The sequence below is a fragment of the Pristis pectinata genome, chromosome 8, assembly GCF_009764475.1.
Source record: "Pristis pectinata isolate sPriPec2 chromosome 8, sPriPec2.1.pri, whole genome shotgun sequence".
Taxonomy (NCBI): domain Eukaryota; kingdom Metazoa; phylum Chordata; class Chondrichthyes; order Rhinopristiformes; family Pristidae; genus Pristis; species Pristis pectinata.
The window spans coordinates 21,773,779-21,845,588 of NC_067412.1; the positions used below are offsets into that span (position 1 = coordinate 21,773,779).

Below are 71,810 nucleotides of genomic sequence, written 5' to 3' on the forward strand. Positions count from 1 at the left end.
ATATTTGATAAGAATATATGAGTAGATGTTCATCCTTCAGTGGATTATTAACGATTTTTGGTGTTTACAGTCTAAGTAAACATAAGCTTTATCATAACAATATATTCAAAAATTCATCATTTATACAATTTCCAGGTTATTATATATGAAATGGATTTTATTAATTCTGCTTTTCTACAGAAACAAGTGATTAAAACATAAATTATATATTAACAAGTTTTCTTTCTGAATCATCCACAGCACAGATATTGCCTATGTAAAAATTGCGGCATGGTTTATCTGAGTGTTTGGGTTCTGATGAAAGGTCACTGACCATTCTCTCTTTCTTCACAAATGGCCTTTACCTGCAGAGTATTTCCAGCATTTTCAGTTTTTCATTTCTTCTGTGATGGCACCATTGTCAAATAGTCTACAGACATTAACTCTGAAAGTTTACCCAGGAATAATGAAGAAATTGTTGAAATAATAAAGGCAGGTTTAATTTATACGTACGTTATTCACTCAAGTAAATTTTGTGTTCAAGCAATGTTGACGAATGTACGTATTACTTTTAACTTCATGAACTGTGTAAAGTTTGAGGCAAGTTAAAACTATTCCAAAAATGTGGTTTTATTCAATTATAACTGTGGAGGATTTTTCCTGTCACATATAAACTCCATTCGATCTACTAACTCTTTCTGTGACCATCCTTTCGCCACAGAATGAAGGAAAGGGAAAGGTTGCATTGGTCACAACGCTCAGCTCAGGTTCCTTCTTACATCTACTCTTTTACTTAAAATTCTTTTAGCACTTCAGTAACATTATCTGCAATAACTTTGTGGTCCGCGAACCCTCATTCACTTTTCAGTATCTCACTCAGCGTATTTGCCATTTCCATCTTTTACATCTGTCGCTCATTTAAGGCTCCACCTGTGATACAATCGGACCGACCTGCACAACCCTCATCCTACCTCAGCAATGGAACACGACGGACCTCTTGCACTACTATGGATTTGTCTTTGTGCATTTTTTTGCACCCACGTCCTGTTTTTGCACAGTTTTCTTTTCACTGTCGTGTATAATTTACGTCTGGGTGTTGTCTGAACCTACGTGCATATGAGGCTGCTGCAAGCAAGTTTTTCATTGTACCGGTACCTCACCGGACTTGTGCACATGACAATAAACTCGATTTCACTAGACATTAATTTTCACTGTCCTTAATTCTTATCGTCCTCCCAGTTTCTCCAAGTACCACCGGCTTTCCGTGATTCAGAAAGACCACTTTAAAATTAAAACCTCGCCTTCGGATGCTTTCATAGACTGACCCCGACTATGATCTTTCCGTTTGTACATAGGTCTATATAGCCTACATACGCCCCGCCCTTCTGACTGTGAACTTCCTCTTTAAATTCCCAATCCGCTCTTATTGACCACATGATTTTTCCTCTCTGCAATGGTTTATCTGCCTTTAAAATCCGCTTTACAAACTTCCTCATAGCCCTTCCCAATTATTCGCTTTCCACGTCATAACCGCACCATTCTCCCTCCCTCTCCTGCTGAATTGTTCCTCTTTCTGTAAAATATATTGATTTATTTACTCATATAAACATTTTTTTTAGTTATGATGACAGCTTCGTGTAGCTCCTATCATTTCCACACAGGTCACACCATTTGTGGATCATTAGATGATTATCGTGATCCTGCTGAAATTTCCATTGAATAATTTGTTGCTATATTGGGGAAAGTGCATGTATACCTTTCACTTTCTACCACGGCTGCTCTAAAATCCAGAGCATTGTTCGGCACTCCCACATCTGTCATGCAATTATCCCTTTATATGATTACATAGTTTGCTGATACTTCAATAGAAAGTAACGATGGTCTCCTCAATCATACAAATAAAGCGAAGAGCAACATATCTTCCTAAATTAAAATCCGTTTGGTGCTATGCACATTCTTGAAACTGGACGGGAGCAATCGGCGGACGTACTTTACATCCGGAGATAAAGACCAAAGTGTGTGGTTTTCCAAAAGAGCCGCACCACTTTCCCCTCGATTTGCAGGATTACTGTGGGTTTGCAGGCTGCAACAGCACAGGTTGCAGTGCCGTCGTAGCCCGAGAGGCAGCGCTGCTTCCCGCCTCAGAGTTTCCGGTTTCCGTTCCCGGCAGAGAATGGCGTCGCTGTTGAAGGCGGTTCGAGGGTTTTCCTCAGGTCTGTGACGCCGGGGTCCAGGGTGGCAGCCACGGGGTGCGGGCCTGGAATTCACTGGATCAGCACCAAAGATTAGAGGGGAGTTCAGGTATTGCGAGCTCAGTCCCAGTGCCCCGTTTTTAGCCTGCCCGGCACCAGTTGCCTGGCCAGTGCCAGTCCCTTTAATGCCCTCTGCCTGCCCAGCATCAGTAGACTGCCTGGTATCAATACCAGTGGCAATGAAATGCCAGTACTCTCCCTGATACCACGACAGTGCTGTTACCTTGCCCAGCACCACCACAGCCTGTACCATTGCCCAGTTCCACTGTAGCATCATCGTCCTACCCAATATCACTGCAACACTACACTGCACTGCCCAGTGCACCAGTGTCAGTATCCTGCCCAGCACCAGTTTCCTGTTCTCTGCATGCACTCCGTGCACCAGTGCTGCGTTGCACAGTGCCATCGTTGCTAATCACAAATACCGTACCCAGTATAATGTAAGTACACTTATCACTGCCAAGTTAATCCACATTTTACTACCAGTACGTGGATCACCAGTAAAAGCAATAATAGTGATTGTCAATCACTATACATCAATAAAAAGTGGATCACCCAGTAAATTTTCAGACTTGTGCCCTCTTCTGTGTGCTATCTTATTTGAGCAATTCACCTCATTTAGATTAGTATTCCACAAAACTACCAAATTTTGTTCCTGAGCTATCTAATATAGACTAAACCATTTAGTTTATAGCAGGATGGCTAAACTTACTGGCCTTCAGAGCAACTCAATAATATTCAGAAGTTTGAGAGCTGCAAGGTATGCACAATATGAATTTTTATTGCAGACATTCCAACTTATAAAATTTATGCCAAGATGCTAAACACATTCTTGCTGCATCCTGGCTATTTACTGATGGAATTAGAGGCCTTGTGATTTTCCAATATAGTTGTAAGTGTTTAGGAATCTAGATGGTAAGTTGTCAAATGGCCGAGTTGCTTGGCCAGATGTTGGGCAAAGCTCTAATTTGATTAACTACTTCACAGAATACTACGATTCAAAGCAATATGTTGTATTGATAGTTGACATGAGTCATATAATGGTGTTCTTATAATGAGGATACTTTGTTCCTGGTACTTGCTTCCAGAATTCAATCATAGCCTCAGACTTGCACATCACTTTCAGAGCTTGCTTCTCTTGGAGTTCCAATAATTCCACCTCTACAGTAAATGTTTCCATAACCATCATTTTGCGAATAAGACAGCTTTCACTGACTACATCAATCATGTACAGAAGAATCTGTACCAGATTGACGTAGTCAGTGAAGGGGAAGCAGAATCTGCACATCAGCAAGTCTTTAAACCTGGCCTGGAAGTCATCAAACAGTTCTTGCAATTTACCTTTGTATTTGTCGAGTTTGTAATCTTTTACTTGGATTTCTGGTGGGGTGTTTACCCTACTTTGAGTTGCAGAAAGTGATTGAAGTCTTATGTGATTACATCTCTGCAGAAAATTTAACTGTTAAGGAAGCTGATGACTGTCTGAGTAGGGATACAATATGACCTTATCCTTGCCTTGGACTGTTAAATGGAGTTTACTATCAGTAAAAAAATAACAGGTTCTACATTCATTGCTCATCTTCATGTTGCGGATATGGTTTCCTGTTTTCTTTAAGGAAGGCAATGATAGGCTCCAAAATTTTCACAAACCTATTCAAGTTGAAAATGGTTGAAATTGATAAGTTCTTGGATAGTTTTTTGTGTTACAATTCGTATTACAATTATCTGCTTGTAGGATTCATGATGGATGATGCAATGAACAGGAAAAATTCTGGAAATTTGGGATGAGATTTCAAGAGTGTAGCAAAGCCTACATCTTTTCATGGTGTTGCAAGTGCTCCATACATCGTAACACAGAAATGTTAATGCAACAGTCCCTTGGTACTTTCCAATGATCTGTCGGGTTCAGTCTTTATATAAGCACCATGATTGTTTCTTTTACCACCACTATATCCAACATTTTTCTTTTATCCAGAAACAGTGAAACATAATATTTGTAATTTGTCTCCTTTGTGGATTCATCAATAGTGAGGCTGATTACTGGAGAATTCTTTAGATTGCTTTGCATTCAGTTTGCAGCATTAGCACCAACCTAGGAGACAATAAATACTGCCTCTTTGTAATGTGGCACAAAATTGGTGTTTGCTTTATTAGTTGTAGAAGTTTTGTGTTGTTTGCATCTAAAGTTAAAATAATATTTTAAATAAGATATTTCCTTAGCAAGTTCTCCATTCAAATACAGACATTTGGTATGAATGGTATTTCATAAAATAATTTTAAAATCATGCAGGATAACCACTCTAAAGTCATTACAAGGTAACCATGGTTGAAAACTAGTGACTGGTTTTAAGGTGACAATTGAAGTTGCTCAATTCATTCTGAATGAGTGATGCTTTGCAGATAAGGCACATCTTAAGCAGTTAATGCTGGTTTAAAACTTCTAGCTGAATCTTCATAACTTGGTTTCTTACAAAATGATAATGTAATTCACATCCAAAAAATGAATGTAGGACTATTAAATCTTCTCACAGAAATATTCTGCAGGGACATTGTAAGCATACTGCTTGTATTCACCACAATGGCTAAAAACAGTCTGACTGTAGCTTTCTGACATTGTAGTCCCATGATATCACATGCAGTGCATGTTTCATAGCCTGTCTGCCAAGTGTGGACAAGACATAACAGCTTTCATGATATATATCTGCCTGCTCGGAGGGAACTCTGTGCTGGGCATCATAACCCTCCTGTTATATATCTGCAGGCTATACGAGCTTCTTGTATTTTTGATATTTTTAAAGCGAAATGAATGAAAATAATGGTCCATTAGCCTACTGTAGCTGCTAAATCTGAAGGGAGCTGCCACTTGCATGCAAGTACATGCCACACTATGCTTGACCACCGAATTTCACATGGAATCCAGCAGTGGAGACCAGAAATGTTAGGAATCCCCCTGCATCATGCTACTTCAAGCTAACTAGTGTTGTCGTAGGATGGGAATCCTTATTTGTCCTTTTAAATATTTTAAAGTATTTATTAGTGCTTTTAAATATTTATTAGTGCTAGAATGTGTTTTCATAACTTTTATTTATAAACAAGTAACATTTTTCTTTCCTTAACTAAAACAGTTTATAAGTTTTTGAATATCAGAGTAATTTAAAATCCTTACAAAACCCCTCAGACTGGCAAGGGAGCATGACTCTGCTCCCAGCCTTGCCTCTTGTCAAAAGCTGTCAGGATGTTCAAAGGGCAAGCTTCTGTGGTATGTTGGATGGGGTCTAATTGTGCCTTTTCATCTGACTCTGAGAGGCCCAGGACAATATGACCATGCATCCATAAAGTTCATATTGACATGGAGAGAACGTGGCGGGGTGGGCGGGTACTGAGTTGGAGCGGTGGGCTGAATCATTAACAATTCAGCCCACAAATTCAGCATGGTTGATAATTATTTCAGGCAAGGAGTTTTATGGTTGAGAAAAAAAAATTCAAAAACAGTTAGGCCTGAGAGTGATTTTTTTCTTAGTTTTCTCAGTTAGAACAGGAAAAAAGTCAAGTCCAACATAAGATCCCTGCATTTGTTTTTAATAAGGCAATTATTTCCATTCCTTGATGCAGTCTCCCTTGCATTCCCTCTCTTCTGAGCTTCGGTATTTTATGAACTTGCTGAACATTATCTGCTTTCTGTATTCATGCTGCTATGTTGCTTCTTTCCTGTTAAAATGCACTTCCTCCAAACAGTCTATACTGTTTTAATAATCCCCTCCATTATTACATACTATTGTAAGGTTCTTCCTGCATTTATTTTCATGTTTGTCATCAGGAGCTCCTATTTATTTCATAATTGGATACAATTCCCTGTTTCAATGTAAGGGTTTATTTTCAGTTTTTATTTAAATGCTGGTGTTGGAGTTGCTACTGGAGTGAAATAGCTTAAGACTTAAGTAGTTGCATGACATTTAGAAAATCATAAGGCAAATAACCAGAATCAACATGGCTTTGTGAAAAGGAAATGGTGCTTGTAGATTTATTACAATTCTTTGAGGCTATAACTATCAGTGCGCAGAAAGGGGAACAAGGATCAGGATTTCCAAAGGGCATTTGGTGAGACAGCACAAGAAGGTAAGAGCTCATTGCATTGGGGATAATATATTAGAATGGATAGAAGCTTAGATAACTAACAACGCTTAGAAAGGTAGGATAACTGGGTCACCTCATTCTGGTGAGTCTTGATTTGTGGGGCCTCAATTTACTCTTGAGACAATGATCATTGGGAAAGCAGGTTGTGAGGAGGATGACACAACAAGGATGCAAAGGGATTTAGATAGATTAATTGAGTGATCAAAAATATGGCTGATGGAGTATAATGTGAGGACGTGATGTTATCCATTTTGCAATGCAAAATAGAAAAGCGGAATACTGTTTAAATGGAGGAACCACTGAATGCTGCTGCATTGAGAGATCTTTGTATCGGCAACAACCTCACACTCGGTGTCAGCAAGATCGAGGAACTGATTGTTTACGTAAGAAAGGGAAAGTTGGGAGAACACACATCAGTCCTTGTTGAGTGGTCAGCGGTGGAAAGAGTGAGCAGCTTCAAGTTCGTGGGTGTCAACATCTCAGATGCAATCTTGAAGAAAGCACACCAGTGGCTATACTTCGTTAGGAGTTTGAGGAGATTTGGTATCTCAGCAAAGACTCCCACAAATTTCTGTAGATGTATGGTGGAGACCTTTCTGACTGGTTGCATCACAGCCGGGTATGGAGCCTCCAGTGCAAGATGCTGCAGAGGGTTATAGACTCAGCCAACTCCATCACAGACACAACCCTCCCCACCATCGAGGACATCTTCAAAAGGAGATGACGCTAGAAGGTGGCATCCATCATTAAGGACCCTCACCATCCGGGATATGCCCTCTTCTCGTTCCTACCATCAGGGAGGAGGTACAGGAGCCTGAAGACCCACACTCAATGATTTAGGAACAACTTCTTCCCCTCTGCCATCAGATTTCTGAAAGGTCCATGAACACTACCTCGTTATTCCTTTTTTTTTGCACTTTATTTATTTCTGTAATTTATGGATTTTTATGACTTTGCACTGTATTGCTGCTGCAGAACAACAAATTTCATGTCATATGTCAGTGATAATAAATCTGATTCTGATCACACATGAAAGGCTGAAAGTCAGCATGCAGGTGCAGCAAGTTATAAGGAAAGTAATGAACCATTGCTCTTTATTGCAAGGGGAATGGAGTACATGTGCAGAGAAGTCTTGCCACAGCTGCGCTGGGCTTTGGTGATTCACCATTGGTCTCCATATTTAACTATACTAAAATATATATTGGAGGCAATTTAGAGAAGTTCAATAGGTTGATTCCTGGGATGGATGGGTTGTTGGATGAGGAAAGGTTGAATAGGTTAGGTCTATATTTAGTGGAGTTTAGATACTGACAGTTTGATACAGAAAACATTAGATTCTGAGAGGATATTTCTCCTCATGGGGAAAACTAGAATCGGGACATAGTTTCAGATTAAAGGGATCAGCTATTTAAGAGGGAGATGAAGACTTAGATCTCTGAGAGTCGAGAATCTTTAGAATTCTGTACCACAGAAAGCTGCTGAAATGGAATCACTGAATATATTCAAGGGTGAGATGAACTTTTGAACTATTGAGGAATCATGCATAAAGGTGAAGGGGCAGGAAGGTGGCATTGAGTGCAAGATCAGATCAGCCCTGATCTTGTTGAGGGGCCATGTGACCTAGTCCTGCTCATATTTCTTATGTTCTCATGAGTTCAATTTTGTAGGAATTGTAAGATTATTAATGTACTACCAAATCAATTTTCAATAGAAGAGATACGGTTAGGATTAGATGTTCACATTCCCCATCCATTTAATAGCTGTAATGTTTTTGTGTGTTTTAGGGCATACATCACTTTATGGGATTAAAAATTTACAATACAAGTCCAGAAGGATTTTGTGCCAATTACCTTGCAAGTCATCAAGCCAGAGGAGATCATTCACAAATAAGAACATGAATGTGGAACTGGACAACAACACAGGTAATTTCAGAAAAATCTGCCCCTGTAAACATTTGCAGATATAATGAGGGCAAATGTGGGCCCCCTGCAGACAGACAGGAGAATTTATAATTGTAAACAAGAAAATGGCAGAGGAATTAAGCAATTGCTTTGCGTCTGTTTTCATGGAAGAAGATGTGGAAAACCTGCTGGATAAATTAGAGAACTGAGGGTTGAGTGAGAATGATAAACCAAAGGATTTAATGATTCATCAAAAAATGGTACTAGAGAAGAGGATAAGCTTGAAAGCTTAAAAATCCCAAAGATATGATGATCTACAATCCAGAGTTTTGAAGGAATGACCTTAGAGATAGTGAATGCTCTGGGGGTCATCTTCCAAGATTCTATAGATTCTGGAATTATTGCTGTGAATTGGAGGGTGGCAAATGTGACCCCACTTTAAGAAAGGAAAAAGAGAAAAAGCAGCAAACTACCAACCTGTTAATCTAACTTCTAGCTTTGTTTTTTTGTTACAACTGGATGGCCAGATTTGGACTGAGACAGACTCAGTGAATTGGTTTCATTTGCAGAAAGTGCTGTCCATAACCATACCTTCCTTTGCCCATAAATGGTATGTATCAGTGGGTTGAGGAATAATTCATTAGGGAATTGATTAAGGAATTGGCTTTTGTGTGTGGGGTTACAATAGTCTTCAACCTAGAGAACTTGAATGAAGACTGTGTGTGACAGTATAGCATCTGTGGTCAAACTCTAATATTCCTTGGCACACTTGGGACTTTGGTGGCGCCAGTCTAGCAGATTTTCCACATTATTAGTGTGCTAACACATTTTAATCCATTTTGTTTTAAGATTTTACAGAGTAGAATTATAAATTTTCCAATGAACCCAGTAAATTTCAAGGGGGTGTGGGAAACAGAACCAGGTAAGTTTCAAGGGAGTGCAGGAACCAGGGCTCTGGTGAGTGAAATGGAGCATAGAAATTGAGGCCCTGGTGAGTGAAAGGGAGCATTGGGCCAGAGCCCCCAGTGAGTGAAAAGGAGTGTAAGAACTGGAGCCTCGGTAAGTGGAAAGAAGTGCAGACACTGGGGCCTTGGTGAGTGAGAGTCCAGGAACTGGGGCCCCAGTGAATGGAAGGCAATGCGGGAAATGCGACTCTGATGAGTGGAAGGAAGCACAGGAATAGAGGCCCCGGTAAGTGGAAGGGAGAGTGGGAACTGGGGCCCCAGTGAGTGGAAGAAAGTGCAGGAACCGGGCCCTGGAGAGGGAAAGGGAGCACAGGATTCAGTAGCTGGTGAGCCAGATGCCAAACCATCGGGAATTCCAAATATTCTATAGTGGATTGTCCGAGATTTGCTGTATTATGCATCTCCTTTGATCGATATTGGGGTAGCAGGCTCTCACAAGCACAAATAGCCACGTGGGAGAGGATCTGAAGGCAAAGTTGAGACTTCAATTGAGCAGACATTTGTGAGAACTATACTCCTTTGTGCCTACTGATTTTCCTAGAGTTTATCTTCACATGAAAAATTTGCCAGTGTTGAATGCAAAATCTGGCACAAAAATGGGATTATTAGTCCAGGGCCTTCCATTATTTAGCTGACGCTCACCTGATATAACGATATCATTATTGTTAATTGAATTTGTGCTATTCTTTGCAAATTTCAACACAAAGCATTAGTCCCACCATTCTCGCTTTCCCCATCATTACCTGTAACTTTTGCTCTACGCCTCCGATATCCTGTTATTGAAACAGCCCTAAACTTTCGATTGGTCTTCTGCAACCATTGACAGGATAGAAAATTTGAAGAAAGCCTGGAAATTGTGACTTCAGTTGACAACCGAGAGAGAAAGAATGACAAAGCATATGGAGTCAAACTCTTAACACATTGGCCAGGAGGGAATTTTCCCTCACTTATACACATTTTATGCATATCTCCCTATCTGCCCATTTTAAAGAAAGGTTTAGAAGATTTATTGAAGCACAATTGATAACATAATCTTAGAAGAACCAGTATTGTATATTCTGTGTCTGTTCCTTCCGCCCCCAACTCTTCATTACTAACTGCAAAAAGATGCATTAAAACTTTGTGCTTGAATATTGCATTCACAACAAAAATGTTGTGAGTAGTGGAGTACTGGAATTGGGAAAATACCAGAGAATTCAGAGTGGAGGTTTAGAACATAGAAGAACATGGAACATTACAGCACAGTACAGGCCCATTGGCCCACAATGTTGTGCCGACATTTTGTCCTGCTCTAAGATCTATATAACCCTTCCCTCCCACATAGCTCCTCATTTCTCTATCATTCATGTGTCTATCTAAGAGTCTCTTAAATGTCCCTAATGTATCTGCCCCCACAACCTCTGCTGGCAGTGCGTTCCATGCACCCATCATTCTCTGTGTAAAAAAAAACTTACCCCTGACATCCCCATATATCTTCCTCCAATCACTTTAAAATTATGTTCCCTCGTGTTAGCCATTGTCACCCTGGGAAAAAGTCTCTGACTATTCACTCGATCTATGCCTCTTATCATCTTGTACACCTCTGTCAAGTCACCTCTCATTCTCCTTCTCTCCAAAGAGAAAAACCCTAACTCACTCAACCTATCCTCATGCTCTCCAATCCAGGCAGCATCCTGGTAAATCTCTTCTGCACCCTCTCTAAAGCTTCCACATCCTTCCTATAATGAGGCAACCAGAACTGAACACAACACTCCAAGTGTGTCTAACCAGAGTTCTGTAGAGCTGCAACATTACCCCGTGGCTCTTGAACTCAATACCCCGACTAATGAAGGCCAACACACCATATGCCTTCTTACAACCCTGTCGACCTGTGTGGCAACCTTGCGGGATCTGTGGATGTAGACCCCAAGATCCCTCTGTTCCTCCACACTGCTAAGAGTCCTGCCATTAACCTTGTATTCTGCCTTCAAATTCGGTCTCCTGAAATGTATCACTTCACACTTATCCGGGTTGAACTCCATCTGCTACTTCTCAGCCCAGCTCTGCATCCTATCAATGTCCTGTTGTAATAGACAGCAACCTTCTACACTATTCCCAACACCACCAACCTTTGTATCATCAGCAAACTTACTAACCCACCCTTCCACACCCTCTTCCAAGTCATTTACAAAAATGCATAAAACCAACTACTTTTTCAAGTACTGACTTGACAGGCCAAATGGCGACCTTTCATAATGCAAACTCTGTGATTCAATGAAAGCATCTCAAAGACATTAAGTATTCTCAGAACTAAGGGGCAAGCCAGCTTTTTTTACTTCTAGTGCAAACAACCTGTTCACTGATGTCTTCCTTGTATAGGCACTGATTATGCGAGCTGCACTGTAGCTTCATAATCTATGGAAAAAACAGCAAGTGAGAATGCAACAAAGTGTATAATGACTTATTTTGTGTTCTTAATGGTTGTTACTTGATGCACATAAAATATGTGTGTTTCCATACTATCTATAATGGTTTCGTAAAATATGTGAGTGAATGTTTTAAAACAAAATGAAGTATGGTCAAACCAACTAGTTGCCCTTTATTTCTCACATCCTAAATATTGTTGACTGAGATTATGTACTAACAGTCAGGGGTGGGGATTGAATCTTGTGTCTCAGGAGCCAGAGATTACCAACTGAGCTGAGTATTCAGTAGGGGTCAGGTTTCAACCACTTTAAGACAGTGCAGTTCCATTGTAGGCAGAGAACTTATTAGAGCAGTAGTGGGACAGTTATCAGTGTAACTTTACAAATATTAATTAGATGTGCAAAGCCTCCATACCCTCTGGCTAAAATTCACAATTTTTCCTGTTTGCCATCAACTTTTGACATTTACAGGCTCACTTTTCATTGCATAAAAGGATGACAAAAAAAACTTTAAAACCTATAACTTCCTTTCAGGAGTTGCTGTGATTAAGATGAAGAAGCCTCCTGTTAATAGTCTAAGCCTGGAATTTCTCACAGAGTTCGCAATTAGCATGGAAAAACTTGAGATGGACCGAGAATGTCGTGGAGTAATCCTCACTTCTGTATGTATGATCAATGATTCTGGTTAATTATATCATAGAATGATACAGCATTTATCTCATCAGAACTATGCTGGCTCATTGGTAGAATGACTAAATTATTTGCACTCCCAATGCACTTTTTCCGTAGATGTTCATTTGTTCCCAATGAAAAATATATCTAATTCTCTGTTAAATGTTCGAATTGAATCTGTTTTCAGCACCATTTTGGGTTGTGCATTCCACATCATGCCAACACATGGTAAAAGAACTGTTTTCTCATATCACCACTAGTTCTTCTGGAAGTTACATTAGATCTATGCCCTCTTGCTACTAACCCTTTTCATTGGAAACAGCTTCTCAATTAAAGAATAGTGGGCTAGATTTTGCAGGAAAATCGGATGTTTCCCTACTTATGTGCCAGCAAGTTAGGACTTTACTGAAAGCTGTTCCTATAGTTCAGCTGACTATACTTTGCCATTGTTTTGTCTGGGAACCACAAAATCATGGAAAGTTCCCAGTGCTTAATCCTAGGGAATTAACTTGCACAACCTGTACCACATGCAAACAGGTACATGCAGTTCTTCTCCATTGATTTCAATGGAGGAGAATGAATATCATGGATTAGGTGTCGTTACTTCTAGATTTCTTTGAGTTTATTGAAAGGTTTTCAATTTAATATATTTTCAATTTTAATGCAGTTTGAATAATTGTAATAACTTGTAATAATTCTTAAATGTATTGAATTGTTTGACATTCTTAATAGTTCTGGAATGTTTACAAAAATCAAAAACATTAATTTTGTTTTGACAGTTGGCTAAGCCAAGAGGCATGGCTTTGTTGGCTGTCCAAGTTTTCCTAAGTGTTTCATGGATGGGGCTTGAAACAGGGCAACTTTGCTGCATGGAAGGCTCTGCCGTAGTGCAGGGCTTTGCCATTGAGGATCACTGATGGGGCCTTGGAAATACAAAATGATGCCACTCAAACTGTACAAAGTAAACCTCAATCTCTTCTTGGATCGACATATGCTCCTGAATACAAATTTGGGATCACTACCTGTTACAAAGCAAAGGGCCACATAGGTTCTAGTTATTCATTCACAAAGTGGATCCAGATATTTCCAATTTCTAACTTGCTCCTCAAATGTGTAATGAAATGGTTGTGTAACCATGTACTTCAGAGCAATTCCCAAATTTGTTTCCGGAAGTATGTACCTTATCTCAATTGAGTTAGCCTTAACAGGTCTGCGAACAATCATCCACTCCAGACTCCTACCTAGTAATTAGGTTGAAAGTGCTTATTTGAATAAAAGCAAGTGAATCTAAAGCACCATCAATACTTACTGTGTAGGATCACAAAGAATGGACTCTTGAACAAGCTAAGTACTACATAAGAATGTAACAGACACAAGCAGGAGTAGGCCACTTGACCCATAGTTGCTGCTTCCCCATTCAGTGATATTACTGCTGATCTTTTACCTTGGCCACTTTCCTGCACTCATCACATATCCCTTGATTTCTTTAATATCTAAAAACTATTGATCTCCGTCTTGAATATACTTAGCCAACTAGCCTCTATAACCCTCTTGTCTTGTGAATTACAAAGATTGCTTGCTGAAACTACATATTAGATTTTTGGTTACTCATGTGCAAGGACACCTGTGTCCCTCTGAGCACCAACAACAAACATCATTTTGAAAAATTAGAATTATAGAATTGCATGTTATCCAAGAAGAGAAAAAAAACAGTGAAAACCAGCAACAAATTTCATCTGATTATGTTACTTGTTCATTTGGCAGTTTATATTAGAAGTTTTTTTTTATCTTGTGAATTGCCTGCAGATTACCATTTTCCTGGGGGATATTAGGAAGAGTAGAGTACAATTATTGTTTAAAAAATATTGTTTTGAATTTAAAACGTTTTGTTATTTAAGAACACAATTCATCCTAAGTTGGATTGTGAAATCTGAAGTTTAAGAAAATTTCATTGTTTCTCAGGGGTTTAAATATAATTCATTTTAAATTATTGACTTATGCATTTCTTCATTTTACCTTGAAATTGACTTTACAATAGCTTTGTTAAATTTACAAGATAGATCAAGTATAGATATTAAAATAAAATATTTTAAGTGTTTCCACAGTGATAATTGCAAATAGAATCAAATTCAGAGTTAACTGAAATAAACCCTGTTGGGTTCTGTGATAATTTTGGCTTGGAATAAAGGGGTTTGATTATTAGAACACAAATTTGAATCAGTGCAGCCCAAACTAAAGTTGGAGTTTCGCATTTTCTGAAGGCTAATTTTCACCTCATCAAAAATATGTATGTGAAATATTGTTAATCAAAGGAAAGTGAAATTATTTATGCAGTGTTTTATCTATACACAGCTGACACAATAAAATGGCTGTTTCTGGTATAATAGAAATATGTTCACACAGTAATGAGATCACTACTAAATACTGTCCGAATGAACATTGGTTTTTGAATTAACGGCATGTCACCAAGAAACAATGTGTTGTAGCGGCTAGCTACATACTACAAAATGAAGACACCGAGTCGCTGGTTCGAAATCAGAAGTCGAATGAACGACAGGGGCGCGGTGCGCCTTTAATATCCCAAAACTTTCAGCGCTACAGTTCCCGCGCTGATGTCACACGCAGGTCACCTGATCTTCCCGCGCGCGGGCTTTCCTAGCCCGACGATGGGGAAGAAGGAGGGCCCCGCGCCATCTTGGATTGGGGCCTCCGATGACGTTCGCGATGTCGGGAGCCGGTTCGATGCCGGTGCGGTGAGTCGCTACAGTGTAAGATAAGAAGTTTCACCTTAAAATAAAATCAGTCTAAAGTACAAGTTGATCTTAATAAGCTTTCTAAGTGTTTGAATTGTTCTACATTTTGGAAGGATGAAATATAATTATGCTTTAATTTTAGTCTATTCCCAACGTCTTTTCTGCTGGCTTGGATATCAATGAGATGTATGGGAAGTCACCAGAGCATACAGGGGAGTTCTGGAGAGCTGTTCAGGAAATGTGGTTGAAGTTGTACGGATCTAACCTGGTGACCATAGCTGCAATCAATGTAAGTGATCCAATAGTCTTTACAATTTGCAAATCATTTGTTTGGATTGTTATTTATCCTGACATTTTTCATGGAAAGAACAATTAAATTAGAATATGAAATCCTACAGATCCATATTCATTTAGGAATCTCACATTCATCATTTACTTGAAAGGTTAAGCAGATTTTGAACCTTGTTTGAATGGATAAGTGTATAATGTATACATTCTGGGTACTTTTGCAAAGGACTACAAAGTGTGGAGAGGTAAAACGAAAACAGAAAATGCAAGGACTACTCAGCAGGTCAGGCTGCATCTGTGGGAAGAGAAACAGTGTCAATATTTCCAGACGGAGACTCTTCGTCAGAACTGAAAAGGAGACAAAAGAAGCTCATGAAGCTTCAGGGAGGATGGGGGAGGCCAATGTCTTTGATAAGGTGAAACTGGGCTGACCATTGGGATAAGCTGCAAACAAGGCTATCTGAGGTAGCACAGGAACCTGAGGAACCTGTCACTTATTTACAGGATAATGGTGGATACAAAAGAAATCAATAGGTCTGCTTTCCTATTCACTCAAAACTGGGCTACAAAAACATTTTCATTTTATTTCCACATTCCTTAATATTAAGGAATTTGTGGTGTCAGATATTGCCTCGCAAGCTGACAAACAAGCCTTTGGGGGTATGTCTTTAAAACTAGCATCATCAGCACATGGAATGACTGAGTATATGACTCTCCCCACATACTGATGAGACCAACCAGGCATGGGATTAAATGTAGAGAGAGGGACTGCCAAATTGCATTGGAAGTTTGGCACATCAGTGAAGTTTTGCCAATTAGGACACAGAGAATGCGCTGCAGCCATTATTGACACATGGGAGGCCAATGTGTTCAACCCATTATGTTTTTTATTGACTCCCAGTTTGGGTTCTGCACTTTCAGACTTTGCAGCACTTCCTCAGAAATGTACTGAAGTGACATCCTGGATTTTTGCACTCAAGTCTCTAAGTGGCACTTACATGAACCCTGACTCAAAATCAAGATTACTATCAACTGAGTCATGGCATTCCGTCTCTCCGTTCCAAGCTGCGTTGTATATTGGACTTTTATTCTTAAAAGTAACAATTGAAAACTTGTTTAGCTATGTTGCTGTTCAAGTAACTCAGTTAATGCAGTTGGTCCATGTTTTGAAATTGGAATTTCCATAATTATTCTAGGGAGCCAGCCCTGCTGGAGGATGCCTCATGGCAATGGCTTGTGACTACCGAATTATGGCAGATAATCCAAAGTATGGGATTGGCCTTAATGAAACAAAGCTTGGAATTTTTGCACCATTCTGGTACGTCATCAAACATTGTTCAATTAAATGTATAATTGTTACGTATTGTTACCAGCAGGCACATTAGTGCAGCAGTTAGCGTGATACTATTACAGCGCCAGCGACCCAGGTTCAATTGCGGCCGCTGTCTATAAGGAATTTGAATGTTCTCCCCATGAATGCGTGGGTTTCCTCTGGGTGCTCCGGTTTCCTCCCACATTCCAAAGACAATGGGTTAGGAGCTGTGGGCATGCTATGTTGGTGCTGGAAGCATGGCAACACTTGCGGGCTGCCCCCAGAACACTCTACTCAAAGATGCATTTCACTGTGTGTTTCGATGTACGTCTGCCTAATAAAGATACCTTATTATTTGATTAGTTATGATTCATGTAAAAATAAACTTTCTCATTCTCAATACTTTAGCTCTGCATCTCTTTCATTCTTGGATTCTACTTGTCTTCTACTATTTATATGTATGATTCTTTCCCTTACTGCCATGACTTTCTGACTCTTCAATTTCCCTTCCCATCTTGTTCGGCCCTTTGCCTTTTCCACCTATCACCTCCCAGCTTCTTGCATCATTCCCACTATCCTGTCCCCTCTCTCTCACCTGGATTCGCCTATCATCTGCCAGTTCGTGTTCCTCCCCCTCTCCCATCACCTTTTTATTCTGGCTTCTGTCCTCTTTCTTTCCAGTCCTGATGAAGGGTCTTGGCCTGAAAGGTTGACTGTTCAGTTTCCTCCATAGATGCTGCCTGACCTGCTGAGTTCCTCCAGCATTTAGTGTCTGTTGCTCCAGATTTCCAGCATCTGCAGCCTCTCTTTCCCGTTAATTTGAAATCTCTTCCGCCATCCTTTTTCATGTTTGAAATTTCCTGTGTAATCTTAGATCTATAACTCTTTCTTGCCTCCTTCTTTATAGATGTTTGTTTCCTTTTGTTCCACACTCTTCATTATGTTTAAGGAATAGTAAAGCATCTGCAGAGCATGTATATTTTAAATCCCAAAGCAGAAAATCAGCAATTGCAGTGATATTTTGAGCTGATTTTTATTTCCCCCAAAAGTTATCTGCTTCTGAATATGGTGCATTCTCGTCAAATTTTTTTTTACTGCTGTGGCTTTCATTCCAGGCTGCTGTTTTCTTCTGGGACAGGGCTTTGTATAGCAAATGTAATTCTTGCTTGCAGTGCTGTATCTGAACATTGATCAGGTATGAGTTGCATCAGGGCTGATCTGAAGGCATAGATTTGCCATGGAAATTCATTTGTATTAGGGGAACCATTCTAATGTGTCATTGCAGCAACATTTAATAGCACCCAAACATAATTCATTGGACAATGTTGATAGGCCCTGGTATACTTTCCTTCATGTACTCTGAAATTGCAGAGCATGTAAATCTTGGGCAGGTCAGATCCAGGGGGACTGTTCAGGTTAAGTGGATCTGTGGTCCAACTGGAGCTTCATTATGGGGTCAGGCAACGGCATTGGTCATTGGCAGGAGGGGAATCTCATTCTGGGATTGGGTTCATTGGGTGGTGAACTGAGGGTCCGCTGGGGAAATGATAAGGGAGTCAAAGGAGAATTTGAAAGTTGGGGGTGGTCAGTGACTCGACCGAGGAGTCAGGTATAGAGGGGCAATCAGGGAGTTGTGGTACTGTGATCAATGAATGGCGGTTGTTGGTGGCGTCTGAAGAAGAGGTGAGGGAAGCTACCTGAATGGGGCTCCCAGCCCCCACTCTAAAATAGATACTAGTTTTTGTTTTTCTGTAATAATAATGAATAGAGTTTATTTCTGGGACAAAAATCATCCATGTGTATAGACATCTGGATAAATTATGATGAAACTGTTATGCTTTAGTTTTCTCAGTGTCTTATACTTGCATTGTTTTTAATTGGGATGGGCACATTGCATGAAAGGCCATAATTTAATGCTTATCCCTAATTCCCCTTGAAAAGGGGGTCCTAAAACACCATTTTGAATCAACGCAGGTACTTCTTAAGTGAGGTAGTGCTAATTCTTAGAGCTATTAACTAGTTCCATCTGCCCACCCCCTCCTTATCTAGTTGCACTTATCACCTTCCTGACATCAGATTACAGTATCTGCAGCCTCTTGTGTCTCTACTTATCACCTTCCAGCCTCTGTATCTAACTCCACCCCTCTCCCCTTCCCTGCCTGGCGCCATCTGCCCATTATCTCCCTGCTCATCTGGTTCCACCTATCGCCTGCCACCCACTGCCTCACACCCCCCCGCCCCCCTTACCTCTTTATACTGGCTTTGTCCCCTCTGTGCTCTCAGGCCTGATGCAGGCTGCTGACCTGAAATGTCAATCCCTTTGCCTCCACAGATGCTGCCTGACCGGCTGAGTTCCTCCAGCAGCTTATTTTTTTGAGCCCTTTATTAAATAGTGAATGGATTTTGATTCAAAATGTAGCTTTTTCTCCATGTCATCATCAAAGGTTCAAGGACACCATGACAAGTACCATTGGAAAGAGAGCTACAGAACATTCTCTTCAACTTGGTCTATTGTACAGTGCTCCAGAGGCTTTGAAAATTGGACTTGTTGATCACCTCGTGCCACAAGATAAAATTATGTCAACTGCTTTGAGCATCATGTCAGAATGGTTGACTATTCCAGGTAAAACTATTCTGAATTTAAAAATGGTAAAATGTAAAATAGTTCTGATGAATCTTTTTCAGGAAGATCTTATTTTATCATTCCTGCATAAAATTAAAGAAAAATATTTGCATAAAAAAGTGTGCTGAAAATGTGCTCAATTGTAGTTAGAAATTAACTTGTAACTGCATACGTTGGAAAAACAAACAAAACGTTGTCATTTTAGCTCTGAATTTCATGTGAGCATTTCACATTGAGAAAGCCTTTAAAACACCTGTGGTTCCATTAGTGCCTTATAATTCAGCCTCTATGTTCTTTGCATGCAAAACATATTTTGTATGTCAAAATTATAACCTCCCTGAGTTACTTTTATTTTTTTTAATGAAATCAGCTTTTCAGAAAAAGTATTTAAGATACAGACAACTACCACATTAAATGCAATTTTTTCTTTTGCCAGTGATTTTAAATGTATAATTTATGATTATCTCACTAGGGGGAATAGTTTCTCTCCATCTCTCATCTCCCTTTGAAGCTGTAATCATGAATATGTCTATTTTACTCTCTCCCACATCTTTGTTCCAAGGATGGCAATCCTTATTTTCCCGTCACTAAAGCCCCTCATCCTTGATAACTTCTGGTAAACCTCCCCTGTTCTAAGCCCTTAACATCTTTCCTGAAATGTGCACCTAGAATTGTCCACAGTACTCCAGCTAAAGTCTAAGCAGCAATTTATAAAATTCTAGTCTGATTTCATGGTTTTACATTCTGCACATCTATAAAACCCGGGTAACCTGTGTGCTTCATTAACCACTTTAATAAAACCACAAAGACACCAAGCTTGCTCTGCCAACACTTTCAAAATCATGCCATTTATTTTGTACTGAACTTCCATATTTGGCCTCCCAAAATGCACACTGTAGACTTTTTTGCATCAATAGCCCTCTGCCGTGCTTTTCATAACTATTTACTATGTTGTCAAGTTACAGATACTAAATTTAAAATGGTCTTTTGTGTGTGTTTATCTCTACATAACTAGTTCTTTGGAAATAGTTGATTAGTGACATTTAGGTTTCCTATTTATGACCAGAATATGGAAAGTGCCATGAATTAGGTGCAGAAGTAGGCACTTAGCCCTCAAGCTTGCTGCACTATTCGAAAGGATTGTTACTGATCTGAACGTAACCTCAACTCCACATTACTGCCTACCCTAAATAACCTTTCTGTCCTTGATGTGTGAAGTACTTGTTTAACTACATAGTTCTAGTTAAGTAATACATCTCTTTTTTCCATGTCACATGCTTTTTTTTCAGAATCAGAATCAGGTTTATTATCACTGACATACGTCATGAAACTTGTTTTGTGGCAGCAGTACACTGCAAGCCATAAAGGCATAAAAATTTCTATAAGTTACAAAAATAAATAAATAGTGCAAAAGAGGAATAATGAGGTAGTGTTCATGGACCGTTCAGAAATCTGATGGCAGAAGGGAAAGAGATGTTCCTGAAATGTTGAGTGTGGGTCTTCAGGCTCCTGTACCTCCTCTCCGATGGTAGTAATGTGAAGAGGGCACGTCCCAGGTTGTGAGAGTCTTTAATGGTGGATGCCGCCTTCTTGAGGCACTGCCTCTTGAAGATTTCCTCGATGGCGGGGAGGGTAGTGCCTGTGATTGAGCTAGCTGAGTCTACAATCCTCTGCAGCCATTTTTGATCCTGCACATTGGAGCCTCCATACCAGCTGTGATGCAACCAGTCAGAATGTTCTCCACTGTACATTTGTAGAAATTTGCAAGATGAATAGAAATGTTGCAGCCTGCTTCCCCACTCTCTGAACTTAGCATTACGTGTTAGCCACAGCTCTGAGCTAATTCTCCACATAATTTTGTTTGTACAAAGGGGGCTGTAACTTCCACTATGGTCTATTCCTAATATGTGACTGAGGTCGGCAATCCAATAGCATGGCAGATTAAGGTTTTTTTAAAATTTCATTTGCATTCTGCATTGCCATCATATCTCGGCATGCTTTTTCTAGCAGGGCCTGTACACTGTTGCAGTCTTAACTTACTTCCATATATCATTTTGTGACCAGGCGTTTAGCAGTTGCAAAGTAGCAGGGTCTTTTCATCTCCCATGGCCTCAAAACGAGGTAAATTCAGTGAATATACACAGCTTGATTGACCAGACTTAATATATGACATAACTTTACTTAGCTTGAATATACTTTTTAATTCCTCTTTCTTAATGTAAGATTCTTTAAATTAACTAATTATTTGAGGTCAGGTTTTTTCTTTCATTTCCTTTACAGATCTGTTACCTTTTTAAACCGTTTACCTTGCAGATCACGCTCGGCAAATTACCAAGGCCATGATGCGGAAGCCAACACTTGATCGACTTTTGACTCAAAGGGAATCAGATATACAAAGTTTTGTCAATTTTATTGGCAAAGATTCTATTCAGAAGTCACTTGAGATGTACATGGAGATGCTAAAACAAAGAAAAAGTTGAGTAACTATGTTGTTAAACAGGGTGTCATGACTTATTGGATAATGATTCTAAAGACTCTCTTAATATCTAATTGTATTTTTCTTTAATTATTTCAAGAGATCTTGGAATTTTCTGTAATTTTATCAATGAAAATTTACATCCTTTTCAAAATGACTGAAAGACAAATGGAATTTGTGTCCAAACCCTTTGTGATTTAGAATGCGAAAGTGCCTAAATCTGCTGCTGTCAGTCTCTTGATTGTGCAGTTTAATCAAGAATAACAAGTATCTTGTAGAATGCCTGAGTGCTTTAATAGTAATTAAAACAATATCTTCTCAGTGTAATTTTTACTTATTTGGTTGAATCTTTACAAAGCAAGTTTGGGCAATATTTTGGGAATTCAGAATATAAACTTTCTTGGAAAACTAGACGTTTTTATTGTTTTCAGGAGAACTTTAAAAAAATGTACCTTTCAAATGAATAAGTAATTTGCACAAAACTAGCCTATATATGGAAACAAATCTTCAAAATAACTTGCAATAGGGGATAGAATTAATTTCTATACAAACTGTCTTTCTCAATAATCTTTATATAGTTTTAGATTTAGTGAAAAGTGACTGATAATCAGGTGGTTGAGCCGAACTACTCATTGTGAAGTACCCGGTCTTTGTGCTGCTCTTGTAGCTGTAGCATCAGTGTGGCTGGTCTAAACAAGTTTTTGGTCAATGGTGAACTCCAGAATGATGTAAGTGGGTCATTTACCAATGATAATGCTGGTCAATTTCATGGAGAGGTGATTATACTCCCTTTTGTTGTAAATGGACATTGCCTAGCACAAACATGATGTGTGTGTTAGTTGTCATATTTCAGTTCCAGCCTGAATGGTTGTCATGTTTTGCTGCACATGGACATGGGGAGGTTTCATTATCTGAAAACCTGCAAATGGAATAGAATCAGAATCAGGTTTATTATCACTGACATGTGTTGTTAAATTTGCTGTTTTGTGGCAGCAGTACGGTGCAAGGCATAAAAATTACTATAAGTTACCAATAAATAAATAGTGCAAAAGAGGAATAACGAGGTAGTGTTCATGGACCGTTCAGAAATCTGATGGCAGAGGGGAAGAAGCTGTTCCTAAAATGTTGAGTGTGGGTCTTCAGGCTCCTGTACCACCTCCTTGATGGTAGTAATGAGAAAAGGGCATGTCCCGGATGGTGAGGGTCCTTAATGATGGATGCTGCCGCCTTGAGGCACTGCCTCTTGAAGATGTCCTCAATGGCGGGGGAGGGTTGTGCCTGTGATGAAGCTGGCTGAGTCTACAACCCTCTGCAGCTTCTTTCGATCCTGCACATTGGAGCATCCATACCTGCTGCTGATGCAACCAGTCAGAATGTCCTCCACCGTACATCTGTAGAAATTTGCAAGAGTCTTTGGTGACATACTGAATATCCTCAAGCTCCTAATGAAGTAGAGCTGCTAGTGTGCCTTCCTTGTGATTGCAGCAAAGCGTTGGGCCCAGGATAGATCCTCTGAAATGTTGACGCCCAGGAACTTGAAGCTGCTCAACCTTTCCACCCTTGACCCCTCAATGAAGACTCCTGACTTCCCCTTCCTGAAGTCCACAATCAGTTTGTTGGACTTGTTGACACTGAATGCGAGGTCGTTGTTGTGACACTACTCAACCAGCCGATCTATCTCACTTCTGTATGGCTCCTCATTACCATCTGAAATTCTGCCAACAACAGTGGTGTCATTGGTGAATTTATAGGTAGTGTTTGAGCTGTGCCTGGCCTCACAATCATGAATGTGGAGAGAGTAGAGCAGTGGGCTAAGCATGCATTCTTGAGGTGCGCCTCTGTTGATTGTCAGCAAGGAGGAGATGTTATTACTGTTCTGCACTGACTGTGGTCTCCCGATAAGGAAGTCAAGGATCCAGTTGCAGATGGAGGTACAGAGACCCAGGTTTTGAAGTTTGTTGATTAGTACTGAGGGGATGATTGTTTTGAATTTAACATTTATAATAACAGATGATATTCATGGCAGGAATGTAAATAGTTGGAGAAAGTTAATTAAACACGTCATTATGGATGGTGAATATCAAACATTGTTAAGCAGAGGAAATAATTGGCTCTGAATTCATAAATGTTTCCAAGGAAATGAAATGTTCACTTATTTTTAATTGTCTTAGATTTTTTTCTAATCCATTTGCTAACCATGTCTTTTATACTAACTTTGTCTGCACAAGTTTCCAGTCATTCCCACAAACTTGCAGGTAAACCTTTTCTCTACTCTCACAGAAATTATATTGTGATATACTCATAGAAACAATATATGATTCTTATGGATTTTTTTCTTTCCTAAAGCTAAAACGATTCCACTTTTAACCTCATGAATCAAGGATGTGGAAAGAGAAATGGAATAAATCAACCCAGCACATAGGAAGGTCTGAGTTGCTTCATAAATCTTTGTTTGGTTGAGAAAAAGTTTAAAACTTGAGATGCATTGTGCAGGGCACAACCAAGGTTTAAAAGGATAAATGAAAATAGGTCAGGAAGGGAGAAATGTGCAGCATGATAGAGGAAAATGCCTATTTTCTTACCAAATGTCATTATAAATGACCAAGCCAAGAGGGTTAGGATTGGTAATATTAATTATAGAATTTCAATGGTATTCAGTAGCATGAATCAGAAAATGTAATGAAATCTACACTGAAATAAGTTAGTAGTCTGAGATTCGCATTAACAATGATGTTAGAAATGGTAGCCTTTGACATTTTGTGATCTTCAAAAGATTTAATGTTGTAGACACATTTGTATTGAGCTGACTGTTATTAGCATGTGAGGCAGAATTAATACCATGATTATCTCCTGCATTGTTGATAAACTGGACAGAAAGATTTACATTCAGTTCAAAGTGCAAGATGTAAGAAATGTCAAACAATAGCACGCACTGATAGAATAACTTAAATGCAATTAAAACATCCCAGTGTGGTTCACAGAAAGACTAGCAGAATCAAATTCTACATCAAGCCACATGGGGAGATATTAAGTATATTAAAAATATCATAAATATAATGTATAATAATATTAAGGACAGGTGACCAAATGCATGACCAAGGAGGAAGGTTTTAAGTGGAGATTTAAAGGAGAGAGAATTGGAGAGATTTATGGAGAAATTCCAGAGTTGAGGGCCTTGGCAGCAGTAGGCACAATCATAAGCAGCGGGGCAGTGGAAATTAGGAGTGCAAATAAGGTCAAAATTGGAAAAATGCAAAGACCTCAGAGGTTATAGAGATTGAAAAGGCCGTGTTCCTAGAAGGATTTGAATGCAGAAACAAGAGTTTTAATTTCAAACCTTGGCTGGGTTGGGAGAAAATGTCGATTAGTTAGTACAAGAGGCAATGGCCGAAAGGGATATAGCAAGTTTTATGATGCAATCAGCAGAGTTTTAGATAAGCTCGAAGTTTTTGTATGATAGTGTGCAAGAACTTTGAAATAATTATTTTTTGAGATTACATGTGTTTATAACATGTTACTATATCCTGTTGCAGAATCACAATATCCTTATCACAACATGCCTTTCCACCTGTTTTCATATCTTCAGAAAATTTGGAAGCCAGACATACTGTTCCTTCCTCCAGGTCCTTAATGTCAATAGTGAACAAATATAGGCCAAGAACTGATCTCTGCAGTACTCCAATAGTTACCTCCTTCTGGTCTGAAAAGGACCCATTCCAACTCAGTTTTCTGTGAGACTTGCTGCTTTCAATCCATTCTAACATAGTTTCTCCGATACCATGGGTTTTTAATTTATGCACCAGCTTCCTATTTGGCACCTTGTCAGATACCTTATGAAATCTAAATACACTACAAAACCTACAGAATCCACCATCGGCTCTCCCTGTTTCATCCTCAAACAATTCAAGAAAGTTTGTCAAGCACGTTTACTTTTCTGAAAACCAAGTTTGACTAGGTTTAATTATATCCAGCTTTCCTGAATGATTAGCTATTTCCTCTTTGATTATTGACTCTAGCATCTTGCCAATAAGAGGCCTGTAAATTCCCTGCCTTCTCTGCCTTTCTTGGACGAGGGAGCCACATTGGCTGTTTCAAATCTTTTGGTACCATCCTTGGGTTTAGTGAGTTATGAAAAATTCCAGCTGAAGGGTCCACTATCTCTACAGCCACTTCCTTTAAACCCTCACCTCCTTTCCCCTTTGGGCTGTCCTTTTGGAAAAGTATGTAACCTGGAATATTGAGCACCTAATCCTGGTCACCGTACAACCACGTTTATAAAATAGCTGTTACACTAGATAATTTAAGGTATGCTTCATTACATCTTGTGAAACACCAGGCATTTGAAATGATGTCCAAACCACCTGCTTAGAAAACCTATCCTTCTACTAACTAAATATCAATATTGCGCCCAGAAACTTTTGCCTTGGAGCGTAGGGTATTATCAGCTGAGTCTGCCAACATTTACATTAATATTAAGGCATGATGTATTGTTTCAAACTAAATATCTGAAAAGAAAGCCCAACAATTTGAACTTAAAATGTAGAAATCGTAAAAATATTGTTAGATTTGACTGACGTGCTAACAGAAACTGAACACTTAGATAACATTAAAACATGATTAGGTTTGGATGTTGTGTGAATAAAAGCCAATTCAATAGATGCGCGATTTGAGTCCGTGCAGCCGCCGTCCGTCCGTCCGTCCCGTCGGCCTCTGCTGCCGTTGTTGGGGCCGGACTCCGGCGTTGAGTTGCCAGCGGCCGCCGAGATGCGGGACTGAACCGCCGGCCGCCTTCGGGATCTCGTCGTGTGGCAGCCGGTCTCCTTCCTCCCGGCCATAGACTATTCGCGGAGCGTCCCTGTCACGGCCGGCGTCAGGTGAGCGCTTCTGGTGGGCGGTGGAAGGTGCGGCCGCCCCCGGGACTGGCCGTCGGCGGTGGAGCGCGGCCTCGGCCGCCCCGCTCCGCCCCGGGCTGGGCTCCGGCCCCGGGCCCCTCCGGCACCACTTGGACTTTAGGGCATGGGGGAGAAGCCAGGTCTCCATGCTGTGTATTTCGGTGTCGCCATTCACGTCCCTTTCTGAAGAGGAGTCGTTGGCAATGGCGGAAGCAGCGGTCACGCTGCACACGGGGAGCGCCCACAAACAGGTCGATCAAGACCAAAAATGTTTCTCAGGTGATAAATGGTGGCCAGGACACCAGCGAACAACGCCTCCAGCCTTCCTCCTGCAGCTTCACGGCATCTTTTCATGTCCTCATGAGAGAGGAGGCGGGCCCTCCGTTTAACGTCTGCTTCGTACTCTTTCTTCTAGTGTTAGCCTTGTGTTTATTTTTATCCAGAGTGGGATTTGAACCCAGAAACTTTTGCCTTAGAGTGGAGAGTATTATCAACAGAATCAGCATACACCAGATTAACATAAAGGCACAATATATTGATTCAAAGCCATTTCTTAACTCCACCAATCATCATTTCTTACTTTGTTTTGGTGTCGCGTCCTGTGAAAGCAGAAGCTGTCCACAAGCACTGTCAACAGTCCTGTTTCATTTAGGCGACTTGTTTCAGATAAGATTCAAGATTGGAAGATATTTTTCACCCTTTCAAATCTTAATGAAATTAATTCTCAATTGAAATGATGTTTTAAATCTGCTGGTGGGTCTAAAGAATATTAGCACAAACTGCTCAATGAGATTAGGTTAAAGGATGTATGTGAAGGATTTATTAATAAGGAGAAATAATTATTACTGGCTCAGCTTGTAGCTAAAGAGACAACTTGCTCATTTGAAAAGATATCACATACTTTAATATCTTCCTGCCATTTGTCAAGTTATGATATTTAACATGCATCTGGAAGCTTATGTGAGGATGAGCATGGCAGTGTTACGTAAAAACTTTTTTTATATAGACACAGTAGAACAAGACACTACATGAAAAGTAATTTTTAAAGAAAGGTTAGATTATGGTTTCTACAAAATATCAGTGTCTTTGGAATTTGGGTACTGTCAGAATACTCTAGGCAAGTAACTGCAGTGCATTTGTAGATGATCGTCTGTCAGTGCTGAACAAGTTTGTTGAGGCAACTTGTCTCCTTGCCATAGCTGTTAATTAATGCATTTTGGAACCTTGTATAATTTCATGAACAATTTTCATTATTCATTTTTCAGCATTTCTGCAATACAATTAGAGTCATAGTCATAGAGCTACAGAGCACAGAAATGGGCCTTTAGCCCACCATGTCTATGCCAACCATTTTTGTCCATCAACACTCATCCTATTTGCCTGCAATATGTCTGTATTTTTCTTTGCCTTGCCTATTGAAATGCCTTTCTAATTATCTCTTAAACACAGTGATTGTATCCAATTCCTCCATCTCCTCTGGCAGTGAGTTCCAGATATTAACCACTCACTGTGTAAAATAAACCTTTTCCCTCAAATTCCCTTTAAAACTCTTCTCTCAGCTTAAACCTGTGTCCTCTTGTTTTTGCTACACCTGCCGTGGGAAAGAGATGCTATCTACCTATCCATGCCTCTTATAATTTTATGTACCGCTATCAAGTCACCCCTCAGTTTCCATTGGTCCAGGGAAAACAAACGCAGCCTAACAAATCTCTCCTCCAATCCAGGCAACATCCTGATGAATCTCCTATGCATTCTCTCCAGTGCAACCACATCCTTACTATAGTGTGGTAATTAGAACTGCACATAATACTCCCAAGTGTGGTTTAATCAGTGTTTTGTAAACTTGCAACATAACGTCCTTTATGTTCTATGTCCTGATCTATGAAGGCAAGCATGCCATGGGCCTTCTTCACCACCTTGTGCTGCACTCAGGGAACTATAGACTTAAATCCCAAGGTCCTCTGTTCAGGAACATTCATTAGCATCCTACCATTTACTGTATATATCCTACCACTAATTGATTTCCCAAAATGCATCACCTCACATTGTTGGGATTAAATTCCATCTACTAACATTCTGCTCCACATTCTGTCTGATCTGTGTCCTTAGACAACCTTCCTTGCTATCCATAACGTCACTAACTTTCAGGTCCTTCACAAACATACTAATCGTACCTCCTACATTCACATCCAAGGTGCTAATATATAGCACAAACCACAAGGGTCGCAGTACTGATCCCTGTTGTATAGAGAGTTCTGGAATTTGTGACCAGGCATGATGGGAAAATGGGGATATATTGATAATTAATAATGTTTGTGTGACTTGAAGGGGAACATGCAGTTGCTGGTGTTGCCATGTGCCTTTTGCACTTGACCCTCAGTGGTAGAGGTTTTGCGCTTTGGACATGCTGTTGGAATAGTCCTGGTAAGTAACAGAGTTCATTATTTTTCATCAAACTCCTGACTTGTACCTTGTAGGCTGCGGGACGACTTAGGATAAGCTGTGCGTAGCAGAATGCACAGCCTCTCATTTGTCCTTATAACCACAACATTTAACTGGCTGGTCCATTTGCGTCTCCTTTCAGTGATGGTGATGGGGGGGGGATATGGTGATGACATTGCCATTGAATATCTAGCGTAGGTGATTATTGTACACTTTCTTGTTGGAGATGGTCATTGTCTGGCACTTGTGTTGGATAAATTTTACCTACCATTATCAACCCATGCCTGTATGTTGTCTAGATCTTGCTTCATGCTCAGTTTAGACTGCTTCATTTTCTGAGGAGCTGAAATAGAATTGAACATTGTACAGTCACCAGTTCTGACCTTCTGATGGACGGAATGTCACTGATGAAACAGCTGAAGTTCATTGGGTGTAGGACACTGTCCTAAGGAACTTGCACACTTAGGTCTTTGGGCTTGTCATTAAGTAATCTTGCAAAGCTATTGATGAAATGACATTTAGTACAACAGCTTGTCCCAAAAACTACTGTGACCACTCCTCTTACTGCGAATGAACAAATTTTACATTGGTGTGTTATTCTCTCCACACTCTGATAATAAATTCCATATATTTTTGAAATGTTCGTTCATATGAAATATTTCATATTTCAGCTTCTATCTTAATCCTCTGTGTATATTCCAAAGCTTGACTTTACTTTCTGTAATATGATTAAAAGTTTTTAATCAGTTTATTACTTATTTGCTGACAGTGAGAACTGTTAATGTGGCTGCTCAGCCTGTCCCTGGACTATGTAGGTTCCCCATAGATGACAATAGCTTGAAAATCACATGAGAATAGAGGGAATTAACATTAAATCTTTGAGGCCATTGGAAAGTGTTGTCCCTTTGTCACTGGCCACAAAATACAGGGCAGTGAATGACAGCTTAATTAATTAGGAGTACAGATTTTATAGCATTCCAGTTGGTGACTAATTACAAATCATATTAAATATTTAAGCAGCCTAGGTAGATTGTTCAGGTATCTCAAACTATCGTGCAATTTAGTTATTAATCCAGTAAGCTGTAAATTCAACAAAAAGTAAAACAATTGGACGGAAATAGTGAATATAGGAAAACATATTTACACACTTCACATCAGAATACTTCAAAGTATTTCATGTAAGTATTTGTTGTTCAGACAAACAAGAATTACAGTGATAATTTCTGATTTGTGTTCTATCTGCTGAAAGATTTGACTGTTGCAAAAGATCTGGTGCTGATCTAAAAATCCTTGGACATTATATCTACATATAGAAGGTGTGACAGCACGAGATGCAATTTTTCTTGCGGAAATGTGATTAGGTTAAGTTTGTTTAATGTTACAGTGTGTTTTCTGTAAAGTGATACTGAACATCTGTTACAGAGGGCAGTTTCTATATTAATTTGTTCAAAGTGACCTTGAGGTAAAAAGAAAAATTACAAAGATTTAGAATAAACATATTTAAACTTTTGTAGACCTAAAGTTAAGTTCTAATTCTACTAAGAGAAAAAAAATCAAAATTTGTTATCTTCTTTCTGTAGAATGACATGCAAACTACTGAAACAAATAAAATGAAAATATGTCATGTTTTAATGTTTTATTGCCAGAATTTTTAAATTTGCAGTGCTAACTTTTGTGTGTCTGCAGGACAGGATGACTGATATTCGCCACTCCCTTTTGAGGCGGGATGCTTTAAGTGCAGCAAAAGAACTCCTGTACCATTTGGACATTTTCTTCAACAGTCAGCTGCAGAATGTACCTGGCCCACTGGTTGACAAATCCACCATTGAACTGGTGGAGGAATTTATTTTTCAGCTTCCAAAAGAACGTAATACTCAGCCAAAAGTAAGTTAAATAAGGAGACTGTACATGGTAATTTCAGAAGATCTATGATTTAGACTAGCATTTTTAAAAAAAAAATCTACATACATTGGAAACATTATACAAAAGCAAACTAGGAATGCATGGAGAGAATGGAACAGTTAAATGTTTCCAGGCAATGCCCTTTTTGAGAATAGGCCTAGGCTTGAAGCATTTATCCATCTGTTCTTTTCATGTATGACAGATCTTTAGAGAATTTCTCCTGCATGATCGACACGAAGTTTGGGACTCTAGCATAAGCACGTATGAATGAGGAAATCCCAGATTTCCATATCATGGGAAATATGGTTGAGTGACTCCATAATTTTAATATGGAGAAACAGCAGAAATTTCATGTAATTTTGTTTTACTGAGTTCGTTGAATTCCATTTTTAAGTGCTTTCTGGTGTTTTCAAGCATTTAACATTTATTTATTTTTTACCATTGTATTTAGTCAGTGAATATCAGAGACATTCCCAAATATTCAAACTATTTTGACAGTCTGTTCAGGCTCAGGGTGAGGTTCGATGGGCTGCCAAAAGCATTTCTGTCAGCTGTGCAGGACCTTGAACAGAGGTTTAAATGGTGGTATCTGCTTTGTAGAAGAACTGACTTAGAGGGCAGATGAGTGTTGAGTATGCTGTTCCCAATGAGTCTTGGGCCATTATGTTTCCAGTGATGTGTGTCTTTTTAAAATTCATTTTCATTGTGCTTTCTTCTGAGAGGCGTTATTTCTATTTTGTACTAACTGTAGTTTTTTCCTTTATTGCAAGAGGTTGAGTTCATTACAGGAGCTACAATTGCTGGAGATCATGTGTAGTTATTTCCAAGAACAGAGTAAAGATGCAGTTCGACAGATCATCTTCTCTGCACTGTTTGGTCCTCAGGGTAATAAAGCTGATGAAAATAGACTGGCTTTGTTAGGAAAACTTGTATCCATGGCAATAGCAATTTGTCGTGTTCCCATTTTGGAATGTACTGCATTATGGTTGCAGGTATGTTTCACTCAATGAGAAAGTGAAATTAAAAAACAAATCTGGATATTGCAAATGTAATTGCTATTCTATAAAAATGCACGAAGTAGAATAGATGATTTTTAGTTTGTTGCCATCTTTTTTTATTTTGCCTTATCGCAATTGCAAATGAAGAACCTTAATGCTTATTATGTTTATAACAATAATGTTTTGTATATGTACTTAAAACTTTTCTGTGTTGTACCAAATCAATGGCAGGATTTATTGTATCCATTGCTGGTGTTGTATCATTAATTTTTAAATGTGGCAAAATCAATCACTTAATGATATTTAACATTAAAGATGCTTGAAAATAAATTACAATCAATTGCATTTTTTGACTTCCTCACTGATTTGTCTCTGTGGCTGGTTTTGCAGAGAACGCATGCAGTATTCTGTGTGAAACTTGCAAAGGTACTTGTTGAGGATTACTGCATTTTGGTACCAGGATCTGTACAGACATTAAAGCGAATTGTTCATGCCAGTCCACGATTTTGCTGTCAGCTGATCACTGCAGTCACTGCATTATATGACCTTTCAACAGGTATGGTATTGACATTTTTGCTAATGAAGTATTTTGTTTATTGTGCTGAAATAAATTGTTTTACTTTTCACAATTTTAATATGTCAGATTTTTCCTCTGCATATTTTCTTGCCCTATTTTGTGATAATTCTACTATACTCGTTAACCTATTTAGCAAAATTTGAAGAGAATATTAAAACTTCAAAAAAAAATGCTTCTGTATTTCTCTATTTTGCTGTGATAACTTTTGTTCCTCATCTACCTCCGTAAACTTTTATGCTTGCAATATCTTTAAGGATAAAAATGATGGTAGGGTTGGGGAGGGAATGGGTGACAGCACTGTGATATCTTTTCTCTGAGCACATATGTTTTGTTCCAGATGATCTGATTCCTCCTCAAGATTTACTGGAGATGGTTGTATCGTGGGTATACGAAGATCCAAGGTTGACACTTATTACATTTTTGAACAGTGCAGCTAACCTCCCCCGTGGATTTTTGGAGCTAACGCCACTTCCAGGCCTGATACGATGGTGTGTACTTGCACCTTTGGCTTATAAAAGGAACTGTAAAGCTTCTTCAGCACAATCCTTAGTGAATGGGCACAGCAATAAAATGTGCAAGGAAGTTGAAAGTGATGGAAACAAGGACTTCAAGATCCTTTATTCAAAGTTGCATTTAAGTGTTCTTCAAGTCCTTATGATACTTCAGGGTCATTTAACAGAAAAAAACTTGTATGGACGATTAGAGCTCATCATGTTTGATCATGTAGAGCGGCTTGTTGGAGACATTACCAAATTGGTTAAAGAACTTAATCTTTCAAATCCTGTGAAGGAGGTTGAACTTGCATTGGATAGATTAGCTCAAGCTCTGCAAGTTGGTATTGCATCAGGAGCACTACTGTGTGCTAGAGGTAAGTTGAGTACATAACTTAATTTTAACAAATAAATCTAATCATCTTGCATTAAAGCTGCTGAATATAATTCAGTTACATTCTTAACCAGTCTGCTTATTTGACACGTGAAACAAAATTTACATTGTGTAATTTTTTTCCGGAATTCTGTTTTTGTTGTGAAGTCATGACTGAAGTGATATCATAACAATGTAGGTTGTGATTTCCCCATACGGTGAGTTTTATTGAGTAGGCATAGGGTAAACCCTTTAATGTGGGAATTTTGGTGACCCACTTTGAGTGATTAGCTCAAGCATGGCTTTAGAAACATTTGTAGGCATATTGTTGTTTACCTCCAATAGAGATGATGGACAGACTAACCTTTTAATATTCTTTTGACTATAATTTTTTATACTCTCTGTTTTGTTGACTCTAATTTATTAATGTTTTGCTGCTAATTGGACTATTGTAGTTAATGCCTTCTCCCTTTGTAAAACTGCCATACTCATAAGTTAAATTGCTGACTTTGTGATAATCTTTTATAATTTAAGTTCAATGGTTCTAGTATGCATATTTACATGTAAAAACTTACTAATTTAGTTAATACATTATGGCTCATTAAATACTGGTAAATTGCTAAGTATTGAAAGGGATCAAGAATTTAAGTCTGATGACACAACATTGTTTAGCATTTAAAGGAGTTGATTTCACTTTTATTTAAAGCCAAATCTTCCCCTTGTACTCAATTTTGAATGGGATAATACTATGAAATGCATACTTTCTGAGTATGCTTCATAAAGATGTTGAAGGAAGGAAATATAAAACTCAGCTGGGCAACTTGATTTGTAAGCCATACAGATTTTATTTAGAAGAATACTGGGCCAAATTGTATGATGTGTAATTTTATCTCACTTTAGAATACAATTGAAGGTCTGATCTTCCAAAGATAAAATATGATCTGGGATGAGCTTACCCTTATGTAATATTATGATGTGTATTTTCAATTTAGATCTCTGAAAATCTAGTCAATTTACTAAAATATTTGGAAAAATGTTACACTTTTTTGAAATATAAATTCAGAAAATACAAAAATAATTAATAAATGTATAAATATTTTGATATTGCCAACTGAATGTTTATATTTTTATTAATTGGTATCATTCATTTTCTAGATAACTTGCGTTCCATCTGCTCTGCACTTCCACATAACAAGTAAGTATACTTTGTTTATACAGTACTTGCTAATTTTTGGAAAAGCATTATTCTAAATTGGTTGGGATTGAAACAAGTTCATGTGAATTTTCTCTAGCACAGAAATGAAAATGTAAAATTGTTCATGTTTTTAAAAAACAATCATTGACTCTTAAGATAACTAAAAATTTATATGAATATATTAGGCAGTTGATAAGCAGTGTACAATCAGAAAAAAGTTTGTCCCCTTCTTTATCCATAGGTATTTTTATTGTCCAAGCATTCTGCATCCACTGAATTCTTATCATCCAGATCATCTGATCCATCAGTCCCTTCATTTCATAAGGGATCAAGTGGGATAAAATTACACATCATACAATTTGGCCCTATTTTTCTAAATAAAATCTGTATGGTTTACAAATCAAGTTGTTTAGCTGAATTTTGTATTTCCCTCCTTCAAAATCATCATGAGGCATACTGAGAAACTATGCATTTCATAGCATCGTCCCATTCAAAATTACAACCTCCAGCCTCACCAGGCCACTAGGAGCTTAATCTTCAGGTCTACGTGTCAGTGGGCAACCTTCCTCTTCAGTAATCTAGGCTCCACTGAGATTTTCAGCCCGTCTAGATTGCTGAGTGGCAAGAGACCTCCGAGTGGGATCCTGGATGGGATCTGCACCTGGGATTCTAGATTCTGTGGGGAGGAGGGGCCAGGGCTGTTGGAGTGGGGGTTCTGTCTAAGAAGGTGTCTAGAATTGTGGGGAAGGAATACAGTGCTGTGCTTTGATCTATAGTTTACGGGAGTTGGGGGGGTGGGGGGTTGAGGGTGATATTTATGCTTTTTGAGAAGGTAAAACAAACTGCAAGATCAGTATTATTAATGTTTCTCAATCAAATCCTTATTTGAAATGGGTGATGGGTATGAGAAATAATTTGGGTGAAAAATGTGTCCAAAGATTTCCTGTGAATTACTTTGGAGGACCAAGTATCACATGTCATCTGCATATGCAGTTATCGGTCATATGGCTTCTCCCATGCGTTCATGCTCTAGTGGTGTGAGTTTAGCAGAGGTTCAACCTGCCAGACTCAGTCTGGAGTTTGTCAGGCTTGTCAGTATATAAAGCAAAGCTGCAAATTTTGAGTCAAGAGGACATCCAAAAAACAATCCATCTTATTATTTTGGTTATGTTTGTATCCAGGAATACCAAACAACTTTCTCTTGCATGATTTTACCATTTTATGATACCTTTTGACTGCAGTGTCATAACTCAAAGCTTTATCCATACATATAGTCCAAGATTTTATAATTTTAAAAATAATAGTGTAAACAAAAACAAAATTCAATTTTTATTTATTAAACATATAATTGCCTATATTAGTAGTTTTACTTGCTCCCCACACCTGGGTTCCAACTAAATACTTTTAGCGCCTCACAGTTGAGGAATGTTTTAATTGATTCAGCATAGTCTGAGCATGTGACATTATCATGTCACTTGTGGTTCAAGAGGAGTTAAAGGGTAGTAAGATTTATCTCCTTGTGCTCTATAGTTTTGAAAAGACAATGAATGAAACATTGAATATCAGAATGTTTATTTCAGAGTAGGGATGAATTTATTTAAATGCTACAATAATACTTCTTAGTGTGAACTTCTTACAGAAAAACAATAGTGAGTAAATAGTAACCATCGAAAATTACTTTGAGTTCACATCTCTTGTTTTTATACTTAAACAGATCACCATTAAACATGGTGTATTATCATCCATCTTTTTATCACTTTTACCAGGAGGATCCCTTGTTGTGAGATTGTATTTTGATCATACTTGAATCTCCAGGTCACTGTAATTTTTTAAAAAATTAAATAAAGGAAAGCTCCAAGTATGGTTGTTTTAACATTTATTTTTTTTCTTAACAGCTTGCTTCAGTTGGTTTTGACTGGACCAGTACAACAGACTTCACATACTGCATTGCCACCAGGATTCTATCCACATATCCACGCATCACCTGCTCGATATCCCATGTACTCAACTCACTCAGTGCAGACGTATATGCCGGGTATGGCTTTTTCATATAGACCAATCCGATGAAGCATTGACCATTACAAAAATTTGACGGGATACCTCTTGGATATGTATAATTTTGCAGTGAAACTAATTGTGAAGAATACCCTTTTTTTTACTGAAAATTTGTACTAGTCAGTGAAGATAAAATGAATTGGTTGAAACCTGCTGCGCATTTATATTTTCTTAATGAAGTTTACCAAACTTTTACTACAGCAGTAACATGGTTAAGGTTTTTTCGCACCCAGGAGAACTACCACAGTTTTTCAAATAGAAGATTTTCTTATGGATTTATTGCATTCATTTGTTAATATCTGTAACTTAATATTGTTTGAGTATATTGTTAAATTGCATTGTCTACAGAATCTTTTTTATAAGGGGGTGCATTTTTAAAAAAAGTCTGGTGTTCTCTTATCTCCTCTAGCAGTTATTCTTGGATAAAACTCTGTTGGTTTATTCCATATATTGTATCACAATAGCCAGCCTTTTTTTAACTACTAAGTTTTTGTTTAAAGTTCCTTCACCTTCTGAAGCCTCTGCATTTTAAAGAATATCTTTCATGTGACAAGAATACATCAGGATTGGTATTTTCATTGGTTGGAGCAATGTAGAAGAAACTGCACTTTAAGAAGTCATCAATACTTTCAAGAGTGAGCAAAGGAAAATTGTCACACAAAAGTAACAGTTAAAACTATATACAAATGTCTTGTAGTAGAAGATGGGGCCAGTGCACAAATCACAGAAACAAAATCACTTCCATCACTCATTCTATATGACCAATTAGTTTATTTGATGTTCATAGCAGAATGGAGAAAAAAATTGGATTATGTAGGGTATGATAATGGTGTATTTCTCTAACTAAAGATGATTTTGGAGATAAGTTCTGGACAGCACCTGAGACTGCTGGCTGGACTCTGTAATGTCTCCATTTGACGGAGGATTTCTTCATTAAAAGCACTTTTTTTTGAGGCATTGGAGCATCACACATGAATAAATGCCAGCTGTGATTTGGAATATTTTGGGCATCATTACTGAGGTCTAGACCCTTCATGATTTTAAATACTTTTATTCTCCAAGGAGAATAACTCCAGATTCTCCAGTTTATCCATGTACCTAAAAATCCCACATCTGTTGTGCCATTTTAGAAAATGTCTTCTACATTTTCTCTCAGCCTTTTGCGCCTTTCCCAACGTATGTTGTCCAGAACAAGATATAATTTTGCAATTGCAGCTAAATCACTGTTTTATAAATAAAAACAAAAAAAACTGCAGATGCTGTGTTGTAGAATAAAGAGGATGTTAAAATATTAAAGTTTTATAAGTGTTAATCATGACTTTCTGCTGTTGCACTCCATTCATAAACAAGTGAATAGATTTGTATTTCTGTAGCACCCTCCCACCACTGCCTTGATGTTTGCTTTTCTAGCACAATTACGCAATCACATTGCTGTACTTGTATACATATTGGTCAATTTGTGTAATATAGTCTCAGCAATAAGGTGAGATGAACTACTTAAAGTGAATTAGCAAAAACATGTTGGAATTACTTGCCATGTTGGGCAAATTCAATGCAGAAAAAATATCACCTATTGAATCTAAAGTTAGAAGTTTACATGGAAAAACATCACCCTGCAGATCACCTGTGCTCAGTCTGCAGGGGTGATCCTGAGCTTCCTGTTGGGTGCTATTTTAAATTCTCAATCCCACTCCCATTCCAACTTGTCTGGAGCTTCCTCCACTGCCATAGTGAAGCCCAATGTAAACTAGAACAATATCTTATCTTACATATAGATACTTTGCAACCTTCTGGAATGAACAAAGAAGTTTCTGATTTCAGGGCAAATTGCTTTCTCATCGTTACTCCTTATATACTTGTGTCCCTGTCTCAACCTTAAAATGCCGCCAGTGGTCAGTACTCATGCTCCTACTCACCTGATTTGTCTTAGCCTATCTCTAAATTGCCTTTTATCTTGAACCTTGTACCTTTCACCCCATCCCCAGCTCTGCTTTGAAAGCTAAACCCTCCACACACACTTCCAGTTCGGACGAAGGGTCATTGACCCAAAATGTCAACTAGTTTCTTTTTCCACAGATGCTGCTCACTGAATTCTTCCAGCATTTCTGTTTTCATTTTAGAATTTTACATATCTGCTCACTGGCTGCTTTATTTAACATCCATTTGTGCCAACTGAGAGGATTCATCTTAAAAAAAAATCCAGTAATATCAGTTAAAAACTAAAATTTTAGTGTGTCCTCAAATCGTGCTGTAGGACTTCAAACACATTGTGTACAGAAAAACGTGAACTGAGCTAAAATCAACTAGATGAGTGGTAATAGTGTTCAAGCATGTTCAGGCAACACAGTGGTGCACCTAGTAGAGCTGTTATTGCTCAGCTCCAGTATCCTGAGTTCAATTCTGACCTTTGGTGCTGTTTGGGTGGAGTTTGCATGTTCCCCTTGTGACTGTGGATTTCCTCTCTGCTTGGGTTTCCTCCCACATTCCAAAGATGTGTGCTTTGGTAGATTAATTAACCATAGTAAATTTCCCTTAGTGTGTAGATAATAGAATTGATTGGAATGTCAGGAAAGAAAATTATTTGTGAGCTTGCATAGACTTGATAGGCCAAATAGCCTCTTGTGTTGCAAGAAAATATAGAAAGCTTCCTTGTACAAAAATGGCTTGTCAAATCATTAATGCAAACTATCTAGTTGCATTTGTTGACAAAAACCCTGCTACTTCTCCAGAGTCTGAAAGGAATTGCATCATGCAAGACCTGCTCTTCTTGATGAAAATTTCTGTTGGTATATAATCAAAAAGTATTATTTCCTGTATATAAGCTGAAGTGAGCACAAAATGTCAATTGTCCATTTCCCTCCACAATTACTGCCTGACCAGCCGAGTTCCTCTAGCATCTTATTTGTTGAATACTAACATAAATCAGTACAGTAATTGGAGCACATGGAACATACACATGCCACATATTCCTTGTTGTAAATGTTGGAAATTTAAGGTTTCAAACCATCTTGATATCCCTCATGCATGTTTAATAGTAGATTTAGGTTCATGTAATCATTATGTAGAAGATTTTCAATTTTGATAGTGTGTATTGATGCCAGTTTAAATATACAATTTAAATGCAATCCAAGTCTCAAAAATGGCAATAAAAATCCAAGCTGTTTTAGATTTACCCATTGGATAGCAACAAGCTTTGTTAGTTCCAGTAGAAGAGGAGGCTAAGGCAATCTATCTCCAGTTCCAGTTTGGATTGTTTTCTAATCTCATGCTTACCCATATATTCAGCATTACACTATTCAGCAGAACACTATATTCAGCATTTTTTAAAAACTATTCCTATGGAATGATCTGTCTGATCGCAAAACAAAACATTTTCACTGTACATGTGACAATTATAAACCAATATTTCATTATTGTGTCATTATAAGATAGTTGCTATTGTAATCCGATCTCTTTGTATCGTGTATAATTACTACTGTTATATTTATTAATTTGAAATTAATAAAAGTTGGAAAAGATAAGGATAGTTGCAAGGATGTAGAAAAATAGGGTAGGGGAGGGGGAAACTAATAGGAGAGTTAATAATTAAGTGATTAAATTACTTCAATAATAAAGTCTACAAAGTCCACGTTTCCTTTCGAGAACTCGACAAGGGGAATTATATATCATAGGTGGACGAGTACGAATAAAAGTAATTTTATTTGGAAAGTCAGTTTGCGTGCAGACACCGGCACTTCTACTTCCATCCAACATTAAAGCCATGCGGCTGCAGCCACCCTCCGCATCTGGCCGACGTTAAACGGGGTGAGCGGGACCGGCACTGCATGATGTCAATGGGTGAGCCCCAATGAAATCTCGCGAGAAATCCGCGAGAACGGAAGTTCCGTCTCCGGGCCAGCGGTCGGTTGAGTGTATTGGTGATCCAGTTGTTTACGGTAACGAGAATGACTGCACTCGCTCACTGACCGTCCCGACTCCTCTCGGATCCGGCGCGCCGTTCGGCTTTTTTCCCCGCACGTTCGGAGCGGAAGCGAGGTAAGGGCTCCGCACACGCCGCCAGGGAGACCTCACTGGCGCCGGCGTCCGATTAACGCCAGCGCCAGGCTTTGCGGTGAACGACAGCCGGCAGGCCAGTGACGGCATTCGTGCGCATGCGGCGCGGCCGAGTGGGCGGGGCGCTGGGCAGAGATTGACGTGCGGAGCAACCAGTGGAAATCAGTGGATCCCCAACCTGTGCTCTAACTGGGTAATGAGCACCAATTGGAATGCGCTGGGCGGGAGACCCGGGCTGACTGAAGTCATAAAAAGCAACAGTTTCTGATTGATGCTCTGTCCCAGGTTGTGGTGTGGGGTTGACGGCGGCCGCCGCTGATTCACTTGTTTAGATTTCGAGTACTTAGCGATTTTGCACTTCTAAATATATGACGCTGAGCCGCTCGGCGTATGGAATGGGAGAACCGATTCGGAGTAGTATTTTTCAGTAACATAAACCCCTTTTAGTTCACCCGAATTGGAAACACCGCGGGCGGGGTGGTTATATTATGGTTTGCGAAGTCTGAATGATCAGTGTATGTAACTGTGTCTCTAAATGGTATCAAACGTAAAATTATATGTCTGCAATGGGTGCATTATCTCATAATATAATGTTGTTAGGACATTTTCGCTGGATAAGAATGGAACTTTGTTTCTGTGTTTTGTGCGCGAATGAGTGAAATCGAGATGAAAGTGATGTAGACAGCACACCCAACCTATTCTTCAGCGTAGTTTGTTTCTGTTCCTAGTTTAAAAAAAACAGTAGAATCCCTCTTTGGAATTTGATAAATTGAGATTTCTTTAACCTCCATCAAGAGTGCTGTGCTTGATCAAGTGAAAATACACGGTCGATTCCAGTAAAATTCTTTCCCATTCCCTGATCAGCTTCGTGGCAATATCTTTTTTACTTGTCACGTTTTACGGTTGTGCTTTCCTGTCATTAACCAATTGGTATTTTCTTCTGCTGTTTCATTGTTTTTGTGTGTAGGGGTGGGTCTCGGCCTGCGATAGAAACTTTGCCTCTTTCAGAGTTACCATTGTAGCAAGTGAATAATTGAGCAGTGGTCTAAGTTAAAAGTGCTCCTGTTGATTAGGCGCCATATAGACCAGAATGAGTGATGACTGGTCCAGTAAAATAATCAGTATTTTAGTGTAATGGTTAGGAGCATTAGAATTTAACGGGCAGTTCAGTGTTGATTTTTTTTTAAAGAACTGAATTAAAATTTTCAAATTTATGATGGGATTTAAGCTTGCAAATACTTAATTATTTGGTTAAACTTCTGGATTGCAAGCCCAGTGATGTAACCACTATCCTGTAGATCTCAGTATTTTCTTTGAGTTCGGGAATCTGTGCATAATGTTTGTTACTATGGAATGTTACTGCAAGCAGCAAATATTAATTTCATTAGAATATTTAACATGGGTGTTAGGTAAAAAGTGCTTTATTCTCCTGGTATTTCATGTTACATTTCTTAGCAGATGAAGAGATAAATACTAAATGTATTTGATTTTATAACTTATTTTAGCTTTATAGGGACTTGCATTTTTCTCCAACTTTTTTCCAGAGCTAGTCTGGTGATGCAGAGTACATGCAGTGATCGTGGTGCAACTAGAATGATAACTTTGACCTCATCGAGTTTTGGTAAAACAGCCTGGCTTTGATATTAATCAACAGTTAAATCATTCAGGGAAATAAGGTTATTGCACCCTGGAAATTAAGGTTACTGCACCCTGGGCCTTTCTGGAAGGGGAAGGTTTTGATTTGCTGTCTTAACCTTCAACAGCTTAATTCTGGACATTAATGTAGCAGATTATTTATTTAACTTTCTTCTTAAATGAGGGTAATTTAATTGCATTTATTGTATTATGAAGAGTTTGCATTTCATTTCAGCTGTGAATGACAGACATCGTGTCCTCCACTGTACTTAGTGAAATACAACTTCGCTTACTCTGTCATGATGACATAGATACAGTGAAGCAACTCTGTGGTGATTGGTTCCCAATAGAGTGAGTATCCCTAGTATTTAATTTTTCTTTTTTAGCAATGTTTATGGCCTCTCTGACAATGTTTGGTGGAGTATTGTTGTTATATTTACAGATATTTTATCCCCTGGTGATCCAATCAAAAGTACTAGTCTTTGCTAGTTGCAGTCTAACAAAAACATCAGTCTTAAGCCTTGCTTCAGAATAAGTTCTTTATAAAACCATTTTTACATTGGATTGGGTATAATAATCATTAAGGTATACAAGATATTAAGAGGAATAGATAGAGTAGACAGCCAGTGCCTCTTTCCCAGGGCACCAATACTCAATACAAGAGGGCATGGCTTTAAAGTAATTGGGGGGGGGGGGGGGAAGGAATGTTCAAGGGAGATATCAGAGGAAGGCTTTTTACCCAGAGAGTGGTTGGGGCATGGAATGCGCTGCCTGGGGCGGTGGTGGAGGCAGGTACATTGGTCAAATTCAAGAGATTGCTAGACAAGCATATGGAGGAAGTTAAAATAGAGGGATATGTGGGGGGGAAGGGGTTAGATAGTTTTTAGGCGAGGTTTAAAGGTTGGCACAACGTTGTGGGCAGAAGGGCCTGTATTGTGCTGTACTTTCTATGATAATTTCTGAAATTTAATTTGGTAAATGGAAAAATTGCGAGAGAGATTTAACCTTGCAGTATCGCTTATTTTATGTTACAGTCCAACATTAACATAGGAAATTATTTTAATAGAACTTGTGGAAACAAGATTGATCTCTTCTTCTGCTTTAACAGGTATCCAGATTCATGGTACCGGGACATCACTTCCAACAAGAAATTTTTTTCCCTAGCAGCCACGTACAAAGGTGGCATTGTGGGAATGATTGTGGCTGAAATAAAAAGTAGAACAAAGGTACACAAAGAGGTATGCCTTTGCAATGCATTCTATAGGCTGCTGTGCCACATTCCATTTCAAGTGATAGATTTCTCGAGAGACTTCATTATTAAAATAACTGAAATGTGCAATGTAGCAGATTCTTATGACAAGAATGTTTCATTGTAAATACTGTAATACATGGACTAGACTCATCTGTTAGGAATTCTTTATAAAAAGTTTTTTCAACTATTAATTCACATTTGCTTATTGTGACCATGATTTAAAAATATGGGAAATATTTGTTATTTAAACAGCAAAGAGATTAAAGGCACTTCAATCCAGTAAAAATCAAAGGCAGCATCAGGCAAGATTTAAGCAGTTATGCACAAGTTAAAATTGTTAATATAGATTGAAATTGGAAAAGTTCACAGTGATGCATGTTACAGAATGTTATTTTAATAGAGTTGTTCACTTTTTTGCCACCAAACTGCAAATTACAAAGGGCACTGAAAACTCTTCTAAGAGTATTCTAACAATTAAATGAGTCTGAGCTATGTGGAGCAGGCTGTTTCAGGTTTAGTCAGCTAATCTCCGTGGGGAATGATTAAGTGAGAAGTGGTGGAATAATCATCAACATTCCAGCTCCTCATTGCTTCTCATAATGTCTACTGGAACTTCACATCTATCATTAGAGAAAAGCAGGACTGGTTCAACTGCTGTGGCAAAAGGGCTTGTTGACGCTTTCTGTCTGGATCACAAAATAAGAAGCAATTATTTAATCAAGGTTTCATAGTTAGTTGCTGGATGAGTTCACTTAGTCAGCTGAAGAGAAAGATGTTAGTGTAGGAAAAGGATGATTATTGCTTGGTCACCTTCACTTAAACATTTCAAGAATCAATATTCCAAAATAGTAAACTAATTAAAAATATTCTACCTATTATTCCATAATCAAAACTGAGCCTAATTCTTGGTTTTTAAAATATCTGAAATGTGCAATCAAAACACACATTTCTGGGGAAAAAAAAATGTAGGGTGTCCTGTTTTTCCAACATTTTCTGCTAGGTTGCTGAGGAAATCTCTATTACTAGAGATAACAAACAGGATATCTGGTGAACAAAATCTTCCTATCATTGCCTACAGGATGGAGATATTCTGGCCTCTGGTTTTCCTATAGAGACTCAAGTTGCTTACATTTTAAGTCTAGGAGTTGTAAAGGAATTCCGAAAACATGGAATAGGTAAGTGTATTCACTTGTTGCCATCTTACTTCTAGTGTAAGATTTTGCAGAATATATTGGATTTGAACGTCAAGGCCACTATTTTTACTCTGGTTTTTAAGTAAGTATCTTCAGGGTCATTATCTAGTTGGCATCAAAGTCTGTGTGGGTTAAAAAGGAAATCTGTTTTCAAAAATTACGTTAGCTGTAAGTTTTTTTTAATCTAACCTGAGGTAGTAAGCTTATTTTAAAAAAAAAATTAAATGTAATTGTTCCATGTTATATAACAATATTTCCTTTCAATGAAGCCAAAAGAACACACTATTAAACTACCTTGTTTATTTGGCTGTAATTGCTAATAATAGCTGACATAATATCCCAATTCACTGGAATTTTACTTAGTTTTTTAATAATATTCTAACAGAGTTCAATTTGATTCTAGATTGATTCATGGAACTGAAGTAAGTGAAAATATGATGAGAGTAATGCAACCAGCATCTCTTATTCTGTTACACAATATTTTTCATGTACCCAGATTGCAGTAGAGCACTCTGGCAGAGGTAAGGCAGCTGAATTGTTAGTGTGTTATCTTCCCCCTGGATTTTAGAAACTTGTGTTATGAGTCATCTGATCAACCATAGTAAATACCTGGTGTGTTTCTGCAAGTTCCTCCACAGCTCCATGTTCTCATTTTCTCTGGGGTTTTCTCAGGAAGTGTTAGGGTTCCTTCTCAACCAAAATAATATCTGCTGGCTACGTACTTTACAGAAGTAACTTAAATGATTAAATAAGCAGGAGCAGTACTGATAAAGTACAAACGCAGCCATTCACTGTGAATGATACCTTTCATTACAAAGGATGGTCGTTGAGGAGGGGAAAAGGGGAAAATAAAGTGGTTTTGCAATTTAGTACTTCTGCCACTAATAGTAGGATATGGTTGGATCGCATGATTCCTTGCAAATAACTTGCCAATCATAATTGTTTGTGGACAGTTCTTTAAAGCCAACTGATCAGGTTACCTATTTGTCCTTCAGTCAGAGGGAAAGAAAGAAGAACAATTTAGTTTTTTTAGTGACTTTGATTTTTCTCCTTCAAAATTGTCTGTAATTTTGACTATATAAGGCATTAACCTTAAAGGTAATTTACACATATTACTACTTGATCTTCTGTGCTCTGAAGTTTAACAAGGAAAATTGATGACATAAAAATGTACAGCCATTGATGTTCTCAGTTTGAATGACAAATTGTAAAGACAACATTGACTTTGAGTAAAACTAATGAAAAATCCTTAACAGTGCATTTAAAATACAACTTAAGATTTTTTTCTGAAGTGGCTGAATAGGATCAAATGTATTGGCCCATGACAGAAGTTTTAGTTGATTAACTGTGACCAGTGAAATGCCTCAGAGTGGCTGAATAATGCTGGTCAAGATTAGAGTTCTATTGAAACTGCAGAACCTACAATATTAGGTTTCTGCTGCAATGGCTGGATTGCCTGACCACGTGTTTTGAAAGAACAACACTCCGTCTCATGGGGGCCCTTAGCCACTTTCTCTTGAATCTCTTTCAGGGTCTCTCGCCTTCTCTACTGACTTCAGCAAATTACTGCAATTAATTGAAATTATGATTCCTGTGAATTTTGTTTTACCTATCTTGTCCACAACTCCATTTTGTTTTAAAGTCATCCAGTAATATAGATTGGATGTGGGTCATCATATTTAAATTTGCTTTCATAACGGTATTAAAAGTTGAGTGTATAAGTTGTAAATTTGTTTGAAAAAGGGTGTATATTTCAGAGATTTACTTGGGAGTATGTCTTATCATTCAATACCAAAATACTAAAAGATGAGATAAGATTTTCTGATGTATTTTATTTAAAGTTTTGTATAATTTTGGGTAACCGACAGTCTATTGCAACAGCTGCCAATTAAACCATGGATATTTAAACAGCTTTGTGTCCCAAGAAGTGACATTGACAAGATTTCAACTGGTGTATTTTTTACAATCATGGTGAAGGGATAAATTTCCATAAAATGCACTATTTTTCTCTAAGATATTTATGGTTTTTATCCTGTGCTACAGCAGACTCATAAGAGAGCTCCCATATAAATATTCACCTCTGTGGTACTTCAGTTGTACTACCTTTAATGTCTTTTCATGATCAGAGAAAGCCATCAAAGATAATTTTAGTGTGTAATAGTGAGCTTTGAGAAGTGGTTTGGTAAGCGGAAACCATTCCCATTATTTAGGGAAGATGTCTAAAGGAAAGGTATCATTTGTATGCTTAAAATAACGAGCAATCTAATGAGAATGTATTTTGAGAGAAAACAAGTGAATGTTTACAGTAAGTTGCTATTTAAGTAGATGTCTCTTCAGGATTTACAGTAGTGCAGTAGATTTACCTTCTGTCAGGGCTTTCAAAAGGTTAATCAATTTAGTGGAGGATATTTTGAAAATTAATCCAGCTGTGTCAAAACCCCGGTGACAGAAAACCCTGACAATACTGAATTTTCCTTATTATGTACTTGTCTTCTTGTTGGGATTGGGGGGAAAAATGTATATGTCACTTCTGATGACAGACCACTTGATTTCTATCTTGCTGTGAGGAATCAAATGTGTTTTATTGTGCTCTACTTGTATTGGTTGAGGCTTGAGCAATTGCATTTGACAAATTGCATTCCAGTATTTTACAGATCAGCAAGCTGAATCTTGAGTTTTCAGTTTAAGAAAGTGAAACATAAGGTGGACTACAATTTAGCAAGCCCATCCTGAAATTACAGGAAATGTTTAGTTTTGAGGCATTCTGACAGGAAGGAATACTTGCAGTAGCTGAAGTGCAATTACTGAGGCTTGACAAAACAATTGTTGGCTAGGGTATGGTACCTCTAATGGCAATAAGGAAAACCAGGGAAAGAAAACTACAGTAAAGTCCAGTTTCAGTTGCCATACGTTAAATATTTAAAATGCATAATTAGTAGTTCTGCTATTCCAGTTGTAATCTGGTGCTTTTCATGGGTGTAGCAATGCATTCTTGTATGCTGTTATGAGATTTTAGTACCATCTTTTGACTTAACTTTATCTGGATATAGCAATCTAAGGTTTGTTTTTAGTTCTGAGAGTTATTTTATGACTCTTGTTAATGGTCTACTTTTACATCTATAGTTGGGGGGAGGATAAAAAGGAGGATTAATTCCCATAAAAATGAACAATTTTCTCTGGTGAATTGTCTGAATGTATTCTCCACACTTGCATTTGGAGCTGTCTAAGATGATCATTTGTGCATAACATGTCTATATCTAGTGTGAATTGTTCTAATCCATCCAATAACAACCCAATACTTCCACAGGATTTGGCTAATATTAAAGAATTCATGCTTGTGAAAAAATTGGTTCATTGCAACACATACACACCACCACAATAGCTGCTAATTATCAAAGCAATTTGATGGGCTTTGGGGAAGGAAATGTTTGTTGGATTGTAATAATTTAAGAGTTGGGGCATCTTGCTTTTGGATTTTTTTTTATCTGTTGAGAAGGTATTTTGGTAGTGTAAGAACTCTCTCCTAGATTTTCATTCTTTTAGTTGGGATTTTAATTTATAAATATTAAAAAATAATGAAATGTTTTAATGACTTTTGTACCTTTTTTTTATTTTAAAGGTTCATTATTACTTGAAAGTCTGAAGGATCACATATCAACCACTGCTCAAGATCATTGCAAAGCAATCTATTTGCATGTCCTTACTACAAATAGTACTGCCATCCACTTCTATGAAAATAGGGACTTTAAGCAACATCATTATCTGCCCTATTATTACTCTATACGTGGTGTTTTAAAAGATGGCTTCACTTATGTTCTTTATATCAACGGGGGACATCCTCCTTGGACAATCTTATATCCTTTTTTTTTAAAAAAAATGCTACTTAACTTCCTCCACCTTCCAAAAGTTTATTTCATTACAAATGTATTTATTGCAATTGTTTGATAATTTATACATCTCAAGTTTTTGAATATTAAAATTCCACAGAAAATCAAGACATTTTTGAAATTGAGTTTAATTTCCATTTTTTATATTTTCTTTGTTAAAAATATTGTTAATAATTTCCATATAAAATCTGTTTTTTTTTTGTATTTCAAAACAAATTGAAATACATTGAACCCAATTGTTATTGAAAATTGCCTTTTTTTTTGCTTGTGTGTGGACTTCCCACATATATAGTTGGATTTATCTTCATTGTTAATGAATACAACTAGGATATTTTTTAAGATTCATGAGTGATTCTTGCAGGCTTAGTTGTCTAATAATGAATCCTCTTAATTAAAATTTTGTTGCCTACCAGCAATTGCGGAGTTCTCTTTCTGAATTGCCAGGTTCCTAATTGAAGAAATTGAAATTATTGGTTCTGTATTGATGTTGGAGGACCTCCCTTTGGGTAATGAGCATCATAACGGTAAGTATTATTCTTCAGCTTGGGTCCACTATTGGTGTACATTTGCACAGGTATGCATTAGTGTTAGCTTGGTTAAATAGTCTTGTCAATTAAATAATATAACATTTTGCTGAGGAATAAAATGTAGAATCCATGGGATTAATGTAAATCCCTGAATTAGTCTCTAGGATAGCTGGGGAGAAAATGTATCTGGAAGCATGTATGTGGATAACAATGTAGCCTTTCTCTACTAATGTTCACCAATACTGTTGTACTTTTTAATCATCTCGCTGAGTGACCTTTAACTTGGATGGGGATGAGTGTTTTGTTAGAAATCATTGTAGTGTTAATCATTCCAATTTCAAAGCTTTCCCTTTGAAATGAAACAACAATCTGATCAGTTTTTCATATGAAAAATAGCCATTTGTTTTAAACTGTTAATTTTGATCAATGTAATACAGACACTTTGTGTTCATGATTGCTTAGTGGTGATTAAAATAACCATGATTTAGGATGACTCTTGTGGGGAGAACAATTAAGTTAATTTTTAGGACAATTCTAATTACTCTGCAGAAAGTTGCATTTAGGAATAGTTGATAATCTCAGCCTAAAACAAATGCAGGTGAATGTCATCAAAAAATCATCATTCATCGAATAAACAGTTGATCAATAACAAGGAAACCAAAGGCAGGTGTATTAACAGGTAGCAATCTGTTCTTGTTAGATATCATTTGTAGGCTGAGAGGAATGATTTGGAGTTTAAGGAATGTGGCAATAAATTGCTGTGAACCTGTCAAGGATCTTTCTGGATTTGGAAAGCAGAAAAACTAAATCTGAAAAGACCTGGGTTTTAATATTTGTGAAATTTTGGAAGATTATGAAGCCATTAGGGGTGTTTTCCTTTTAATTCATTCATTGAGACATGGATGTTGTTGGCAAGGCCAGCATTTAATATCCATCCCTTTTGCCTTTGAGGATGAAGTGGTGAATCACTGCCTAGATTTGAGATTTAAGATATTTCCACAATGTTGTTACATAAGGTGCTGTGGGATTTCGATTCCAGTGACACTGAAGGATCAATAATTATATTTCTAACTCAGTTTGATATATGACTTGCAAAGCTTGCAGGCAGTGGCATCTTCATCCTTGCTCCCCTTGTACTTCTGGCTGGTAAAGACTGTAGGCTTGGAGGATGCTCTGAATCCAGTCTTAATGAGTTGTTGCAGTTTACCATGTAGACCATGCAGCCTGTATGCTAGTGGTGGAGAGAATTATTGTTTACAGTGGTAAGTGCTAACCAAGCAACTATTTTGTCTTGAATGGTGTTTAACTTCTTGATGGTTGATGGAACTGTATTTCCATATCAAGTTGAAAGTATTCCGTCAGATTCTTGATTTGCATCTTGCTGATGGTGGAAAGGCTGTGAGGACTTGGGAAGTGAGTTACTTACTGCAGGATATCTGAGCTCCGATCAGGTCTTGTAGTAGCCTCAAGCAGAGCTGGGAAATTTTGTTTTCCTTCTATTGTTTCTTCATTAATGTTTTCTGAAGATAGCATGGACATTTAAAATGGGAACTCCATTCTAAATTTCCTTGAGTTTCTACCCTGCCCTTACTTTGGATCTGGATTAAGATGCTGGAGCGAGTGAAAGTTATTTTAACATTCTAGGTGACATGAGTTCAGCTTTATATATTTTAAAAAAAGTCCAGTTTTGACTGAGAGTTGAAAGAATCTCTTATAAAATAAAGAATTGAAAATGAAAGAAGGTAGTTAAACATCTAAAATATAAATTGTAACCATTGATATTTGGAAATGTAGCATTATTGTATGTTGGTTTGTATTCTGAAAATAAGTTGTATTGGATGAACCATGAAGTAAATGATTTTTACTTCAGTGTGTTCACCAGCTGTGAAATAAGATGAGTTCATTTTTATCTAGCTCTTCTTAGCTTTACCTGTCAATGGAGTGATTGGAGAAGTAGACATACTAAACAAAAGAATATCAATTTGGGGCAAAAGTGTTCATCATAAATTTTCCAAGCTCTACTATTTTGTGAGTACAAGCCAATTTGAATTTTAGAGAAGAAAATTCTTGGACCAAGTTATAGAATACAGAAAAATTTGGTTGAACAAGAAAATTAAGGTTTCTGAATCAGCTCAATGGGAGTTGAGAGTAAGATTACTGATGCTGTTATTGTCAAGGTTTGAAGGATAGGTTTTAAGATGTGCTTAATCTATTGAGGCAAAAAAGTATGATGTGTACCACCTCCAGTATGAAGCACATAGCTTGGTGTATAACAGCACTTGTCAGATTTTTTTTATGCAAGGAACTTCATTGCAATAGACATATTCTTGAGAATCCTCTATTTAACTTCCAAAGGACAGCTTCTACCCCACTGTGATAAGACTATTGAACGGTTTCCTTATACAATGAGATGGACTATGACCTCACTATCTACCTTGTTGTGACCTTGCACCTTATTGCACTGCAGTTTCTATGTAGCTGTGACACTTTACTCTGTACTGTTACTGTTTTTACCTGTGCTACATCAATGCACTCTGTACTAACTCAATGTAACTGCACTGTGTAATGAATTGACTTGTACAATCGGTTTGTAAGACAAGCTTTTCACTGTACCTCGGTACAAGTGACAATAATAAACCAATACCAATAGATACAGAAAGGAACATTGCATAATTGCCCTTCGTTGGCAGTACAACAATGGGGAAAAAAAAGTACTAGTACACATCAAAAAATAGAGAAATTGAATGGAATATTAAAAAAAATTGACCTTTTAACTCTTAGAACAAAATTTTGGCAGGGAAATTAATTTGGTATCTGGCTAAGAAGCCACTAACTTCTAATAATAGACTGCTGTTGATTCTCCACCCTCTAGACTATTGGTTACGATGGACCCTTTGGGACTAGAATACCTGCATACCTTTTATCTTGCTGTAATTGTGATGCTAATTTTTTGCCTTATGATAAGGTTAATTCCCAGTGAATGAAGGAATACATATTCTTAAATGTTCATCCTCTTGTCTCACATGCTTTCATTCTTGCGTTCTTGGGTTTCATTGCAGTTTCGTAGAGGGATGCTGCTCAAATTGCCCTATCAGTTTCAAAGCTGCTTGTACAATTTTGCATTATTGTGTTTAGCCTAATTACGCAAACATTATTATTATAGTCCTTGACATCCTCTCACTGACTATATTCATCATATTGGCTCATCTCTGGTGAATCTGAGGCCTTGCTCCATTCCTCAGCGAATATACCGTCAAGCGCAGAACATTATTCGCAGTTTTTTACCCTGGCCTGGTATCTCAGCAAAAAGTGGAATTGAATATAGCAGAGCAATGTGATCACTTATTTTTTGAAAAAAAATCTGAAAAGGTGAGCAATTTAAAAACTTTACAAATATGAAATTCAACCCTATTGAGTGTCTTTGTTAAAGTTTAAAAGCTTGTATGATATATTTAGAGCGATATCTTTTAAATATGAAGTTATTTTTGCTCTTAATTATAAGCTTTGTTTCTCATTCAGGGGGCTTTATGTATATTTTTCTTCTGAAAATGGGTAACATTGCAGCTTTGTGCCAATTTCCAATTTTCCCCACTAACTTATGTCTTATTTTTCTTGCTTTGATTAATATTTCATTTTCTTTGTTTCACTTGAGCTTATTTCTTTGGTAGCTTTTAACTTGTAGCCTTTGTTTAATTGAAAGTAGTTTTTTTTTGTTTCATATGTATTGTAAAGTCTTTATGTAAACTTTAGAAATTTTGTGCTTTTCTATATCTGGGGTATTTTGTAAGAAAGCACATTGCTACAACTTGTCAGTAGGGAGACCCGAGTTTGAATGCAGGTATGATTGTTGACATTTTCTGGATTAATTCAAACTATCAGATTTGCAGAACTTGACCAAATATCACAAGGGAGAGAGGCAAACAGTTATTAATCCCATCCATCAAATATGCCCCCCAATGTTTTTTTGAGTTTGGATATACTTGTTCAAGTTTTCTTTTGCTGTCAATTCTTTCTCTTTGTGAGATCAGCCAAAATGGTAGTTCAGGTTTGAGAGGCCAAGTAGCCAAATCCTACTCCTAATTTCTATTCTGATAGAATATTTTCTTAATTTATTGGCTACAGTCTCTTGTACCTTGCTGTTATTGAAAACATTGTCTTAACAAACTTGTGATTTTGTTAAAATCTTCAGCATAATTTTGAATTAAATGGGACTGTGATAATGGATGGCTTTCCTGCATAGTCAAAAACTGGATGCTAGCTATGTAATGGTAACACCTTGGAAGCATCTGTAATTGCTAATGATTTTACAGTTTTAAATTTTGATAATTGTATTACAAGTTGAATTGAATTTTTGATGTCTGGCCACCTAGAAGAATTTTGCAAAATTATTTAAGAAAGGGCATATGTTGGATATAGTACTTTAGCAGATATGTTTTTTTTAAGGGAGTTTAAGATCAGCAGTTTATTAATGAAATTAAGATCTAGTATTTTAACATGGTTATGATTTAACTAACCAGATCTAAAAAGATTTAGAAGCTTAATTGTATGTGCATACAAATATATGGCACATTTATACTAATTTTAAATTCATTGTACAATGGTAAAACAAAAAACTTACTTTTCTATACCAATTTTGTCCCCTCTGTTTTACACGGCTCACATTATTGCCCCTCGCCTAATAGGTATTGACAATAACACTTAAGACTATTTCATGGCAATGAGTAAAGTGGCCAAGGAAGATTCTGTCCGTAATTGAGGTCTGCAACAAGCTTTCTAGACAGAATTGTTGAATTACAGTCCAGAGAAGAAATCCTAAACCAGGGTAAATGAGCCTGATGTAACATCGTTCTAGTACAAGTTGCCCCAACTTGTAAACCTAATTATAATGACAGGAAAAGTCTGAAAAGATTATTTTAAACCTTAACATTCACATTCTTGTGTATAATTTTCTAATATTGTTGAAATATGTACTTTTCAGCCTCAAAACAGACCACCTGCACTGAATATATTTGTATTTCTTCTGGACATCTGTATGCCAAGCAGGGAGGATGGGATGCTCCATCATTGATGCAATTGTAATTCTATACAGAATGTATTATATTACAGTGTTACCCAGCTATCAGTTAATGGAGCAAGTGCAGTGCACCAAGATTCATCTGTTCCATTAAGGCCTTTTGATTACTTTTTACACTCTGTAATTTGCTGCTATCTAGAAAACCACTTCATCATCTTTGTAATTGTATATGGATTCTAAATGTAGATGCATTTTGTTTTATTTTGCTTGAGTATTTCAGTCTTATTGTATATCTTGAGTGTATGGCAGAGATTATTTGGATTTTTACTGCATTCAGGTTTTAAAGTTGCTGAACTAGCTTATGTGTTCTCATCCTTTTACAGCCTTTACCTATAATTCATTATTGGGCTTGTAACAGTGAGAAACAAAATCTAGTTTTCTGATCGATGGACATTTTGGATATCAAAGTGCCTACTTTTAGTTGCAATTTCAAGGAGTCTTTGTATATCCCTGCCCTTTACTGAATTGAATGTACTTGGTTTACCTTGTGTATTTGTGGTTGGGAATGGTGTGGGGGGGTTGGGGGTGGTGGTGGGGAAGAGGCAAGGGTGGAAACATGCAGACAGTTCAGCTATCTTTTCAGCCATATGAATGACCACTTAATGGGATAATCAACAAAGGTTATCAGTAATTCAAGAAAGTGGTGAAAAGGCCCAAGATAAACAATCTTGCTCTTTTGAAGAGCTGTTTATGCTGCTATTCGCCACTTTGTTATGTCATATTATATTTTGTTTTCTTGAATTTCAAATCTTGTCTTTCATATTTGGGGAAAGTACATTTTTGACAATTTAGAGTATCTCCTATTTAAATTTGTTTTGAACTGCTCCAAATAAACACAACTTTAAATAGAGTTTCTCTTCCCAAAAGCAAGTTTTCATTTTCATTTCTCTGGCTTTGCAGTGCATGAATTACCTAATCAATGTGTGGTTCTTTCCATATGTCAGACTGTAATCAAATGTGTAAATAATTGCAAGGTTTTTCATCAGTTTTCTTTTGGTATATGCCTGATAATTATTGTAAAGATGTAATGTGTATGTGTCACAGGTGGGAATACAGATCATTATGAACTGCTAGAACTACTGTGAAAAATGTTCCTATGTAATGTGTCAATCTACATGAATTTCAGCATTTTTTAGCCTTGGTGATCTAGCTGTTTAAAACTTTTAAATTCATTCCATGATTCTGTTTCACTATTTAAAACAAAAATGCCTACACTGTTCCACAGAATTTTAAAATTTTGGCACCAATGACAATCAGTGTATGACTTTTAAACAGTAATTGCACTTTAGATGTATAGTAAATGTTAATATATTTATGTAGTGGCACCCCTTGTATCTGGGCAGAATTTGTTTTAATACACAGACTTCTGATCTCCTATTAAAAACCAGTATTCATTGTTCATGGAACACCAGGCTCTATGAGAAATAGAACCATAGTTTGAAATGAAGATCAAATGTTTCAGAATTTCAATTGACTACAATAGTAGTTAAATATACAAATACAATAATAAAGATTCCAATTAATGTAGTATCTTGCTTTGTTGTATTGTTATTTGTGTTGTCGTAGTTCAAAGAAAATTCGTTAACCTAATTGATTTCTGAACTCCTGCATCAATTTAAGAAATGTATTTGCCTGTTTATTGCATAAAATGTTTTTGAATAGAATTATTAAGTTTTGTTCCTTGTTTTACAAAACTTTTAGATTCTTGTGCAGAATTATTTTCTAAAACAATTAGGTTACATAAATTTACTGGTCACAGCACTGAAAGAAGTCTTGGTAAAACAATTTAAAAAAACATCAAAATCATTATTTGTTTCTTGTGTTTTGATGAGATTGTAACGGCTTTGATGTTATTTACTTAATTAATGTGGGCAGTGGGTTATTACTGGAGGATGCATAGCTTACACAATGCCATTAACATGTCTGGCTTAAAGTACATTGTAAAGCACAAACTATATGTAAACTTTCACAAGACTTGTACTGTTTCTGATTAAACATGATTTAAACATCTTGATTCTGTGACAGTATACCAGGGAACATGATACAGTATTTGGGGATTGAATGTTTCTAGATAAAGGGCAAGTGTTGCTGTGCCAGTAGCTAGAGAAATTATAATTGACTTTGGTGTGTGTAATATTGTTTTTCAATAAGATATCAAGGTCAATATTAAAAACCAGCATTATGGAACTAATGGATTTAGTAGTAGGTGAAGATGAGCTGTTTGTTAAAACAACAGAAATCGTGCTCTTTACAAAACAGCAGATGAGACATTTGCAGAATTTGCAAAAAAAATGCCAATTGAGCAGTGAACCCCCCAACATACCAGATTGGGAACTGTGATTTTTGAATTGAAAATTTTCTCAACTGAGATTATCAAGTTGGCAAGGAGCCATTGAAAACAGTGCCTTTATATGTTAATACAAAATAAATATTATCCTATAATTTAGAGTTTGAAGGCTGTCACAAAACAATACTGTATGATTTATTCTGGGAGTATAATTTCTAAACCAATAAGGAAGGAAAACTGAATACTTGCCTGGAAAGGAATTGAAGATACAGTCTTTTCATCTTTGGAGTTTAGTTTGAAGTCAAACATGTATGTGTTTCTTTTCCAGCTTCAGGACTTCTAAGTAAGTCTCAATCTAATTTCCACTTGTATTGGACACATTAACACAAGTGGATTTTTTAAGTTAATTTACAGCAAGTGGGCATTTCTGGCAACAATAATGTTTAATGCCCACCCCTAATTCCCTTTGAACTGAGGACAGTTAAGAGTCAGCCACACGTAGGCTAGACTGGATTGGGATTGTGGATTTTCTTCCCTAACGAACATTAATGAATCAATCAACATGCAAAGGAGCTGAAGGAACTCAGCAGGTCAGGCAGCACTTATGAAGGGAAATGGACAGTCGATGTTTTGGGTCAGGACCCTTCATCAGGACTGGAAAGCAAGAGGGGAGGTAGCCCGCATAAAAAGGTAGGGGGAAGGGGTGAAGCAAGAGCTGGCAGGCGATAGGTGGATCCAGATGAAGGGGGGAGGGGGTAATAGGCAGGTTGGGGAAGGGCGAGAGTGGAAAAGAAGTGAGAAGCTGAGAGGTGATAGGTGTAAGTAACAAAGGGCTGAAAAAGATGGAATATGATAGAAGACAGTGGACCATGGAATTAAGGGAAGGAGGTGAGGAGGGGAACTGGTGGGAGGATTGTGTGGGTAAAGGGCAGATAGAGAGTGCAGGTGATGGGGGCCGGTGGGATGAGGGGAACAAAGGGGTGGGGGGGGGGGGGAGAGACAGAGGGAAGTGGTTACTGGAAGTTAGAAAAGTCAATGTTCATGCCATGTCCATTAATGAATCAATTGGGTGTTTACTGTAGTCTGCAGTTTCATGCTCACCATTACTTTTACAGGTTTTTTAATTCCAGACTTAGTTATCTGATTATCTAATATTCCCATCTGTTGTAGGACACTGTGTCCTGATCATTGGTCTGGGTATCTGGACTGATGGACCAATTACAGCCAACGGGCTACTACAACTCTCTATTGTAAAAGGCTTGGTGGGCTCAAAATTTCTATCTAGCTCTAGGGTAGGTTGGGATGTGATTTAAAGGGTTGAATAGAACCAACATATACAAGTACTGAGACAGAAAGGTTTTATGTTCCATTAAAAAAATTCCTTGAGCATCACCACTAGGGGACAGTGTTAGACAATTCTTCACAGCTTGTTGGACTTGCTATTCTGCTGCCATTATAATTTCCAGGAAACCTTTATTGTAATTGCAGTGTAAGAAAGGAGTTGCACTGTAAATCCAATGAAATTAGCTTGCAATCATGTAATGTAGAGTTTACATCAGAATATTTCCACTTGCACATATGTTGATTATTTTTGATGCTGCATTGATGCTAGTGCTGAGTAAGTGAACTTTGGTGCCTATAATTTCAAACATTGGAGTTTACAGAATTGTTTTCCAAAGTTTTAGAATGACTCTTAAATATACTCTTCTTACTGTGATCTGCATTGTATTTTTATATTTTGAAATGATGTTTTCTGTCAGGATAGTCGTGAACGTCATGGGCCAAAGGACCTGTTCCTGTGCTGTACTGTTCTATGTTCTACTCTTAAAAACTTCCACAATTGATTTTATTAAATGTGTTCTGGTTAAACTTTTATAAAATTATTAAAATGAAGAGACTCTTAAAGAAGGGAACAAGGTTCTTCTTGTTTAATGCCAATTCTTGTGTGAGGAGAGTAAAATGGGATTGGTGTAGGATTAGTGTAAACGGGTGCTTTCACGGTCAGCATGAATTAGTAAGCTGAAGGACCTGTTTTCATGCTGTATAACTCTATAATTCTATGAGAAATGGACACAGACATTGGTGGAGGTTGAATTGAAAAACTCATGATTTTATTTTAAATAACATAAACAGGAGAGTTGTGATACAGTGCTTGATGGTTGGTAAAAAATTACTTTTAAATGTTTCAAGTCAAATCATTGAGGCTGGAAATGCCTTTTTTCTCAGTTTCAAAGTTTTGAAACCACCATTTAATTTGTTGTGTTTTATCTATGATGTACTCTATTCATTTGGAGTCAACTATGATTCATCTTCAATCTATTACGGGCCTCCAAATTTGATTTTGTCAGGGCCCATACATTTTGCCATTTACAAGGTCCCCCAGTACATTACTTGCCTGCCCTAAATGGCTGGGTTGGGGTTGATTTGTCTTAGGTCAAAAATCCAGCAATTTTGCATTTGCCTTGAACTTCAGTCAGGAACCTTGTGGTGTAAAAGAGCTTTTTTCAGTGCAGCATCAATAATTGCCCAATAATTTGTGGAGATTTGGAAATTACAGCATATACCTTTTATTCCACAAATTATTGGATTATTATGAATTAATAACAGAAAGTGCTATTAATCACATTATAACTTCAGTGATGTATGGACAAGCAGGACCCATCTCACTCAAGGCCCATGTCCACATCAGTGGCAGTGAACTTTTCCCTGGAGGTTATCTGTTTATCTTAGTCCCATGGACATCATCAAAGAAAACATCCAAAATAAAATTATCCCAAGCCCAGAGAGAACTAAATGTGATTTATCCAACAACTTGAATGAGGGGGGATGATGGGGGAGCAGCAGGATAGACTGGAATTGCCAAATAATGTTGTAATATAACCTGTCTTCCTCTCACTGTTCCCTCCACATCTTGTCAGACAGTGGTAGGAATAGGGGTTGATTCATCACTAGAAGTCTAGGAGACCCAGGTGAAGCATAAATCTTTTTGGTACCATATTAAAAACTCCAGACAGGAATTTTCTATTTACTTGCAGAGAGTGTATGTCTTAACTTACAAAGATATTAATAATGACATGAAATAAAGCAGGCAACTATCAGAATATCAACCAAAGAGTGCTTGCTTTGTCTTGTGATAGATCCTTTAAGGTGAAAAGAGTTAGCAGGAGGAAAATCTTGCATTGCACATATAGTTCCTAAAGCTCTTTCCCACCAGAATTTTTCTCATACAATTGACTACAATTGATTGCTATCAAGAACTCTATTATACTTGTATCATGTAATTACTACATCATCTACCAACCATCACCAACTGAGACAAATCGGATAGAACCATCATTTCAACTTGGCGAAACAACCCTGGAAAACGTGGACCACTTTCCATATCTTGGAAGTCACCTCTCCTCCAATGTCGACCTTAATGACGAGATCCAACATCGTCTTAAATGCACTGGAACAGCTTTTGGATGTCTCCGAACAAGAGTCTTTCACGATCGTGAGATCCGAACAGACACTAAAATGTTAGTGTACAAAGCAGTGGTGATCCCAACGCTCCTGTATGCATCAGAAACCTGGACAACATACCGACGACATCTGAAGGCACTTGAAAAGTTCCATCAACCCTGTCTTCGAAACATCTTAAATATCAGCTGGGAAGATAGAAGAACCAATGTCAGCGTGCTAAATGAAGCAAAAACAACAAGCATTGAAGCCTACATTATCAAGAACCAACTAAGATGGAGCGTTCATGTTGTTCGGATGAAAGACTAATGTCTGCCGAAACAAATCTTCTACTCCCAGCTTAAAGTAGGCAAACGTGAAAGAGGCAGACAAGAGATTCAAAGACGTCTTAAAAGCCAGCATGAAGAAATGTAACATTGACATCAACAATTGGGAAACCAATGCCAAGGACAGGAAACTCTGGCAAACCATCATCTGAGAAGGAACAGCAACCTTCGAAGCCAACAGATGTGCAGAATTAGAAGAAAAGAGAAGAAAATGGAAAGAGAGGCGGCAACAACCAAAGCCCGATCTGCCATCTGGAACTACCTGTCCTGAAAGCGGAAGAACTTTCAGAGCCAAGATTGGACTCATGAGCCACTTGAGAGCCCATAAATAGATCAACGGAAGGAAGACCATCATCCTCGACCTCAAGGGAAAGCCACAACGAATTACTACGATGGTTGAAGATAAGCCAATTATCCTGGATCATATGTCATCCATCTATTCCTTTCTTCCATTGAAAGTACAGCAAGTGCTAATGAGCTCAGTGCTTCACTGTTCCTGATCATGACTGATGATGCTGATCCTTCCATACTTGTCAAATTTTATTTGATTATGGTTCTATGAAACATCTTGGGATGTTTTGCTGCAGTGAGGATGCAGTTGTTGATGTTATGCATGGGTGAAAAGTGCTTGTATACTTTGCACACCCACCTGGTATTCACTGTTCAGTTTCTAACAAACTAAAAGAGTAATTCCTAAACATAACCGGATCACAATGTCCTCTGCTCTGACTTGTTTTTTTAATACAAGCTTACTTTTTCCTTGTGTCGCTTTGTCTTCTCTCCACTCTCTTCCATATACTGCCTCTAACTTATCGTACTTTCTTCATTGACATTTGCTTTGTGCTTTCTTTTCATTCCCTGTGAGTACAATATTCATGAAATCCCAAATACTACATTGACATTATTACACTATTTTTCTGTCTACTTTCTTGCAATTTCTGTCTTATAACATGGGATGTCAATGAAGAGCTAAAAAGCCCAATTAATGTCATTCACTACCAAACACAACCAAGCAATAATTTCCAGCTCTTTGTATAATCCTAGTGGACAAAAGTGTCCATTTCTATCACTGTGCAGCACAGCAAAAAGAGCACATAAATGAAATATGAGGAAAAGTACTTTTAGCAAAAGAAAATGCAAGGATAAGTAAATACACTTAATTTAGCTGATAAGGTGTAATGAAGAACATGGGTTTTCCATATTTTGGTAAATAGTGCTTTTGAATTGTTTTTTATTTCCCTTCGCTCTTTTAGGTAATGAAGAGGAAAGTCAAAAGAAACTTTACTGACAAATTGGTTTAACGGACAAAAGATCAATTTTATTTATACATGTGTAGTTTTGTATAATTTAAGTTTATGTTAACTTATGTTTGTCCTCGTCTTGTAAAGTGCTGTGCTGCTGCTGCAAAAAGCAAATTTTCATGGCATTTATACCATGTGTATATATGCCTATAACAACAATAAACTTGGACTTGAAAAAACTTAGACCTAGAAATGGTCATTTCTTCTACTTCTGGATACTGAAAGGCTAATTCCCCATCAACAACCTTTGCAGTATTTCTCTGGTGTGTCTCTGATCTTTTTTTAATGGACTGTGTCATCCTTCAGTTTTAAGTAGCTTCTCTTAGACAATTCTCAAAGTTTAAAATAAGATTTCTAGTAACTTTCCTTTCCCTTTCCCATGATCACTGCTAATGCTACGAGATAGGACACCTGCTCACTCAACATCAGAAAAACTAAAGAACTGATCATTGACCAGGAAGGGGAAGGAGGGCGAACATGTGCCAGTCTACATTGGTGTATCGGCAGTGGAGTGGGTCAGCAGCTTGAAATTCCTGGGCATTAATATATCGAATGACGTGTCCTGGGCCTAGCACACAGATGCAAGCACATAGATGCAATCACAAAGAAAACATGCCAGCATCTCCACTTTCTTAGAAGGTTAAGGAAGTTCGGCTTGTCACAAAACACTCCAACAAATGTCTACGGATGTACTGTTGAAAGTATCCTGACTGGTTGCATCATGGTCTGGTACGGCAATTCGAATGTGCAGGAATCTAAGAAGCAGCAGAGAGTAGTGGACAGCTGAATACATCACAGGCAAATCCCTCCCCACCATCAAAAGTGAGGCGTTACCTCTAGAAGGCAGCATCTATCATTAAAGATCCCCACCATCTGGGCCATGCCATCTTCTCACAGCTACCATTTGGCAGGAGGTATAGAAACCTGAAGTCCCACACCACAAGGTTCAAGGACAGCTACTTCCCTTCAACCATTCAGTTCTTGAACCAATCCACACAACCCTAATCACTGCCTCAGTATAGAAACAGTATAACCACTTTGTTTTTTTTGTTCTAATTGTGTGCTCTTTCTTGTATAATTTTGTATAATTTATGTTTTTCTTGTGAATGTTGTGTCACTAATGTTATGTGCCTGTGATGCTGCTGCAAGTAAGTTTTTCATTGCACCTGTGCATACATGTACTTGTGCATATGACAGTAAACTCGACTTGACTAAAACAGTGCTTTGGTTTTACACAAGATTCTCAAGTCTTTCACATTTCTTCAACATAATGCAATGAAAAGTCATTCCTCCTTCGCTAAATTAATACTTTTAACCAAATCTTGCTCTTTTGAATATGTAACTTAAGGTTTAACCAACCCTTTAGTTTCTTTTTGAATATGAATTTTTAATACCTTTTCTAAGTCTAAAATTCTTCTGTCACCCATTAAGAGAGTTTTAGGGATGGAATAGCTCCCATAACATTTTTTTGAATCATGCTCACCCCAGACAAGGTTAAGTATGGTTTAATTTTTGTCAGTAGCTGGTAAACACAGCATTTATTGCCATTCCTGACTGCCTTTCAGATGGTGGTAGGAACTGCCTCCATTTACAGATGGAGTCATTCTTGTGAAGGTACTCTCACAATACTACAAGATAGGGAATTCCAGGATAGTAGACCCAGCAACAATGAAGGAATGCTGATGCATTTTCCAACTGGGTTACTGTGTGCCTTGGAGGTGAGCCAGCATGTGATGATATTCCCATGTTCCTTACTGTAATTCCCAAGAAACATTTGACAAAATATCTTGCAGCTCTCTATTGGTAAATAATTCCAGCTAAGAAATTCAGAATCAGAGTTAGGCTTATTATCACTGACATATGTCATGAAGTTTGTTGTTTTGTGGCAGCAGTACCGTGCAAGACGTAAAGGCATAAAAATTACTGAGTTACAAAAATAAATAGTGCAAAAGAGGAATAACAAGATAGTGTTCATGGGTTCATGGACCATTCAGAAATCTGATGGCAGAGGGGAAGAAGCTGTTCCTGAAATGTTGGGTTTGGGTCTTCAGGCTTCTGTACCTCCTCCCCGATGGTAGTAACGTGAAGAGAGCATGGTGAGGTCTTTAATGATGGATGCCGCCTTCTTGAGGCACCGCCCCTTGAAGACGTCCTTGATGGTGGGGACGGTTGTGACCGTGATGGAGCTGGCTGAGTCTACAAACCTCTGCAGCCTCTTTCGATCCTGCGCATTGGAGCCTCCATACCAGGCAGTGATGCAACCAGTCAGAATGCTCTCCACTGTACATCTGTAGAAATTTGGAGAGATACCAAATCTCGTCAAATTCCTAATGAAGTGGAGCCACTGGCGTGCCTTTGTCATGACTGCATCAATGTGTTGGGCCCAGGATAGATCCTCTGAGATGCTGACGTCCAGGAACTTGAAGCTGCTCACCCTTTCCACGACTGACTCCTCAATGAGGACTGGTGTATGTTCTCCCGACTTCCCCTTCCTGAAGTCCACAAGCAATTCCTTGGTCTTGCTGACATTGAGTGCAAGGTTGTTGTTGCGACACCACTCAACCAGCCAATCTACCTCACTCCTGTATGCCTCCTCATCGCCATCTGAGATTCTGCCAACAATACTGGTGTCATTGGTGAATTTATAGATGGCGTTTGAGCTGCGCCTAGTTACAGTCATGAGTGCGGAGAGAGTAGAGCAGTGGGCTAAGCATGCATTCTTAAGGTGCGCCTGTGTTGACTGTCATCGAGGAGGAGATGTTACTAGATCTGCATTGACTGTGGTCTCCCGATAAGGAAGTCAAGGATCCAGTTGCAGAGTGAGGTACAGAGGCCCAGGTTTTGAAGCTTGTTGATTAATACTAAGGGGATGATGGTGTTGAACGCTGAGCTGTAATCGATAAACAGCAGCCTGATGTATGTTTTGCTGTTGTCTAGGTGCTCCAAAGCCGAGTGGAGAGCCAGTGAGATTGCATCCACTGTAGCCCTATTATGGTAGGCAAATTGCAGTGGGTCCAGGTCCTTGCTCAGGCAGGAGTTAATTCTAGCCATAAGCAACCTCTCAAAGTACTTCATCACAGCAGATGTGAGTGCTACTGGGTGATAGTCATTGAGTCAGCTCACTCTGTTCTTCTGGGGCACTGGTATGATTGATGCCCTCTTGAAACAGGTGGGAACCTCTTGACTGCAGCTGTGAGAGGTTGAAGACGTTCTTGAACACTCCAGCCAGTTGGTTGGTACAGATTTTCATTACCCTGCCAGGTACACCATCGGGGCCTGATGCCTTGCAAGAGTTCACCCTATTGAAGGATATTCTGATGTCAGCCTCCAAGACAGAGATAGCAGCGTCGCCAGCTGCTGTGGGGATTTGCAAAGGTGTAGTGTTATTCTCCCTACCAAAGCATGCATAAAAGGTGTTGAGCTCATCAGGGAGTGAAGCATCACTGCCATTTATGCTGTTAGGTTTCGCCTTACAGGAAGTAATGGCACACAAACCTTGCCACAGCTGTTGTGAGTCTGATTGTGCCTCTAACTTCACACAGAATTGCCTTTTTGCTCTCACAATGGCCTTTCATAGGTCGTATCTGGACTTCTTGTAGGGTTCTGGATCGCCGGTCTTGTACGCCACAGATCTAGCCCCCAGTAGACTCTGAATCTCCTGGTTCATCTAGGGCTCTGGTTTGGGAAAACTCAGTATGTTCTTAATGACACACACTCATCCACACATGTTGGTGACGGCCGTGACATATTCATTCAGATCCGAAGATGGATCCCTGAATATGTTCCAGTTCACCGATTCAAAGAAGTCCTGTAAACGTTCCTCTGCCTCCCTTGACCATGCCTTAACGGTCTTCATCATTGGTGCTGCGGTCTTCAGTTTCTGTCTATAGGTTGGGAGTAGAAGTACAGCCAGGTGATTGGACTTTTCCTCCCCGCCACATTCAAAGTTAATTCAAAGGAACCCAATCCTGAATTTTGGAATTCCAAGTTTTGTGCCACTGCTAATAGAAATCATTTGCCTAATTCTGCCCTGACTGTTTCATTGACTGTTACTAGTTAGTACCTGGATTGAAATCATGCTCAAATCAATAGTGATGGATTGATCTAATTCTCCCAAGTCTCATTAGACATTTCATATGGTGGAGCTGTCAATATAACTGAGCAATTGTGAGACCCATTCTTCAGTGCAGTTGCATTGTGCAGTCTGCATACTAGATGACCAACAGACAACATACCCAAAAACCCAGATCATGTTATAAAAGATGCAATGAATTCCTGTGCTTTCAAAATATACGAAGGAGTTTGGGTCCTTACTTTTCTTCCCCTGAATGGTCTCAATATCTTCAGCATCAGCCTGGCTATTAAAATCATTTTTCTCATTGTTCAGTACAGGCAAGGATTCAATGAACTCAAACAGAAAACTAAAACATTAACTATTTTCTATTAGCAATTACCATTAACTATAACCATTAACTATTTTCCATTCCTGATTTTCAATAAATTGTGCATGGATGTACTCACAAAAGGGGACAGATTTTGTAGTTATTTGTGACCTGACAGCCATTCTGACTGTACTGTCTTGGTTTCAAAAAAAGCTCTGGACCTGTGGAAAACACGGAGAAGGTTCTCTGAGCTAGGATAGCATAAAAGGAACAGGTGGGTGGTTACAATTAACCTTGACCATAAAAAAAGGAAAAACAAAATCACACCATTTCTCCCAAACTAGGTCAGAACTATCAAAGGACTGAAATTTTAAAAATCACTCTGTATGTTTCTGAGATGTTCAAGATTAAAAAAAAATCAAAGTCTTAAACATAAAACAATATTTTCTTAAATAAAAAAAAACACCAGAGGTGTTTTAAAAATTCTGAGCAGGATTTAAAATGTATTTTTGAATATGCCATCTGGAAGGCTCTTTTAAGTGACCAAACTCTTGCCTGAGACGGTTTCAGCGATTTATTTTCATTAACATCACTACAAGAATATCACTTGCACCTCCTTGGATCTGCCGTGGAATTTTCTGACAATGTTTGTATCAGCCTAAGTGTTTGCTCCCTTACTGAACTTCATGTAGAATCTGACATTGCAGCACACCCTGTTGGCTTGCAGTGAATAGCTGAAAGAATCTTACAGATTTCAATGTCTGCATACCCCATGTACAGAAATCTCAAAGTTGTTGTCAGCCTTACAAAACCTGACCCATATACTTCCCTAATTGATAGTATTTGGATCCTGAAATTTGTCTATAATCACCTAAAGACTCTTTTGGCAGTGTAATTTTCCATTCCTGTCACGTTCCTAATCACTCCCCCATATCTTATCTTTTTACTATTTCATGTCATCCATTCTTGGAAGAACCTTACCATTCAATACAATATTGATATTTGTGCCAAAGTCAATACATTATGTTTTGTTTATTTAAATTCTTCTGGACTACCTTTCTCAAACTGTAATTTATCATGCTATGCTCTTGAGTTATTATCTTTTTTAAACACATTTGATTTTCAGAGAACCATGAAATGTAAGGAGCATCCATTATCATTAACACAACAGTCTTCCTCAGCACCAAAGTGCTCTAGGCTGGACTGATTTTGTTAGACTGACAGGACTTCTGTAACTATAATTTTATTCCCAGAAATACAAAGAGCATTGAATGGAAACAGCAAGTGCAGGCTCTTTGCAAAATAAAAATGTAATTTCCCTTTCCTAAAAACATGAGCAGAAATTCATATCAATATAACTAACCATTTCAATAAAAAACTATTTCCAGACTCAATTTTTTTTCTTTAGAAACATTGACTGTTGAAATTATTTCTGTAGGTAGCTCTCCTGCAGACATCCCCAGCCACCCACCCTCAGGCCCCCGGCTCCGAAGTTTATAAAGACAACTGAAAGGATTACACCAAAGACTTTGAAAGGTTGCATTTCACTGTGAGTTTTCACTTTGCTGTTAGAAGGCATTCTTGTGCAGGCTTAATTTTACATTGACATTCCAAGCTTCTTCTTGAATCAAAACTTTTCCAGTAAAGATGCTCACTTCCTTTGTTGAATTACTTTCATGTATAAGGAATACTCTCAGTACGGTAATCCTGCACCACCACCAATTAAGGAGCCACTTAAGATGTTAAAATGGATTGTGCCTCTTCTTAAAAATCCAGTGAGTTAATTGCTTTACATGTAATTTCAGTTTCTGATTTCCTTCTGTCCCCAAAGGGAGATACCTACTCAAATTATGACACTTAGAATTTCAAAAAAGTCTAATATGTTAGAATTAAACATTACAGAATTACTGGTGAAGGCTTCAGCATTATTAATCAGATGTGAGAAAAATATAAAAAAAGTTGTGGAATGTGTTTATTTCCTTCTCTTGGAAAGAAGGGGCAGAGTCAGCATTAGGCTCGCTTCCAGACTCATTCAAGTTTCAGGTAAACTTAAAGAAAATTTGCCAATGAAAATAAATTACACATGAACTTAAATTGAAGTAAAGTCTTGCAAACAGTTCATTGTTATCTAGCCAAGAATTTAATTAGTTAAATGTTGAATTTGTAGCGGTTACTACCGCGGAATGAACACAAGACACTAGTCGTAGAGTTTCAGAACAGAACTGGTTTATTTTCCTGCCTTGCGCGGGTCTTTTAAGAGAGCCTGTTCCCGCCCACTCAAAATGGCAATGACGTATACGCCACGTCATCAAACCTTTCCTGCGCGCGGGTTCTCCCTGTCGCTCGGGGAAGACGAAGGCCCACCGCCATCTTGGGCCTCGCCGCTCCAATGATGCGCGACCCGACCGCTGAGCCGGTTCACTTGCTCGGACGGTGAGTCGCTACACAACCCCCCCCCCCAGAACCAGTGATACAGTCCCCAAGGTCCGTGGGCTGTGTTAGCCGTTGCTTAGGAGGTCGGCCCCTGCGTTGCGGTGCTGGAACCTCGACTGGTTGTTGTAGATCTAAATGGGCTGGTTTGAGGCGGTCCGTCATGAAAACCTGCTCTTTGCCCCCAATGTCCAAAATAAAGGTGGACCCATTATTCCTGATGACTCGGGACGGCCCCTCATATGGTCGTTGCAACAGTGCCCGAGGTGTGCCCCTGCGAACGAAAACAAACCTACAGTCTCGTAGTTCTTTGGGTTTACAGGACAGGGCTTGACTGTGCCCTGAAGTGGGAATCGGGGCCAAGTTGCCGAGCCTCTCGCGCAGTCTTTGCAGGACTGCCGTGGGTTGTTCCCCTTGGTCCCGAAGGGAAGGTATGAAATCCCCTGGGACGACCAGGGGCGCTCCGTAAACGAGTTCAGCTGACGAAGCGTGGAGGTCTTTGGGGGCAGTGCGTATGCCGAGCAGGACCCAAGGCAGTTCGTCGACCCAGTTAGGACCCTGCAAGGCGGGCTGTCAGGGCGGATTTCAGATGGCGGTGGAAACGTTCCACTAACCCGTCTGATTGAGGGTGGTAGGCCGTGGTGGTGTGCAGCTGCATCCCCAGCATGTTTGCTAATGCAGACCAGAGGCCGGAGGTAAATTGAGTGCCTCTGTCTGAAGTGATGTGGGCTGGAACACCAAAACATGAGATTCAAGTTGTGAGCAGCGCCCGGGCACAGGAATCAGTCATGATGTCAGATAGAGGGGTTGCCTCTGGCCACCTCGTGAACCAGTCAATGATGGTAAGCAGGTACCAGGCCCCTCTTGAAACCGGCAGAGGGCCTACGAGGTCGACGTGGATGTGGTCGAACCTTCTATGGGTAGGCTCGAACTGCTGTGGCGGGACCTTGGTGGGTTGTTGGATTTTTGATGTCTGGCAGTGCTGACAAGTCCTGGCCCACTCCCTGACCTGTTTGCGCAGGCCATGCCAGATGAACTTGCTGGCGACCAGCCGGACAGTTGATCTGATGGACGGGTGTGCCAACCCATGTATCGAATCGAAAACGCATTTCCGCCAGGCTGCAGGAACTATAGGGCGGGGTTGACCTGTTACGATGTCGCAAAGGAGGGTCTGCTGACCTGGACCAACTAAGAAATCCTGGAGCTGCAGGCCCGAGATTGCGGTTTTGTAGCTGGGCAGTTCGTCGTCGGCCTGCTGTGTGTCAGCCAGGGCCGTGTAGTCGATAGCCAGGGACAGGCTGTGGATGGTTGGTCTGGAAAGTGCATCAGCAACGACATTGTCCTTCCCGGAGACATGTTGGACATCCGTTGTGAATTCGGAAATGTAGGACAGATGTCTCTGCTGACGAGCTGACCAGGGATCAGAGGCTTTGGAGAAGGCGAAGGACAAAGGCTTATGGTCAGTGAAGGCGGTGAAAGGCCTGCCTTCCAAAAAGTACCGGAAATGCCAGCCCGCCAGGTACAGCACTAGAAGTTCCCGATCAAAAGCGCTGTATTTCAGTTCGGGTGGTCTAAGGTGCTTGCTGAAAAATGCCAAGGGTTGCCAACTGCCTTTGATTAATTGTTCCAGTACCCCACCAACCGCGGTGTTGGATGCGTCCACCGTGAGGGCGGTTGGGACGTCTGTCCTAGGGTGTACAAGCATCGTGGCGTTTGCCAGGGCGTCCTTGGCCTTAACAAAGGCAGCTGCAGCCTCGTTGTTCCAGGCGATGTCCTTGCCCTTACCAGCCATCAGCGAGAACAAAGGACAAAGGAACAGGGATGAACCGATGGTAAAAGTTGACCATCCCCAGGAATTCCTGTAGGCCTTTGACCGTGTTGGGGCAGGCAAAATGGCGGATAGCGTCCACCTTGGCAGGTAGGGGTGTTGCTCCGTCGCTGGTGATTCTGTGGCTGAGGAAATCGATAGAGTCAAGCCTGAATTGGCACTTGGCTGGGTTGACCGTGAGGCCGAAATCACAGAGACGAGAATACAGTTGGCGGAGGTGGGAAAGGTGTTCTTGGCGGTCACAGCTGGCGATTAGTATGTCATCTAAATAAATGAACATGAAGTTCAGGTCTTGGCCTACCACATCCATCAGCCGCTGGAATGTCTGCGCGGCATTCTTAAGGCCGAACGGCATTCGAAGGAACTCGAAGAGGCAGAATGGGGTGATAATCGCAGTTTTGGGGACGTCATCCGGGTAGACCGGGATTTGGTGGTATCCCCGAACGAGGTCCACCTTGGGGAAGATGTGGGCCCCATGTAGGTTGGCTGCGAAGTCTTGGATGTGAGGGATGGGGTAACAGTCTGGGGTGGTGGCATCATTCAGCCTACGATAGTTGCCGCAGGGCCTCCACCCGCCGGTGGCTTTGGGGACCATGTGCAGGGGGGAGGCCCAGGGGCTGTCTGACCTGCGAACAATCCCAGCTCCTCCACGCGACGGAAACTTCTTCCTTTGCCAGGCGGGAGCTTATCTGGAGGTAGTCGTCGTGCTTGGGCATGAAGTGGTGGCCCTGTGGTAATGAGGTGGTGTTGCACCCCGTGTTTGGGCATAGAATTCGTAACTGAGGTGCCCAAAACTGATGGGAATTCGGCTAGGAGCTTGGTGAACTCGTTGCCGGACAGGAAGATGGAGTCCAAGCGCGGGGCTGGTGGGCTGGTTTCTCGCAGGGGGTAGGTCTGGAAGGTTCTGGAGTGGACTAGCCGTTTCCCCCGCAGGTCGACTAACAGGTTGTGGGCCTGAAGGAAATCGGATCTAGGAGTGGTTGGGTGACGGTGGCAAGGGTGTAGGTCCAGGTGAAACGGCTGCCGCTGAATTGTAACTGAAGTGTACGGGTACCGAAAGTCCGTATCGTTGTGCTGTTTGCGGCATTGAGTACCGGACCTTGTTGCCAGTTACAAGTGTCACAGCCAGTCGGGAGGCAAAAATACTGACCTCTGCTTCCGGTATCGACGAGGAAAACGCTGCCTGGACTGAACAAATAGGAGGCTTTGTCGGTGGGCCAGCCGCCGTAGCTGTTAGCGGCGGCTGGCACTGGCATTTCCCTGACTTGCAGGGGTGGGCGGCATCAATGGGCCTCCGTGCCCCACCTCTGATGATAGAAACACAGTTGGTTGCCATTGTCGTCAGTCTGTGTTTCTGGGGTGTGGTTGCCCGGTTGCTGGGCCTGGTTTAGGCGGGCGTCAGGCTCGCGGCCTGGCGATTTGGTCGACAGACGAATCGCGCTCGCGTTTGGCCTTCCACAGGACGTCTGCCCGGGCAGCCACCTCACGCGG

General features: G+C 38.9%; 3 protein-coding genes across 5 annotated transcripts; all 3 read left to right on the plus strand.

The window, feature by feature from the left end:
* The first annotated feature begins 2,114 nt into the window (after window positions 1-2,114).
* eci1 (enoyl-CoA delta isomerase 1) lies at window positions 2,115-22,087 on the plus strand. Its single transcript, XM_052021971.1, has 7 exons — window positions 2,115-2,192; window positions 8,150-8,287; window positions 12,171-12,298; window positions 15,204-15,350; window positions 16,546-16,667; window positions 19,106-19,284; window positions 21,598-22,087. The coding sequence occupies exons 1-7, from the start codon at window positions 2,153-2,155 to the stop codon at window positions 21,762-21,764; spliced, it is 921 nt and encodes a 306-aa protein (XP_051877931.1). The 5' UTR covers window positions 2,115-2,152; the 3' UTR covers window positions 21,765-22,087.
* Window positions 22,088-22,194: 107 nt separating this feature from the next.
* ints15 (integrator complex subunit 15) lies at window positions 22,195-37,991 on the plus strand. 3 transcript variants are annotated; one of them, XM_052021970.1, is made up of 8 exons: window positions 22,195-24,015; window positions 24,107-24,186; window positions 30,781-30,978; window positions 31,767-31,988; window positions 32,385-32,550; window positions 32,909-33,439; window positions 34,591-34,630; window positions 36,526-37,211. In XM_052021970.1, exons 3-8 carry the CDS (start codon window positions 30,787-30,789, stop codon window positions 36,695-36,697), a joined length of 1,323 nt encoding a protein of 440 aa, XP_051877930.1. In that variant the 5' UTR covers window positions 22,195-24,015; window positions 24,107-24,186; window positions 30,781-30,786; the 3' UTR covers window positions 36,698-37,211. The 3 variants fall into 3 exon arrangements, with proteins under 3 accessions (XP_051877930.1, XP_051877928.1, XP_051877929.1); XM_052021968.1 differs by lacking the exons at window positions 22,195-24,015; window positions 24,107-24,186 and adding an exon at window positions 26,433-26,634 and having other exon boundaries at window positions 36,526-37,991; XM_052021969.1 differs by lacking the exons at window positions 22,195-24,015; window positions 24,107-24,186 and adding an exon at window positions 27,973-29,076.
* A 2,271-nt stretch (window positions 37,992-40,262) lies between these two features.
* nat15 (N-acetyltransferase 15 (GCN5-related, putative)) lies at window positions 40,263-56,213 on the plus strand. The gene is made up of 7 exons (XM_052021643.1): window positions 40,263-40,720; window positions 42,609-42,724; window positions 43,482-43,611; window positions 44,704-44,800; window positions 48,438-48,672; window positions 52,414-52,601; window positions 54,211-56,213. Exons 2-6 carry the CDS (start codon window positions 42,615-42,617, stop codon window positions 52,568-52,570), a joined length of 729 nt encoding a protein of 242 aa, XP_051877603.1. The 5' UTR covers window positions 40,263-40,720; window positions 42,609-42,614; the 3' UTR covers window positions 52,571-52,601; window positions 54,211-56,213.
* The last annotated feature ends 15,597 nt before the right edge of the window (window positions 56,214-71,810 follow it).

What these genes read in the sequence shown, in the direction of transcription:
- eci1 (XM_052021971.1), top strand. Translation starts at nt 2,153, where the DNA reads ATGGCGTCGCTGTTGAAGGCGGTTCGAGGGTTTTCCTCAG. An exon ending in GGAACTGGACAACAACACAG is followed by an intron (nt 8,288 to 12,170) that starts GTAATTTCAGAA and finishes ACTTCCTTTCAG; the next exon opens with GAGTTGCTGTGATTAAGATG. An exon ending in TGACCATAGCTGCAATCAAT is followed by an intron (nt 15,351 to 16,545) that starts GTAAGTGATCCA and finishes TAATTATTCTAG; the next exon opens with GGAGCCAGCCCTGCTGGAGG.
- ints15 (XM_052021970.1), top strand. Translation starts at nt 30,787, where the DNA reads ATGACTGATATTCGCCACTCCCTTTTGAGGCGGGATGCTTTAAGTGCA. An exon ending in ATTATATGACCTTTCAACAG is followed by an intron (nt 32,551 to 32,908) that starts GTATGGTATTGA and finishes GTTTTGTTCCAG; the next exon opens with ATGATCTGATTCCTCCTCAA. An exon ending in AGCACTACTGTGTGCTAGAG is followed by an intron (nt 33,440 to 34,590) that starts GTAAGTTGAGTA and finishes TTCATTTTCTAG; the next exon opens with ATAACTTGCGTTCCATCTGC.
- nat15 (XM_052021643.1), top strand. Translation starts at nt 42,615, where the DNA reads ATGACAGACATCGTGTCCTCCACTGTACTTAGTGAAATACAACTTCGC. An exon ending in GGTGATTGGTTCCCAATAGA is followed by an intron (nt 42,725 to 43,481) that starts GTGAGTATCCCT and finishes CTGCTTTAACAG; the next exon opens with GTATCCAGATTCATGGTACC. An exon ending in CATCCTCCTTGGACAATCTT is followed by an intron (nt 48,673 to 52,413) that starts ATATCCTTTTTT and finishes ACATCCTCTCAC; the next exon opens with TGACTATATTCATCATATTG.